The 61,421-nt window shown below is 36.2% G+C and overlaps 3 protein-coding genes and 3 long non-coding RNA genes across 7 annotated transcripts; 2 read left to right on the top strand and 4 right to left on the bottom strand.

The window, feature by feature from the left end:
• Window positions 1-874: 874 nt before the first annotated feature.
• LOC113695011 (nuclear pore complex protein NUP43-like) lies at window positions 875-4,681 on the bottom strand. Its single transcript, XM_027213957.2, has 5 exons — window positions 3,891-4,681; window positions 2,607-2,676; window positions 1,720-1,951; window positions 1,515-1,588; window positions 875-1,397 (listed from the first exon to the last, which is right to left on the bottom strand). Exons 1-5 carry the CDS (start codon window positions 4,553-4,555, stop codon window positions 1,344-1,346), a joined length of 1,095 nt encoding a protein of 364 aa, XP_027069758.1. The 5' UTR covers window positions 4,556-4,681; the 3' UTR covers window positions 875-1,343.
• A 3,243-nt stretch (window positions 4,682-7,924) lies between these two features.
• LOC113709340 (uncharacterized) lies at window positions 7,925-11,886 on the bottom strand. Its single transcript, XR_003452650.2, has 3 exons — window positions 11,237-11,886; window positions 8,889-8,944; window positions 7,925-8,084 (listed from the first exon to the last, which is right to left on the bottom strand). It is a non-coding gene; the product is annotated as an uncharacterized lncRNA (long non-coding RNA).
• A 2,072-nt stretch (window positions 11,887-13,958) lies between these two features.
• Window positions 13,959-17,920, bottom strand: LOC113709320 (uncharacterized). Its single transcript, XR_003452644.2, has 3 exons — window positions 17,271-17,920; window positions 14,923-14,978; window positions 13,959-14,118 (listed from the first exon to the last, which is right to left on the bottom strand). It is a non-coding gene; the product is annotated as an uncharacterized lncRNA (long non-coding RNA).
• A 3,039-nt stretch (window positions 17,921-20,959) lies between these two features.
• On the top strand, window positions 20,960-35,355 carry LOC140009732 (protein REDUCED CHLOROPLAST COVERAGE 2-like). Its single transcript, XM_072056017.1, has 23 exons — window positions 20,960-21,596; window positions 22,010-22,071; window positions 22,149-22,241; window positions 23,268-23,340; window positions 23,850-24,239; window positions 24,341-24,405; window positions 24,495-24,626; window positions 25,120-25,161; window positions 25,261-25,782; window positions 25,907-26,064; window positions 26,932-27,436; window positions 27,678-27,740; window positions 27,883-27,984; window positions 28,747-29,067; window positions 29,143-29,235; window positions 29,310-29,411; window positions 29,505-29,609; window positions 30,603-30,736; window positions 32,203-32,386; window positions 33,116-33,247; window positions 33,315-33,439; window positions 34,278-34,350; window positions 34,438-35,355. The coding sequence occupies exons 1-23, from the start codon at window positions 21,527-21,529 to the stop codon at window positions 35,353-35,355; spliced, it is 4,464 nt and encodes a 1,487-aa protein (XP_071912118.1). The 5' UTR covers window positions 20,960-21,526.
• A 3,772-nt stretch (window positions 35,356-39,127) lies between these two features.
• LOC140009518 (uncharacterized) lies at window positions 39,128-43,089 on the bottom strand. Its single transcript, XR_011816939.1, has 3 exons — window positions 42,440-43,089; window positions 40,092-40,147; window positions 39,128-39,287 (listed from the first exon to the last, which is right to left on the bottom strand). It is a non-coding gene; the product is annotated as an uncharacterized lncRNA (long non-coding RNA).
• Window positions 43,090-44,865: 1,776 nt separating this feature from the next.
• Window positions 44,866-61,100, top strand: LOC113695134 (protein REDUCED CHLOROPLAST COVERAGE 2-like). Of its 2 annotated transcripts, none has more exons than XM_072055278.1 (23): window positions 44,866-45,479; window positions 45,893-45,954; window positions 46,032-46,124; window positions 47,151-47,223; window positions 47,733-48,122; window positions 48,224-48,288; window positions 48,378-48,509; window positions 49,003-49,044; window positions 49,144-49,665; window positions 49,790-49,947; window positions 50,815-51,319; window positions 51,561-51,623; window positions 51,766-51,867; window positions 52,630-52,950; window positions 53,026-53,118; window positions 53,193-53,294; window positions 53,388-53,492; window positions 54,486-54,619; window positions 56,086-56,269; window positions 56,998-57,129; window positions 57,197-57,321; window positions 58,131-58,203; window positions 58,291-61,100. In XM_072055278.1, the coding sequence occupies exons 1-23, from the start codon at window positions 45,410-45,412 to the stop codon at window positions 60,469-60,471; spliced, it is 5,727 nt and encodes a 1,908-aa protein (XP_071911379.1). In that variant the 5' UTR covers window positions 44,866-45,409; the 3' UTR covers window positions 60,472-61,100. The 2 variants fall into 2 exon arrangements, with proteins under 2 accessions (XP_071911379.1, XP_027069920.1); XM_027214119.2 differs by having other exon boundaries at window positions 44,868-45,479; window positions 57,209-57,321.
• The last annotated feature ends 321 nt before the right edge of the window (window positions 61,101-61,421 follow it).

Below are 61,421 nucleotides of genomic sequence, written 5' to 3'. Positions count from 1 at the left end.
CCATTCAAATGTTTCACATAAATTGAATGTCAAAATATTCTCAAAAGAATATTGTTTTTAAGTATGTTGATCTAGAGATCGAAAGAAAAGTAATAACACAATCGAATGATTTAAAAATTTTGTAGTAATTTAGATATAAATAAATGAATAGATCAGTGGACAGAAATCCAATAGAGATAATCTTAACCCATGAAGTAGCTATAGTTAAATTGCTTATATCTGTAAATTATTTCGAAACCTCTTTTGAGGGCACCAAAGTTCATTCTTTGTTTATTGTTTGCTTTTTACTCGATTGTTCACGTATACATGGTACATACTTCGTCTCAGTTCTGAATTTGTCTGTCCGTGTTTACTCAGATGGCAATTGTGATACAGGGACACTATTCAGATTATTTCTCTAAGGACTTTTATCCACCAAGAACTATCAGCTTTCTGCATTTGTGTATGGTGGTAATTCGCTCCCGCGGGCTAACTCGAGCGGTCCACTCCCCCTAGTTAGTGTATGGTGACCAAAAGATCCTGGCCAACCAGGGTTCGAGTCCTGCATGCAAATGCTCGGTGTGGAATGGGGCCTTTAACTCGAGCGGTCCACTCCCCCTAGTTAGTGTATGGTGACCAAAAGATCCTGGCCAACCAGGGTTCGAGTCCTGCATGCAAATGCTCGGTGTGGAATGGGGCCTTCTCTCCCGAGTCGCAGAAGATTAGTCAGATCATTAGGTATTACCAGTCCGAAGACCCGGATACTCCTGTGTAGACAAAAAGAAAAAAGAGTCTGGTGGTAATTCGCAACTCTTCCCCTCACAAATATGAAAGAAAACAAGGATTAAACGCTATAAAATAGCGAGGGGAAAAAAAAAACAAAAGCAAGAAAGGCTACTTTGAAAATTGTCTGTTCTTTTTACTCAGATGATGCCTGAAATTGTAACAATAGCCGTACTGGATTCTTTACAAGTCAGCTGACATCTAAATGAATAATATAAATGCTTTCCCCTTTGCCAGGAAGGGGCTGGATATAGATCCCTGCTAGCATCCATCTCTCACTTCCATCCATGGTCTTAAGCCCGGATGAGGAGCACCATTCATTGGATACAAAAGGGAGCACTTTGTTCTTTTAACAGAACAATCTTTTCACTTCAATTGCTTTCAGGTTTCATCGGTCCACTAATTAAGAACTAAGACACGGGGTTGGCAAAATCACCATGGACCAAGCAAAATACCCAGCTGCATTCCGCTCGAAAGAGAACTCCCTTTGCTGAGACCAGCCGCATTCAGGGGGGAAAATGAAAAATTATCGACACAGGATCAATATACAACAATCTTTCTTTAGGATCAAATGCTGAAAATCATGACCTTGTCAGGATGGCTATAGACTCCCACTCCAAGCTACATATAACATCCTGTACAGAAACATGGAAGTATCAATTGGTGCAATGTATTAAATAATAACTCTAAATCTATCAAAATTAGAGTAAACTAGTTCAACGAAAAGCAGAAGTAACACAACTTCCACTTACTGAAGGATTTTCTTTGTCAATGTCAAAGCTATTGATGGCACAGGGTTCAGCCAGAAGCTCCATCGGTACTTCACCTATCCGGTAGAAAAACAAACAGAATCAGTTCCAGCCATCAGAACCATAAAGTGGAACTCTTTCAACAATTAAGGAATGGAAATTCAAGGAGGAATTCATTAAACAGTTAACCAGAAATTAAGATGCTTACTTTGCTCAATCACAGCAAGAATGCCATCTTCTGAGCATATCATTGCAGGAAGAACACGTGATGATGAGACATTGCGGATATTAGAAGAATGAGTGTAGTTGTCATATTGGACCTCCCAAATCTCACTCTCGGATGGAGAATAAGTTTCAGGGGTCCCAGCCCCAGAAAGAATTACAGGCTGGTGCTGCCACCGAAGATCCCATGCAAACACAGTCCCAGAAGAGCCTCCTGCCTTCAGACACATGATAATAACACAAAATTCAAATTCTACCACGATAAAGCTGTTAATGAAACAATTTAAGAGTGTAAACCATGAAAGAGTTTTTGTCTCTAAGTCATAAAATAACAATGGAAAGCTGTGAAACTTCTTTGCATAATGGTATGGAGCTGCAAAACATTACTATCAAATAGCATGTAACAATATTTCATTTACAGCCATCCCCAACAACGACATTTTCTTTATACAGTAACTAGTGCTAGGCATTCATATTATGTAGATCTATTCCATGATCATAGCTAACAAGAGAAGCAGCAGGAACTGTCACTTCAAATTCCTGTCATGCCAGACAATAATTAGTCTCTTAAAAGCCATAGCATAATCCAGGTATGCTATTTCATGCACCTTAAATAGGAACCTTTCAATTTCATTAACTGTTCAAAAAATTATTGGACTAGTATATATCCCTTTTGACTTCTGATACCAAAGAAATTCACACTTCAAGAAATTTTGGCTGTGAAACAGAGTATGACAAATGATTAATCAGTGCCGCTAAACTAACCTCCTTGAGACTGCTGATTTCTTTGTGCTTATTAGACCCAAGCAAATTATGTTAACTAACAACAGCTCATAACAAGACTTGTGAAGATTGATACAGAAGAAAGCTTACAAGACAAGTGTGCTTTCTTGATGGATGAATATCGACTGAGTGCACAATACCAGTAGTAGTTCCAGAACTCCTGTAGAATCAACAAACTAACTAATTTTAGATAACTTACCAATAGAAGAGATCAACAAAAATGGTATTAACTTTTAATGCTGGTCACACCTAAGAATATAAAGTGTTTTGCAGCCAAAGTACTCCATAAACAAGTCAAATAAACCAATTCTACAACTCCCAGCAAAAGATTATCAGTTTCACCACCCAAGTATGAAACCAAAGCAGATGTTTAACTATCATGAATTAGCAAAGCAGTTTAGGACCATTAACTTATGGAACTTTGTTTGGCAGTTTCATAACAACAATCCTGATCTAGTTAAGGATTCTGAACAACTACATCATGAGACGCCACACAACTAAATATAAAGAAAGAAAAGTGTTCAACATCCAGTGCTGCAACTTTTAGCATCATTGAGTTCATAGCATGAGATATTCATTAAAGCTTCTGTACCTTTTGAAAAGCTTCTCATTTATCAAAAGGAAGAAAATGATACATAGACATACTATAGTTATACATTAGACTACCATGTGACATAACAGGTTAAAATGGGCCTCATTAATCATCAGATTTAGACCTATGAAGTTTAAAAGCAAGAAACAAGGATTAAGTGTTTAGCATTGCATAACAACAACCGAAGTTGGCTGATAGTCTCAACCAAATGAAGCATTTCTTTCATCAAATTTGTTTGGTTAAATAAGACAAAGCTTATTATACTGCTATTAATGAATGCTCTTCTCAGAAAACTTTCTCTGACAAACTTCAGTTCACAAAATAACAAATTCTAAAAGACCAAACAGCTAAGCAAGCACTTAACAAATTCATTCCCTTAAAAAATTTTCCTTTCTAAGAGTTCCCCTGCACAAATCCAACAATTTGTTATTCACTCCTTGCTCTAATTGTGTGCTTATATTTCTTCTCATCAGGCAATCCTGCAAACCAGCAGCATTTCAAACATACGATCTGTTACATGCCAGATTTTTTTAATTCACAACATTAACAAGTAAAACTATTAGGCTAGGTAAATAATTACATGAAACAAATGATTTAGCTTTACTCAATTAAGTTCAAAACCAACCCCAAAGAAGAAAAAAGAGCATCATATGAGATAAAACCAAAAGGAGCAATAGACCTTATACTACACAGAAAAAGGAAATATGAAAAAGCATAGATGAATACATTATGAAACATGAAAAGATCCAAACTTTGAGAAAATTCAAGGTACAATGAGTTACCAATTGCCTTTGAATTGAGACACCGGTCCGCCGGGCCGTCTCTGATCCCACCATTGAAGGCTATATCCCAATCCACCAGTCACAAACTCGAACGGCGAAGCCCACTTAACAGTGCTATAAGAAACCAACCCATTACTATCAAAGAACCTCTGATTGCTCCCTCTCCCCTCACTCCCAATTCCAATCAGATTAATCTTCCCATCCTCACCAACACTCACAACACTACCAGACCCATTTCCATCCACATCAATCCCCGAAACGGGTCCGCGATGGAACCCTTTTTCGGGTACCGAAAACTCAAAATCCAGAGACCCATTAACTAAATCAGCAGACAAAAACAGCAAAGACCCGGAAAGGGTTGAGGCTGCAATCAGGGGTTTTGGTGATTGGGGAATTAAAAGGGTCTTGAGAGATGTGATTCTGGATGGGGTCGGGTAAGAGGATTGAAGGGATAGATTGGGAGGTGAATTGGGGGTGTAGGTGAGGGTCTGGAGGGACGAAATGGAGGTGTCGGAATTGAAAGTGGCTAGGAGAACGTGGCGGTGGAAGGCGGAGAGCTGGGGGAGCCACCGGAGGGCGTCTATGTACTGGTCCTGAGGGAATCTATGGACTTGGAAAGGCGGAGAGTGGGAGGTGGGTTGGGGGGATGGAATGGTGAGGGCCATTGTTTTTGGATGGAGACGTTAGGGTTTTGGGAGGGTTTAGAGAATTAATGGCAGTTTCAGTAGCGGGCGGGATGACAGTTTGCACGTGCATTTCACCACTTGTTTTTCTTCGTAGTGGTACTAACACATTTAGCATCGTCATGACTCGTGTGTTCAAACTTCAAATTAGTATAAAAATAAAAGGCAAATACATCATCATAAAGATGTTTATTTTTTTCCAACAATGCTATGAAAATCAACCATCCAAAGGGATCCACTAAACTCCGTTGTTGTCCAGGCAATTACTGACTAGAAGAGAGCTCAATGGACCTTTAAAGGGGGAATCCTCTCACAATAATAAAGATGTTTATTAAAGTAAGCAAATTGTCTATATCTTCCATACTAATTAAATTAAGGGAAAATGACATGTTTCATCCCTCACATTTCGTAAAAAAATTCTTTTCGTCCCTCACATTTAAAATGAAACAAATTGATCATTCACATTTAAATACTAGCTTTTACATCCTAGAAATCAACTCTCAGTTGTAAATCAAACCATCTAACAACCCGATTATAAATTTTAGGAGTAGAATTGGTAGATCACTTGCAAAAATATATTTCTAACAACTAAATTAAACAATTAAAAAATCTTAATTAAAACCCATTTGCTTCTACATCGAACTTCTTCAGTGATTCCATTTCACTGGCAAATCTGCTTTCATAGGAAGCTCTTGCAGCAAACCATATTCTATCTTTTTATGCAAGTCCTGGATGCTCTTTCTTGAAGTTATTATACATGTGTCTCACACACATGCGGTATTCCACACCAGGCAGTAGCTCATGTATTGCTTGAAATGGATCTTATGCATTTCCACCAGATGATGTTTCAACTGCACCTTCTCCTCCTTATCCTACTGTTTTCGGTCCCATGCCAATGCAGGAAACAGCTCCCTCTTCGGCGCCATTGACCAGAGTTCATCCCATCTCAATGTTGGCTGCCACTATACTTGTCTTGTGTGTGAGTGTGATTGCCATCGGCAGCGTTTGAATGATCTGAATCTGAGCAAGAGACATTTTTAATGGTTTGAAAGAGAATACAATCTTCCAAATCTCCAGAAGTTTATTTGTTCGGATTATTTCCGCATGTGTCTCCAGAAGTCCTGGATGCTCTTTTTTGAAGTTATTATACATGTGTCTCACACACATGCAGTGTTCCACACCGGGCAGTAGCTCATGTATTGCTCGAAATGGATCTTATGTATTTCCACCAGATGATGCTTCAACTGCACCTTCTCCTTCTTATCCTACTGTTTTCAATCCCATGTCAATGCAGGAAATAGCTCCCTCTTCGGCGCCATTGACCAGAGTTCATCCCATCTCAATGTCGGCTGCCACTATACTCGTCCTGTGTGTGAGTGTGATTGCCATCAGCAGCGTTTGAATGATCTGAATCTGAGCAAGAGACATTTTTAATGGTTTGAAAGAGAATACAATCTTCCAAATCTCCAGAAGTTTATTTGTTCGGATTATTTCTGCATGTGTCTCCAGTAGTCCTGGATGCTCTTTTTTGAAGTTATTATACATGGGTCTCACACACATGCAGTGTTCCACACCGGGCAGTAGCTCATGTATTGCTCGAAATGGATCTTATGTATTTCCACCAGATGATGCTTCAACTGCACCTTCTCCTTCTTATCCTACTGTTTTCAATCCCATGCCAATGCAGGAAATAGCTCCCTCTTCGGCGCCATTGACCAGAGTTCATCCCATCTCAATGTCGGCTGCCACTATACTCGTCCTGTGTGTGAGTGTGATTGCCATCAGCAGCGTTTGAATGATCTGAATCTGAGCAAGAGACATTTTTAATGGTTTGAAAGATGATACAATCTTCCAAATCTCCAGAAGTTTATTTGTTCGGATTATTTCTGCATATATAGTTTTGAATTAGGCAAATTGATTTGGGTTTGTCTTCTTCTATTCTCTTTTGAAGAAGCAAATGGGTTTTAATTAAGATTTTTTAATTATTTAATTTATTTGTTAGAAATATATTTTTGCGAGTGATCTACCAATTCTACACCTAAAATTTGTAACCGGATTGTTAGATGATTTGATTCACAACTGAGTTGATTTCTTGGATTTAAAAAATTGGATTTTTAAATGTGAAGGACCAATGTGTTTCATTTTAAATGTGAGGGACGAAAAGAAATTTTTTAGGAAATGTGAGGGATGAAACAGGTCATTTTCCCTTAAATTAAAGAAACATATTTGATTATCTTCAATTTCTTTCTTTGATCCACCATATAAGAGTTACATTCTATTGTAAGTTATATGCTAGTAGTAAAGTGACCACACATTTCTCTAAAACTCAAATCAAACGGTAAGAACATTAATCTCGACTTCACTTGTTGAATTTAAAAAAAATAAAAGAGTTATTAGAGTATAACTGCAATAGGACATATCCTTTAATTAGAGGTGTAAACGAATCTAATCAAGCCAAACACCCTATTTTTCAAGCTTGTTTGATTAATTTAGCGAAATTGAAATTTTGTTCAAACTTGTCTTATTTATTTATCGAATCGAGTTTGAATGAGTTTTTTTTTATTATAAAACATAAAATACTATTCAAGTTTTGTTTAACTAGTTGATAAATCAAATTCAAACAAGTTTTTTTTAAGTTCTAAAAAACATAAAATGCTATTCAAATTTTTTTTGTTTAGTTGATAAATCAAACTCAAACACATTTTTATTAAGGGATAATTTCAGAAACCTCCCCTGAGGTTTCTGACACTTTCACTGACATCCCCTGAGGTTCTCAAAATTTCACTTACCTCCCTTGATAAAAAATTGAGCCCCTTTTCTGACGTCATCAGGGCCAAAATTACAGATATATCCCAAGTAGTTGGGGTTAATTACTACCGTTTATGTTTAAGTTACATAATAAATTTTCTTATTCTTTACGTACCTATTCTTGTCATGCAAGATTACACGCCTGACTTCAAATTACGTACTTTGCAAGAAAATGTCTGTGGAGTCATTTGTTACAAGACAAGAAGTTCAATCAAATAAGAACAATTTATGTACACAGGTGTGTGACGACCCCACTTCCCCCTAAGGCGAACCAGAGGGTTGGCGGGCCGTCTGCCCAACTCTCGCCAGGACTCACGCACGCACACTAACCCGGATCCTTCCGAAGAATAACCTAATCTGTTACAAAACAACTTTTCCCAGATAGGATCATCCTTAAATCTACATTAACTTCAGAGATAGCAGTAAAGAAGATAGCCAGTCGACGGCTCTTATACATCTCACGCGTTACCTCTAAGGTATAAGGTCGTACCAATCCGGATATATACTGTCACACACCACGATTACAACCATACAAGCCAAACATAATAATTAGGGTTTAAACATTTTCCAGCTTCAAGTGGCAATCCAAAATAACCAATACGTTTTTCAATTCACAATACAATACAACGGTAAACTGCAGTCTTAAGATTCAAGTACAAATTAAAAGAAATCAGCACTGCTCAGATTTCTCAAACTTCAAGACCTGTCAAGGAAAACAATTAAACGTGGGGTGAGCTAAAGCTCAGTGGTGCCCCAAAAACATGCAATCAATTAAAACAATTAGCACGTATTGATTCGACTGAAGTAAACAAATAGGAAGGCGATAATACCCAAGTGTACCTTAGACTGGTCGAGGGATTCACCCAACGACGTTACGTCCTGAACTTACATTATTATTATTGACTCGTCGAGGGATTCACCCAACGACTTTACGTCTAGCACTTGATTTACTCTTATTGACTCGTCGAGGGATTCACCCAACGACTTTACGTCTAGCACTTGATTTACTATTATTGACTCGTCGAGGGATTCACCCAACGACTTTACGTCTAGCACTTGATTTATTATTATTGACTCGTCGAGGGATTCACCCAACGACTTTACGTCTAGCACTTGATTTACTCTTATTGACTCGTCGAGGGATTCACCCAACGACTTTACGTCTAGCACTTGATTTATTATTATTGACTCGTCGAGGGATTCACCCAACGACTTTACGTCTAGCACTTGATTTACTCTTATTGACTCGTCGAGGGATTCACCCAACGACTTTACGTCTAGCACTTGATTTATTATTATTGACTCGTCGAGGGATTCACCCAACGACTTTACGTCTAGCACTTGGATTCACAAAAAAAATGCTTTACACAAGTCACCACTCGAACGACTAGTGTGGTAAAGTACACACCGCTCACTTCGATGGATCAAAACCAATTTTTGCGATTATCACACTTAAATTCAAGGAAGCACTTAATCATGTAAGAATAGAACAAACAGGGACACTCACCAAGAGTGAAGTTCAGATGTCAAATTGGGATTCGAGTTCCACTTCCTCACGATACCCTAAAATAACAAATATTGAAACTATAAGTTTTTACTCCGTTTTTAAGCTTATAGACATTGAGGTATAATTACATACTACTAATTCACTTTCCCTTAGGAAATCAAGAGTCCCTTGGGTTAATACGTGACAAAGTAGAAGGATTGTTTCCTATAGTTTTCATTAAGATACTTTTCCTGAAAAAAATAACTTGTATTACTTTCTTGAAATAAATCGACAAATCTCTTAATATCCACGTTAGGAAGTTACTTTGAACATTTCTTTAAAGCTATGGTTTTTGCAAAATTATTACTAAACTATTTTACCTAAAAATAAGGTTTCTTGCCGAGTAAGTTTCTCAAGCTTTTCACTAAAATTAGTAAAACTCGTATTTTGGAACTTTTCCTATAGTTAACTATCCAAGTGCAAAGCTTAAGGAAAGAAAAGGAGTTAAAATAAGACTTAAAGTTTTCAAAAGCTATAGAACTTATTTACTATAGCTATCAAGGCTAGTTTGAGCTAAAGGAAATTATCGAGTTGGAAAATTTTTAGGCAAAGCACTAGATATGGAGTTTTATAATATAATACTAGCTGGAAAAATATTTTTGATTAATTTGACCACAGTTACTCGAGTTCGCTAAGTCGATACAACTTCCACAGCTCCGATTCCGTTTCGAAATCATAATATGAATCAAAATGTGGTAAAAATCACATAACAAATTACTAGGACTTCGTCAATCATTAGCCTTAAATTTCAACAAGTGCATTTCCGAATAAACTAACATGATCAACCAAGGCTTCATCAATCATTAGCACTTGGTCTCAGCAAACCCAACATAAGCAAGTAAAAGTAAAAGTAAAGCTTCCAAGACATTCCAGCAATTCACTTTCATCACACCGTGGTACTTATAAAGTCATTCAAATGGCCAAGGGCTTCATCAATCATTGGCCCTTGACGACATTAGTTACTTCCAACTACAATTGAATCAAGAATTTGAACCACAAGTAAGATAAAATCTCAATCCAAATTCAAGTTTAGTTTCTCAAAGAAACAGGATATTCATGCAAAACAGTCTACTTTAAACATTCACAGACAGCGATACACATGGAGGAAAAATACGAAATCTCTATAGGTCAAAGGCCTATGATTCTAGTTTCAAATACCACTGACGGCGCCTTAAACGGATTTTCCTACACCAAGATATAAACATTTTATCGAGACTGGTCAGGGACATCCGAAAATCTGGAGTTTCATTTTCCACTAATGAAAAACTCCTTTTTTTTTTTTCTTTTAACACCAACATGTTTTTATTTCAAGCCGTCCATGCATTCCTTATAGATTCCCAAACAACATATTCCAGGCATTTTAACCATTATATTTTCAAGAAAATTTCCAGAATCCAAGTTGATAATTCAACTCAATATTCGGCAATCACAAGAGAATTTCCAGCAATTGTATACTAGCGTTTTTGGTTCCAACTTTATATGTACTAATTGGTTCGTTGCTAAACAAATTGTATATCTTGAAATTTGCATCTCTTATGAAATTCTGAGCCACCATAATCCAAGGAAATAAAATAAATTTCCAGAAACAAATTACAATTTTCCCAACGATATTGAAATTCTGGATCATACCCCTTCGGCTATCACCCAAAATTTCCAGCAACCAATCTACTTTAGTTCGAATTTTTCCTTGGTTTAAGTATGGTATTAGGTACTCAATTCAGCGTTTAAACACTTAGCTAACTAGTTGACATTTTTAACTCAAAAATTGAATTCAATTAGCAACTACAAATTTCCCAAAAATCCAGAAATTCTCCCATGAGCCTCGGTGATCATGCATGAACCACTTTCAAATTTTCCTTTTTATTTTTCTGGTTTAGGCCATCTCATTGCTACATGCACAGCTTAACTGATTAGTTATTGACTAATTAAGCACAGGGATCAATTCAGAGGGTCACATTTAGGCAAGTTAAACTTACATTTTCTGCTCAAGCTCACGGCAACATTACTACATCAAAACAGAATTTCTTATGTTCCTTGGTTCATCATCCGAAAGTTCCAAGTTCCCATGCAAAGCTTTGAACAATTTAATTAGTTAGTGATTAGTTAATTAAACATCACAACAAGCTCAGAATAACAGAGTTTGATCATCTAAGGTAGCATCATTCCAATCAGTCTCGGATGAAGCACTATCGCACATCAGAAAATTTTTGCTGTTTTTGTAACTACCATCCGAAGTCTAATAATCAACATGCAAGATTTTAAGTTAGCTCCAGAACCCTCTAATCAACTCAAACTAGATCAAGAAGTACCTCTGCTAATGCTCCGTTCACGCACGAACAAATCTGGGCAGAATTATTTCCCTAGGCTCGCGACTGGTTTGGGGTTGTCTTGGCTGAGCAGATGGTGGAGCTGTGGTGGTTGTTGCGGCTGGAAAACTGGGTGTAGCTTGCGGATTTCAGCTCTCCTACCTTGCTCCAGCTGCTGATCCGAAAGGGAAATGGTGTTGTGGAGCTGAGGTGAGAAGTTGGATTGTGAAGAAAAGTGGAGGTGGAGCCGCGGTTTTGGCAATGGAGGTAGAGTGCTTGTGCGGTTGTGTGTTGGAGTGGGAAAGAAATGTATTGGCCGAATGTGAGGTGGTGACAGACGGTTATTTCGTGAGGTTGTGAGGGTAATTTTGATCTTTTCACTTGCTCTCCTAATATCCACTCCTAATATCCACTTAAGTCCCTATTTCTAACTTAATCTAATTCCAAAATTTATCCCAAATGTAATTTGAATACTTAATAATATACTAATCTCGCAAAGATTTGATTATCGAGATTTTAACGTCCTAAGTATACTAAGTGTACTTGTAATGGTTTTGTCTAAAATTATCAAATGCAACTTAATACTAAGGTTCCTATTAACTCTTAACATTATTAACGATTAAATTAGCTATCGGAATTCAAAGAGTTTGTTTTTAAGCAATAAAATTACTCTAACTCGAGAAATATTAATTTAGTGTAACAAAACCGAATAATTCAATATTGGGCACAATTATATTATTTTTTTTTTTACATAGAAATTATCTTTACACTTTTATTTCAAAACAATTAATTACAATACTAGAATTCAAAAAAGAAATTTAATTCTTAGATCAATGAAATAGTTTACCATCGAAATATGAAGTTAATGTAACAAAACTAAGAAGTTTGGTAGTCTAGCACAATTCTTTTATTTTGCACATAACGTTTATTTCTATGTACTTATTTAAAAACAATGGGACTTAGTGCTAAAATTTATTAAAGAATTAAAATGCAAATAAAATATGCACTGATATTTATATGTATATTTTCAGGGTTCTCACATCCTCCCCTCCTTACAATGAATTTTGTCCTCAAAATTCACACTTTCTTGAGAAACAAATCGGAATACTTTTTCTGTATTTCTTCTTCTTACTCCCAAGTTGCTTCTCCGGAAATCCAAAATTCTAACACTTTTGCTCTGAAATCAAGCTTAGCATGATGATGAGTTAAAAAATTCATTCCTATAATAACATCATAACCTTTTATATCCACTCTGATTAGATCCACTAGTATTTTATGCCCTCCGATCCAGAATTCGCAATTATTATGAGTTAAGCTACTGATTATATTCTTATCACCCATTGGTGTTTGGAATTGAGTTGGTTCGAGAATTTATTTATTTATTTTTTTTTCAACATTATAACAAAGTAGACGTGTAGTCATCAAGTTTCATACACACAATATGAGTCACATTGCACACCAATTTCATACAACTTCAAGAGCCAAACAATTCACGAATACATTCAATATTTTCATACATAACTCAAACTTCAATCTTTATAAACACGAAAGAAAACAATTCAATAATACGCAAATTATTATAACCACATAACTAATAGCTCAACCCCTTAGTTTAGATTCAACTTAACCTTAGTGGATTGTAGATCTACCACGTCTAATATTAAATCGAATAACATGATCATTACTTAAGTACATCAATGACTCTTAAGTATTCTAAATGATCTCAAACATTTCATACATTGGCTTTTCTAATAACCTAACAACTAGTTATCTTTATCCTTTTGGACGTTAGTCCCGAATAGTCCTCCAGTAAAACTTAAGGAACCACAATGTCATCGATAACTCACCTCACATGGCAAATTCGTCAACTTATCTCACCTCAGTTTTAAAGACTCTCCTCAAGGTTTAAAGCTGTTCACAACTGCATAGTTCCTGTCTAAACTACTATTTCACTCAATTCTATGTCTAAACCATTATTTTGGGTAAGAGATGGCATATATTCCATTTACCATTGAATGACTAGTAAAATTATTCATCTTAAGTACAGAATTGGCACTAATCTTCAAGATCTCACTATTGGCTCTTCACTTTTATCTTTCAAAAGCTAAACTTGATACTTTCGGTTCTACTTTTCTGGATTTGATCTCTAATCACATCATAATGCAATATACTAAATTCTTCCAAATTTGCAAATACATCATTGAATGAAATATCTGGTATTCGGGTACAAGAATCCGACAATAGGATAATTTACATCTCAGGCTGGCCAGTCCCAAGAGTAACTTACCTACATTTGAGATTCCTACCCAACATACATATCTAATATCCTCAACTATCGACTTTTGTTTCACACTTAACAAGCCAATCCCCACAGTCCGAGAATCCTTTCCCGGCACGAGCTCGATAAGAGCTCTGATACCACCTGTGACGACCCCACTTCCCCCTAAGGCGAACCAGAGGGTTGGCGGGCCGTCTGCCCAGCTCTCGCCAGGACTCACGCACGCACACTAACCCGGATCCTTCCGAAGAATAACCTAATCTGTTACAAAACAACTTTTCCCAGATAGGATCATCCTTAAATCTACATTAACTTCAGAGATAGCAGTAAAGAAGATAGCCAGTCGACGGCTCTTATACATCTCACGCGTTACCTCTAAGGTATAAGGTCGTACCAATCCGGATATATACTGTCACACACCACGATTACAACCATACAAGCCAAACATAATAATTAGGGTTTAAACATTTTCCAGCTTCAAGTGGCAATCCAAAATAACCAATACGTTTTTCAATTCACAATACAATACAACGGTAAACTGCAGTCTTAAGATTCAAGTACAAATTAAAAGAAATCAGCACTGCTCAGATTTCTCAAACTTCAAGACCTGTCAAGGAAAACAATTAAACGTGGGGTGAGCTAAAGCTCAGTGGTGCCCCAAAAACATGCAATCAATTAAAACAATTAGCACGTATTGATTCGACTGAAGTAAACAAATAGGAAGGCGATAATACCCAAGTGTACCTTAGACTGGTCGAGGGATTCACCCAACGACGTTACGTCCTGAACTTACATTATTATTATTGACTCGTCGAGGGATTCACCCAACGACTTTACGTCTAGCACTTGATTTACTCTTATTGACTCGTCGAGGGATTCACCCAACGACTTTACGTCTAGCACTTGATTTACTATTATTGACTCGTCGAGGGATTCACCCAACGACTTTACGTCTAGCACTTGATTTATTATTATTGACTCGTCGAGGGATTCACCCAACGACTTTACGTCTAGCACTTGATTTACTCTTATTGACTCGTCGAGGGATTCACCCAACGACTTTACGTCTAGCACTTGATTTATTATTATTGACTCGTCGAGGGATTCACCCAACGACTTTACGTCTAGCACTTGATTTACTCTTATTGACTCGTCGAGGGATTCACCCAACGACTTTACGTCTAGCACTTGATTTATTATTATTGACTCGTCGAGGGATTCACCCAACGACTTTACGTCTAGCACTTGGATTCACAAAAAAAATGCTTTACACAAGTCACCACTCGAACGACTAGTGTGGTAAAGTACACACCGCTCACTTCGATGGATCAAAACCAATTTTTGCGATTATCACACTTAAATTCAAGGAAGCACTTAATCATGTAAGAATAGAACAAACAGGGACACTCACCAAGAGTGAAGTTCAGATGTCAAATTGGGATTCGAGTTCCACTTCCTCACGATACCCTAAAATAACAAATATTGAAACTATAAGTTTTTACTCCGTTTTTAAGCTTATAGACATTGAGGTATAATTACATACTACTAATTCACTTTCCCTTAGGAAATCAAGAGTCCCTTGGGTTAATACGTGACAAAGTAGAAGGATTGTTTCCTATAGTTTTCATTAAGATACTTTTCCTGAAAAAAATAACTTGTATTACTTTCTTGAAATAAATCGACAAATCTCTTAATATCCACGTTAGGAAGTTACTTTGAACATTTCTTTAAAGCTATGGTTTTTGCAAAATTATTACTAAACTATTTTACCTAAAAATAAGGTTTCTTGCCGAGTAAGTTTCTCAAGCTTTTCACTAAAATTAGTAAAACTCGTATTTTGGAACTTTTCCTATAGTTAACTATCCAAGTGCAAAGCTTAAGGAAAGAAAAGGAGTTAAAATAAGACTTAAAGTTTTCAAAAGCTATAGAACTTATTTACTATAGCTATCAAGGCTAGTTTGAGCTAAAGGAAATTATCGAGTTGGAAAATTTTTAGGCAAAGCACTAGATATGGAGTTTTATAATATAATACTAGCTGGAAAAATATTTTTGATTAATTTGACCACAGTTACTCGAGTTCGCTAAGTCGATACAACTTCCACAGCTCCGATTCCGTTTCGAAATCATAATATGAATCAAAATGTGGTAAAAATCACATAACAAATTACTAGGACTTCGTCAATCATTAGCCTTAAATTTCAACAAGTGCATTTCCGAATAAACTAACATGATCAACCAAGGCTTCATCAATCATTAGCACTTGGTCTCAGCAAACCCAACATAAGCAAGTAAAAGTAAAAGTAAAGCTTCCAAGACATTCCAGCAATTCACTTTCATCACACCGTGGTACTTATAAAGTCATTCAAATGGCCAAGGGCTTCATCAATCATTGGCCCTTGACGACATTAGTTACTTCCAACTACAATTGAATCAAGAATTTGAACCACAAGTAAGATAAAATCTCAATCCAAATTCAAGTTTAGTTTCTCAAAGAAACAGGATATTCATGCAAAACAGTCTACTTTAAACATTCACAGACAGCGATACACATGGAGGAAAAATACGAAATCTCTATAGGTCAAAGGCCTATGATTCTAGTTTCAAATACCACTGACGGCGCCTTAAACGGATTTTCCTACACCAAGATATAAACATTTTATCGAGACTGGTCAGGGACATCCGAAAATCTGGAGTTTCATTTTCCACTAATGAAAAACTCCTTTTTTTTTTTTCTTTTAACACCAACATGTTTTTATTTCAAGCCGTCCATGCATTCCTTATAGATTCCCAAACAACATATTCCAGGCATTTTAACCATTATATTTTCAAGAAAATTTCCAGAATCCAAGTTGATAATTCAACTCAATATTCGGCAATCACAAGAGAATTTCCAGCAATTGTATACTAGCGTTTTTGGTTCCAACTTTATATGTACTAATTGGTTCGTTGCTAAACAAATTGTATATCTTGAAATTTGCATCTCTTATGAAATTCTGAGCCACCATAATCCAAGGAAATAAAATAAATTTCCAGAAACAAATTACAATTTTCCCAACGATATTGAAATTCTGGATCATACCCCTTCGGCTATCACCCAAAATTTCCAGCAACCAATCTACTTTAGTTCGAATTTTTCCTTGGTTTAAGTATGGTATTAGGTACTCAATTCAGCGTTTAAACACTTAGCTAACTAGTTGACATTTTTAACTCAAAAATTGAATTCAATTAGCAACTACAAATTTCCCAAAAATCCAGAAATTCTCCCATGAGCCTCGGTGATCATGCATGAACCACTTTCAAATTTTCCTTTTTATTTTTCTGGTTTAGGCCATCTCATTGCTACATGCACAGCTTAACTGATTAGTTATTGACTAATTAAGCACAGGGATCAATTCAGAGGGTCACATTTAGGCAAGTTAAACTTACATTTTCTGCTCAAGCTCACGGCAACATTACTACATCAAAACAGAATTTCTTATGTTCCTTGGTTCATCATCCGAAAGTTCCAAGTTCCCATGCAAAGCTTTGAACAATTTAATTAGTTAGTGATTAGTTAATTAAACATCACAACAAGCTCAGAATAACAGAGTTTGATCATCTAAGGTAGCATCATTCCAATCAGTCTCGGATGAAGCACTATCGCACATCAGAAAATTTTTGCTGTTTTTGTAACTACCATCCGAAGTCTAATAATCAACATGCAAGATTTTAAGTTAGCTCCAGAACCCTCTAATCAACTCAAACTAGATCAAGAAGTACCTCTGCTAATGCTCCGTTCACGCACGAACAAATCTGGGCAGAATTATTTCCCTAGGCTCGCGACTGGTTTGGGGTTGTCTTGGCTGAGCAGATGGTGGAGCTGTGGTGGTTGTTGCGGCTGGAAAACTGGGTGTAGCTTGCGGATTTCAGCTCTCCTACCTTGCTCCAGCTGCTGATCCGAAAGGGAAATGGTGTTGTGGAGCTGAGGTGAGAAGTTGGATTGTGAAGAAAAGTGGAGGTGGAGCCGCGGTTTTGGCAATGGAGGTAGAGTGCTTGTGCGGTTGTGTGTTGGAGTGGGAAAGAAATGTATTGGCCGAATGTGAGGTGGTGACAGACGGTTATTTCGTGAGGTTGTGAGGGTAATTTTGATCTTTTCACTTGCTCTCCTAATATCCACTCCTAATATCCACTTAAGTCCCTATTTCTAACTTAATCTAATTCCAAAATTTATCCCAAATGTAATTTGAATACTTAATAATATACTAATCTCGCAAAGATTTGATTATCGAGATTTTAACGTCCTAAGTATACTAAGTGTACTTGTAATGGTTTTGTCTAAAATTATCAAATGCAACTTAATACTAAGGTTCCTATTAACTCTTAACATTATTAACGATTAAATTAGCTATCGGAATTCAAAGAGTTTGTTTTTAAGCAATAAAATTACTCTAACTCGAGAAATATTAATTTAGTGTAACAAAACCGAATAATTCAATATTGGGCACAATTATATTATTTTTTTTTTTACATAGAAATTATCTTTACACTTTTATTTCAAAACAATTAATTACAATACTAGAATTCAAAAAAGAAATTTAATTCTTAGATCAATGAAATAGTTTACCATCGAAATATGAAGTTAATGTAACAAAACTAAGAAGTTTGGTAGTCTAGCACAATTCTTTTATTTTGCACATAACGTTTATTTCTATGTACTTATTTAAAAACAATGGGACTTAGTGCTAAAATTTATTAAAGAATTAAAATGCAAATAAAATATGCACTGATATTTATATGTATATTTTCAGGGTTCTCACAAAAAAAATTGAGAAGAGCTCGCATTCGTGGAATGCGAGCTCAATAACCAGAGCTCGCATTCCACGAATGCGAGCTCTTGTAAGCTCGCATTTGTGAAATTCACAAATGCGAAGACCCCCCTCACGGAAATTAAACCCAAAATCACCCTTTTTGTAGAATTTTTTTAAAATTCATCACAAAGTTGGAAATTTCTCAATAGAAATACAACTTGTCTGGATTCCTTTCACTCTCTGATATCATTACGGTTGCTTTGCGATTACAGCGGCAAAACCTGTTTTTAATGGAGAAAGATGTAGGTGAATTCCATGATTCTCCCCTATGGCTTGAAGAGGCCATGGTTGCAGCTAAAACTTTTTACTCAGAGCTCTAATTGTAGCACAGCAAATGCACTTGTTATCACTCCAAATTAGTAGCAAAGAATGTTAATAGCTTGAAACCTCAGAGGTAGTTAAGTTGCTTTGCTTTATATGCTATTGCTACTGAAACAGCAAACCTTCTGGCCGTTGCAATTTGCAGCTAGCCGTTGCAAAATCTGCCAAATAACTGTTGCATGGCACATCTGGTGCATGCAATTTTTTGTATTGCACTTACCCCCCCTCAACTTTACTAATTAGTCCAAATCATTTATTCTTCTTTGAATCTTCTACTAATACAACTTCTGCAAAGGGTAGCTATGGAATAAAAATACCTTCTCACACATGAAAATAATATTTTAATCTGATTTGGACTGGATTGTTACCACAAAATCAAAAGCAAGGGAGGTAAGTGAAATTTTGAGAACCTCAGGGGATGTCAGTGAAAGTGTCAGAAACCTCAGGGGAGGTTTCTGAAATTATCCCTTTTATTAATTTGAACTCGATTCGAGTATCGAGAAAGTTTATTCATTTTTCAACCCTATTTTTAATACTAAATCAAAATGTGTGCTTTTTTGATATTCTCATAGCTATATAATTGAATCTACCGAAAGCATATACCCCTTCACTTCCTCTCTCTCTCTCTTTTTTTTTTTTCTCTTCCTCTAATTTCGAACATCATTTAATACTTTGTATAAACTGTAGTTATATCCACTTGAAAGTCAAAATCGTACTCAATGGTCAAACACAAGCTAAACAGTAATAGGAGATAAAATCCAATTTAATCTTAAAGATTAGCTAAAACTACTTGACCAGTGCCGTGTTGTTTTTTTTTTTTTTTTTGGTAGGACCGTGTTGTTGTTTTCTACCTCCCTATAAGTATAACCTGTGGTTAAAGCTACAACAGTCGTAGTTGGATAAGTAACTAAATTGACTTCTGGCCATGGTTTTGCTAACTCCTTTTCTTTTATCTTTCGGTACGATGACATGAATTTCAAGATTCAATGCCAGCCACTCATTTTGATATGGTAATAGATAACGAGGGTTTAGAACTCTCAGGTTCTAAATGAAAACAAAATGCTGACGCTGCAGAGTGCCACTTATTGTAGTGGCAAGTTATCTTTTTGTCCCCGCTAAATCTAACTCTCACAAAACCTGCCGCAGTCCCATTGGCCAAGAAAACAGATTTGTCTGAGAATTCAAGAACTTGAAACAACCGAATTTTCAACTCAAAGTTTCAAACGCATTTCTTGCAGAGTCTGCTGTTGCAGTTTTTTCATTGGGATTCATCGATGCTGGGTATATTATGTAGCGGAATATACATGATCATACCTATTAATAGAAAATCATGTCTGCTGGTCCTTTCAGCTATCTTAATTAGTGGAGATTGGTCAAGAATTGGAGTTGTCTCAAAAGAGAATGAGGATTTGCTGAAGGCTGCTGATTTTGTTGTCGTTCCATTTTGCTTCTTTCTCATATTTTTGCTTTCCAAGAAATCAGAAGATTGATGATCGGTCTTTCACACGAAGTTTTGATTAATAGTCACTCTATTCTGAAGCTTGCTGGAGAGACAAGTAACGTGCATGAAATCTGTCTTCAGAATTCACACAGAGACAAGTGCAGTGCTGGAGGAACAAAGACAAACTCGCTAGTTTGCCGGTCCAATCGATTTTTTTTTTCAATGTCCAACAAGATATCAAAAAGGAAATTATAGTAAACAGTTCAATTTCTTGACTTTTCTCAGTGTTGACATAGAATTTGCTCCTGCAATTTCAAGCATGAACTCAGGATTGATTCTTGAAACAGTTCAACAAATGCAAGGTCTAGATCCTCTTTGAGTTTAACTAGCCACAAGAAGACATTGTTAGAATACAAAAATCCAATAGTCTCCATGCCATTTGTCCGAGGAACAGCTTCAAATTTTCGTATAACTACAAGGAGGAGATCGTCTATAATTTGGACTTTGGCCAAACATCTACTAACAAACATAGAAGTGAACGTGGCACGAACTTAAGCGCATAAAATCAATCGGCCAAATTAATCGAACTATTGCCGGTCAAATCAGGCCAAAAATGAAAACCTCTCAATGAGAGAAAACGGTCAAATGAAACGAAGATAAGTCTCTTGAATTACTTCAGCTGCTTCTAGCACCCAATCTTCCAATGACAAAGGCACAAAAAATTGCAGAGAGAGACGTGTAGATGATCAGTTAGTGAAATGAGAGGCCTTAAATTGCCAACCTTACATTCCACTGCTTGTGACAAACACAAGTGCCATGGTTTTGGGTCACCTTATCCTATCCGCCTCTAACTCTCCTCTCTTTCTATTTCTCATTTCTTTTATCTTGTGCTCCTCTCAAAACTCAAAAAAAAAAAACACGAGTAGGAGAGCTAGTTTTCCCTCTTTACCTTCCTCTCTTCTTGGACCCCCTTACTTCGCTACATTTATCATCCCCTCTGTATCTTCCTTTATTATGCCCCTTTTCTCGAACAAAGTGTGCTTCCACTTCAAAAAACTGTATACAATAGCAATTCCAACCTGCACTTTGCACCACTTAAACTAGCTGAACTTGAAACTTCTGAAGCATTTTTCTTCACTATCCAAAGTTTGCGTTTTACTCCGTTTCTTATCGTTCTTCACTTGAATTCAACTATTTAGCTTAGCCCAGAAAAGTTGAGCATTAGATAGTCTGTTTTATGCGCATTTAGCACTGATAGGAGTCATCATCTAATAACAGCAGAAGGGGTTACAGTGCATTTTGAATTGTAATATAAGAACAATTGATTGTTTAGTTAAGTGAAGCTGGTTATAGTATTGTTGTAAACTAGCAAAAGTTATCTACAACCCAATCGTTTCAAGAAGAAAATGGCTCCTAAAACTGGAAAAGCTAAACCCCACAAAGCTAAAGGAGAGAAGAAGAAGAAAGAAGAGAAAGGTTTGCGATTCTGCTCATCTTATATTATTATTTCCTTCACTAATTTCCTTCTCCAACTATGCTTTTGTTTGGTCCCACTAGTGTTTGTCTTTTAGGCGAGAAGCATTGGTTTAACATTTCTGCTTTCACATTACCATGATGACAGAACAGTATTCATATTATCATAACAATTGCATCAAGTACAAAACATTTTTTTGAGCCAAAACTTCTCAATTTCCCACAACATTGCACAGATTTTACATCAAGTTTAGTTCCCTTTAATTTTTTTTTGTGGCGCTATAATTACCTATTGTCATGTTATTGGTCGAAAGCTCTTCATACGTGCGTGTGTGTTAAACAACCCTCAGTTTTTTGGTCTTCCAATTAGTTAGTTCAGTCTTGATTAATTACATCTGTTTTGGGGTTTCTTGCAGTAATGCCTACAGTTATAGAATTAACAGTAGATACACCTGAGGATTCACAGGTGACACTTAAGGTAAGTGCATGTTCTGGCCTTCTGCCAATTCTGCTAACACCACCAAAGTGCACCAATTGGAGGACATTTTACCGCAGGGAATATCGACGGACAAGATTTTGGATGTGAGAAAGCTTTTAGCTGTCCATGTTCAGACCTGCCATCTAACCAATTACTCCATGTCTCACGAGGTCAGTGCTCTCACCTTCGTACAGCATTCTCCATTCTTCGTGCTACGTTATCTTATTACATTTTACACTAAGAATTGATGGACTCTAAACATAAGATAAGACACGACCTTTCATCTATCATCTTCCTGCACCGGAATGAAAATGAAAAAGGGTACGTGATGCCGATTTTGCATTGATGAAGCTCAGGAGTTAGTTATAGCATTCATGTCATTGAAGTTGAGGTACTCGATTAATCACAATCCAAGATTTGGTCCCATCTAAGAAGATTGCATGTCTTGTCGTTGTATCTCTGGTATTGGACAAAACTGGGAGAGGTAGCTTCAAAGTTACCAAAACTTTGTGGGGATACTAAGACAGTGTCGCAGTCCTAATATTAGTGTCAATTGTGTGGGCGTAGAATGCGAAATTTCTCCCTTACACTCTTTCCTTTCTTTCGTACCATCTAACCCATCCCTCTCCCACTTACAAGAAAAAGAAAAGGCTAAAAAGATTGATCCGAAATGCTAGCTTTGACAATTAATATAAATATATTATTGTTGTGATATTAAAACTCTAGCTGTGCAAAATCATTTGCCAACTTACCAAAAGGATCAGTTGTGTCCGACCCGCTAGGAAGAGGAACTTGGGACCATGATTATGGAAACCATCATTTTCAAAATCTTCTTACAAGTAAGTATGAGGAGGATGCATCATCCGGGAAAATCGCATTTTGTGTTTTTGAATGCATAGTAATCTTGCAGAAATTGAAAAAAAGAATCGTGTTAAGAGAATGGATAATGTTTTGCGCTCTTCAAGTAATAATTGAATGTCTTACTTTAATTTGTAAAATATGAGAAATATTTTGAAGCTAATATTTTCCAACACTTCTTCAAGTTTTTTAGAAGTAATAATAAAAAAAATTTCCACGATAAAATATCATGTGGGAATATTCCACCAAAATTCTATTGTTTTTTAATTAGTTAACTAATTAATAGTTTTTTTTTTTAAAAAAAAAAATCCTAACCAACGATTTGCACCTCCAAGCAGGTAAAAGGCCCACTGTTGAAGGATTCCGTCGAAATCACCTCTCTCAAACCGTGCCATCTCACCATTGTTGAAGGTATTATAATTTTTACATTTTCAAAATGTTTCTTTTCTTTAACAAAACACATTGCATCGTTCAAATTGAGTAATTATTTCTTCTATTTTGAGATTAGATATCAACTTGAATTAAGACATACCATCTCATTGTCAAATGAAAAAGATGTTCTCTAGTCTTAAGTCTTGTTTCTATAAACTCAATAAATTTGTGTTTGGATTGTGAATTATGCAAAATAAGATTTAGATACATTAATTTGATTAATTTTTATCCCCTTATGCAATAGTCAAACTATACAAATTTCTTACAATACGACACTTCTAGAAAAACATTTATTTTTATGATTTGGAAGGTCTAGAACGCTTTATAAAACTTATCTCGTGGATAATTATTAGACCTATAATCTAGTGATCCTTGAAAATACTGAAAAACATTAGAATGGTAGGACATAAATTATTTTTCATCAAGAGTATTGTGGCTATGGTCGATTATCACAAAATATAGGGGCCATTGTCTAATAAATTTTGCAGAGGACTATACTGAAAGCCAAGCCGTGGGCCATATTCGACGACTACTCGACATTGTCGCTTGCACGACATCGTTTGGCGGTTCATCTTCTTCGCCGAAACCGAACAGTAAACCCGGTTCAAAGGATACGGGTCATAAGGATTCCGGCTCTTCAGAGTCCGAACCCGGCCCGGAAAATGTCATTTCCGACCCGACTTCTAAGCCCAAACTCTCCGACAAGAAGTCCGGCACCGTTGCTCATTCCCAGAAACCGAAGCCTGAGATTATTCCCGCCGACGGAGGCTTGGCGGAGAATAATGGCGATGCTGCAGCAGCTATGATGTGTCCTCCGCCGCGGCTCGGGCAGTTCTACGACTTTTTCTCCTTCTCTCATCTCACTCCTCCCATCCAATGTAAGTTTTTTATTTTAAAATCATTTATTGCTATTTTTTGTCCAAAATTTGTATGTTATCTCGTATTAATTGTCATCTTTTGAACAAATATATTTTTGCAGATATTAGGAGATCAAATCGACCATTTCTGGAGGATAAATTGGAAGATGATTTCTTCCAAATTGATGTAACTATGATAAATTCTTCTTTTTTGTTTTTTCTTTATGTAATTATTTATAGGTATTTGATTGAATTGTATGTTTAAATTTGTTACAGGTTAGGGTTTGCAGTGGAAAGCCAACAACAATTGTTGTTTGTGAGAAAGGGTTTTATCCAGCTGGAAGAAGAATTCTTCTGAGCCACTCTTTGGTTGGATTACTCCAGCAATTAAGCAGAGCTTTTGATGCTGTAAGTATCAGGATTTCCGATACCATTTTACCTTATTGATTTCTTGACCAATGGGCTATTTTTGCTAAAAATAGATCCACTATGTTTACATTATACTTTGCGCGATGAGCTAGGCATTTCACCAGTAAATTAGTTTTGTTTACAGGTTACACTTTACTAATACCAACATATGAGGTTAAAAGAAAAAGGAAATAAAAAGAGATTAGAGTCTTTTATGCTTAAACTTTATAGTTACTAACTTCGCAACTTTTAAAAAGAGAAAAATTATGAAAAAACGGAGAAAAAGAGCAAATTTAGTAGTACTGTTTAATGTCTATCACCTTCGTAAAGACAAGATGTTTTGTGTAAACAATCTTGAGGCACAAGCTCATAACTTTGGATTTGTCTTGGCCATGATCCATGTTACTTGCTTTGAGTCCCTAACTGTTATTTCCTTTCATGCTTTCAGTAAGCATGATCACTTATTTTTTCAACTTTATCTTGTGGTTATCAGGCATATAAAGCTCTGCTGAAAGCTTTCACTGAGCACAATAAAGTAAGTATTTCTTGTACGTCATTCTGTCTTGATCCAAATATTTGGGATGGAAAACATATAGAACAACAATTTGTTGTAAACTTCAGTTGTTCTTTTCAGTTTGGGAATCTTCCTTATGGTTTTCGAGCGAATACATGGGTTGTACCACCTTTTGTTGCTGAGCAGCCGTTGGCATTTCCACCATTGCCTGTTGAAGATGAAAATTGGGGAGGAAATGGAGGTGGACAAGGAAGAGATGGGAAGCATGATAATAGGCAGTGGGCAAAAGAATTTGCAATTTTGGCAGCAATGCCATGTAAGACGACAGAGGAAAGGCAAACTCGAGATAGGAAAGCCTTTCTACTTCACAGTTTATTCATCGACGTTTCAGTCTTTAAAGCTGTTGCAGCAATAAAGAATTTAGTGGAAAATAACAAGCACTCAACAACTGGTTCTAGTTCCATCAAATATGAAGAGAAACTTGGAGATTTACTCATTGGGGTGACAATGGATGTGGCTGATGCAAGTATGAAGTTGGATTGCAAGACTGATGGCAGTCGAGTTCTTGGAATGTCACAAGAGGAAATTACTAAGCGAAATTTACTTAAAGGCATAACTGCAGATGAAAGTGCAACTGTCCATGTCAGTTTAGCAATACGTTCTGTTCTTCATTTTCTTAAATTTTTCCAGATGTCATTCCTGTTCTTGACATTTTCTGAGGAAAAAAAATATATTTTCATTATTCACACATATTGTTTTCTTGCAGGATACTTCTACCCTGGGTGTTGTGGTTGTTAAACACTCTGGCTATACAGCCATTGTCAAAGTAGTAGCTGAAACAAATCAGAATGATAGTTTAGTTTCCCAGGACATTGAAATTGACGACCAGCCTGAGGGAGGCGCAAATGCCTTGAACGTGAATAGGTCAGTTCTCATTTGGCTTCAAGATTTGAGAATTTTCCTGCCTTTACATTAGTATATGGTTCCTATGATGTTTGAAATCGTATGCTTTCTTGGTTCAAAATGGCCATTCATAATGCTGTCATTGAATCCTCACTTGAAAATAGATATATACCAAACTTTTGCATAACTCTCACAATGCAAAAATTGTTGTAAAATATCAATTCTACTCCTAATGAGAGCAACAACCTTCCTTCTTAATAGTTAGCATACGGAAAACTTAGGAGATATTGGGCACTTGCTTAACTATGAGATTTCATGGCACAACTACATGCATCAAGCATGCCACTTTCTAGTTGCATATGTTGTATGTATATTTCACAATGGATTGATGTAGGCAGGGGTAGAGCAGCAGGGTGGTCTTTATATAGATCCTTTTTATACAAGATCTTGAAATTTTGTTTAAGTTTTTCACTCCCGGTCCCCTGACTTTTTCTCAGAAACATTTGAGGCCTTAAAAAAAAGAAGTCTTCAAATATACTTTTTTAATACTTTTTTTTGGCGTTATTACCTTGTCCTTGAAGGATTATTTTCTTGTTTTTAACCCTATGTAGCATTATACCATTGTTGCAATTTTTATACACTTTTATTTCTGTCCCTAGGGGGAAAAAATTACTTCATTTGATTCAGTCATTTCCCTCTTGCAACCATTGTTGTAAGATAAACTTATATACAACATTTCTATCTTCAAATTTGCCAGCTCTTCCCCCCAGCCAAGTTGCAAAATTGTGGATCTACCACTGCTTCATTGCAACTACTGTAGCTAATATTACATTTTTCTTTCATAGTAATGATACTGTCAGTAACCAGTGTCTGGTCATCTCATCTCAGCTTGAGAATGCTATTGCACAAGACATCGACATCCCAGACATCCAGCCCAGTTCAAAGATCAAATATTACAGATCTTGAAGATTTGCGCACTTCTAGGTCATTGGTAAGAAAGGTGTTAGGTGAAAGTTTGTTGAGGTTGCAAGGAGAGGATACTAAACAAGCAAAACCAAAACCAGTTAGATGGGAGCTGGGAGCCTGTTGGGTGCAACATTTACAAAATGAAGATTCAGGTAAAACTGACTCTAAAAAAGGTGAAAAAGCTAAAGCTGAGCCAGCTGTAAAGGGGCTTGGAAAAAGTGGTGGACTGCTCAAGGATATTAAGAAAAAATCGGATGACCGAGCCTCAAAATCTGAGCAAAGAAAAGAGGTTGCAAATGATGGTTTTGGTGCGGGAAAGAAAGAGCTAGCAACGTTAGATGAGGCAAAAGAAACGATGTGGAAAGAATTGCTTTCTGAAGCATCATATTTGCGCCTTAAAGAGTCAGAGACTGGTCTTCACCTAAAGGTTATCTAACTGCTCTATAAAGGAAGACATAGTTGCATTGATTTTGTATTATTTTCTGTGATTCATGTACTAACTAACACCTGCAAGAGTATTTTTGCATTGCGTTTAACTTTGTCTGTGATATGTGATAGACAACTCTTCAGAAATTTTAATGGTCTAACCATCGGGAAAATGATGTATGTGCTCCAAGAGGTTTAGTCTTCTTAAAACTTGATTGCTTTGGTTTCATTCATGTTGGCAGTCGCCCAGCGAGTTGATTGAGATGGCACACAAATACTATGCTGATACTGCACTTCCAAAACTGGTGTGTTATACATCTTGCTACGTTCTTTATATAGGAGCTTATTAATGCTTTGAAATCTCAATTAATGGAGTTTAAGACCAGCAACTATTGGTTTCATTGAAATGATAAAGAGCATCAAGTATTGATTTTACCAAACTGACAGGTGGCTGATTTTGGCTCCCTTGAACTTTCACCAGTTGACGGAAGGACGTTAACTGATTTCATGCATACAAGGGGTTTGCAAATGTTCTCCTTAGGATGCGTGGTAATAGTTCAATTCATTTATGCTTTTCCATCTTCTGACACCTATTGCATCACTGAATATATGAAAATCATAGATGAATCTTATGACTAGTGAATCTGTGATAAAGTGAGCAGGCTTTTATCAAGGCAATAAGCCAGAAAGTTAGAGCACATCATTAAGATAGTAATATTATTGTAAATGACAACTAGCTGTGATCTTGCAGAAGCTTGTACTTTGGAAACATCTGCATCTAGCATTCTTGAAACCGAAACACCAAAATTAGTGATGCTAAATTTTTACAAAAGTTCGAGGTGTAAATTTTGGAATGATCATTAAAATTCTGTAATAATTTATATCTACTCATGGGAGGGCTATTCTGCATTATTCAGGCATTTTGAAATGCGAAATGCTGTTTCCATATGGTATTTCTAGAATTTTTACACTCAGGTAGCTGAACTATCTTTATGAAAAATATGAGTTGATTTTAAGATGATTTGTTCTGATACATAAATATATCAGCAGAAGTAAGTTTAAATCCTGTAACTGTTAGATGATTGACTTTGATAAAAGTTCACTGTCATTGATGAAAAATTCTATGTGTTTATTTTTGTTAGATGAATTTCTTTTACTACCTTTATATCTTAAATTATATGGATGAACACCATTTTCACACTTCAATGAGTAATCAAACATGAATATGTCCAACTTAAGATTCTATATTCTTTATTAACAACCAAAGAAACAATAAATCTTGAAAATTTATTTTTTGTGCTGTCATGCCAGGTTGAACTTGCAGACAAGCTTCCTCATGTACAATCACTCTGTATACATGAGATGGTTGTTCGAGCTTACAAACATGTATTGCATGCTGTTGTAGCAGCAGTAGATAATGCTGGAGACTTGGCCTCATCAATTGCATCATGTTTAAATGTATTGTTAGGAACAGCATCTAGAGGAAATGCTGATTCAGAAATTACTGATGATGATACATTGAAGTGGAAGTGGGTGAAAACTTTTCTTTTAAATAGATTTGGGTGGAAATGGAAGGACGAAAACAGCCATGATCTCAGAAAGTTTTTGATTCTTCGTGGGCTTTGCCATAAAGTATGTTACTTCTCAAACTAAGAAAAGATGTCATAATCTTCCACAGTTATATAAAAAGATGTCATCTTTTCTCAGGTTGGACTAGAGCTTGTTCCCAGGGACTATGATATGGATTCATCTTGCCCTTTTAAGAAGACAGACATTATAAGCATGATACCTGTATATAAGGTATAAAACTCTACAATTCAAGTGAAAGTTGATTTTGAATAATTTTTAATTACAACATTTAAATTTCCCTACAGCATGTTGTGTGTTCGTCTGCTGATGGGCGTACTTTGTTGGAATCGTCAAAAACGTCCTTGGACAAGGGTAAATTGGAGGATGCTGTCAATTATGGAACTAAGGTAACACAAACTTCCATCTCCCTGGCAACTCAAGGATCTATTTTGACTAGATTGAATTGTTGACGATGCTAATCTCCATTCTGTACTCTGCAGGCACTCTCCAAACTTGTATCAGTTTGTGGACCTTACCATAGAATGACAGCCGGAGCATATAGTCTTCTTGCTGTGGTTCTCTACCATACTGGAGATTTTAATCAGGTATGAATGTAATACTGGAACCCATGATCAATTGGCAAATCCTTTGGATGGATATAGAGTGCAGCTTACACTGAAATATCAAGAAGAAACTATTCACAGAAAAAATGGAGCATATCATTCCTTGCTGTGAGTATTCGAAATTGAATTAATTGGTTTGTTGAGCTGGTCAACAAAGAGTAAATTGGACTGGTTTATATAAATACTTGTTTATAATAAACACAATGAAATACAGTTTTGCTTGTATTAGATTAAACGAGAAATTGATCATGTAGCCTTATCGCAAGAGAAGGTGAACCAGTGTTCTCCACTGCAAATAACTTTTATGGTAGAATATCTTAATTTGGTCATTAAAAAAAATGGTAAATCTTTAGACGATGTGAAGGCTACTGCCCTAGCTCCTTCATGCATTTCTTCTTCAACAATTCTCAGGTTATCAGATCCCAAACCTTTAGAAACTATTACACATTTTAGAGGAATGTCTATTAGTTTGTGACTTTCTGTAGTCATTCACTCAATGTAGTAAAGATAAATTGGAGGAAACACATACCATGCTTATGCTTTATATGTTGCTTCTCACTTAGAAGGGTGTAAAATATTGGTTCTTCTTTTCTTTCGGTTCTTGGAGATCTTTGGGACCTTTAATTGTTATATGATATTTTAATTTCTTGAGCATTTGAAAGAAAGTAGAAAATGCAGTGATGCATAAATCCATGTCTAAGTAAATATTTGTAGAAGAACCAATGGAGTTGCACGGTTAGGGCCAGCATTGCTGGTATTGATGTAAAGTTTCAATGACATATTTCTATTTTCAACCCGTACTTTGACATCTTAAAATGTAAATACATGGTTTTTACCAAATATACTTCTGATTTACCTAGTATGACGTGAGAACTCATGATACTGTCAAAATACTTTTCTCTACTTATCATGCTATTAAACACATACTAACTTTTTAACTCTGTTGTCATCTTTTACCATTTTTCTACCATTCAGGCTACAATTTACCAGCAAAAAGCTTTGGATATAAATGAGAGGGAGCTTGGACTTGATCATCCAGACACAATGAAAAGTTACGGAGACTTGGCTGTCTTTTACTATCGGCTCCAGCATACTGAGTTAGCCTTAAAGTAGGTCAAATACATTTAAATTTGAAAGAATTTTCACCTAGATAGATTCTTATTGAAATGTTGATTGTTCTTGTTGCTTTTGTTGCCTACTTAGAAAACAGTCACCTTTACTACAAAATTACCGATAAGGTACATTGCTTAATCTGCAGCTATTTCACCTAACTTGTCCCTTAAAGAGGAAATTCAGAAATCCTTTCGCTTTAGTTTTGCTGGAAAGTAAAGTAATTTTTTCTGGATTTTTTCAGAGTAGAGGATAGGAATGTATTAATGACAAAAACGGTACAAGTGATGAGAATTGGTTAAGGAATCAGTTGACTTTCTCAATGAACTTACATATGTTATTTTAAGCTAAACATCTTTACTTGTTCTAATACATGGAAAAAATTTTTAAATGTATCAACAACGTGAAAATTACTATATTACTGAAAATTCTATCAGGTAGCCTGCATGGCCACCACTTGTTTCTAGAGGACCAAGCACAAATTTGTCTTGACGGCTCAAAGAATATGTATGTTTTTGGTCCTGCTGTGGAGAACATAGAACAATTTTAGTTGTTTGGTAGCATGAACATCATATTGCAACAATAGTTGCATCTCTTATTCCCATAGTTCCTTTTACTTGCTTTTATCTGACCATTTAATTCCTTGTTACTGCTTTCATGGGTTTAATTTCTAGGTGATCTGTGCCAAACTATTTTTTGTCATTGCTCCAGGCTGACAGTTCTGCATAGCATGTTATATGTATGTATTATATTCTGATCTGCTCTTGAACTGTAGTCCAGTTTCCCATTGTTTGTGATTCTACTTAAAGGTCCTGGAAACTTAACTACTTTGAAATGTTATTAAGAGGTGGCTCTGGCAGTTTATTTGCTTTACTTATGGTTCAATATTCTTTCTGTAAGATGCTGTAGTTGATTGCCATCAATGCAAAATCTTTGCAGTGAGCTGGTTACAGTCAAGGAAAACAGGTCATAGTCATAATCATATTTTTAGTACACTATCATCCATTTGGCTTTAGAATCTTATCTAGTTGGCACTAACTATAATCTAAATAAGCTGCAACCTTTTGGGCCTGGAAAAAATTCCAACTTTTGCTAATCTTTTGGCCTTTGACTGGTAAGTTCAAAAAAATAATGTGCAGTAAAAGAATTGTGCATGAGCTGTTGATTTGTAACAAGTTCTTGACTATATAAAATATGCTTAACAAAATTCTGACATATTTATGTTGATAATCTGGTTGAGTGGAAGACTTAAACTTGCTAAATCGAACATGACATCTACTTACTTTTATTAAAAATAGGAGTGAAAGAGTTCTTTGAGTATTAAGACGGACTAATACCAAGTCATGTACAAGGCAAATCCCCATGGTGCTAAAGGACTATCTCTTGAGTCTTGAGATGTTGAGGCACAGATGTTTATATGATCTTGGTTGTTTTTCATTGAATAATATTTGTCTGTTTCCCATAGGTATGTCAATCGTGCATTGTATCTCTTGCATCTAACTTGTGGACCATCTCATCCAAATACGGCTGCCACCTACATTAATGTTGCAATGATGGAAGAAGGTTTGGGCAATGTCCACGTTGCTCTTAGATACCTCCATGAGGCTCTTAAGTGCAACCAAAGACTTCTTGGAGCTGATCATATCCAGGTCTCTCTCTCTCTCTCTCTCTCTCTCTCTCTCAGAGGGAGGCATAAAGAAGGGGAGATAACATAAAATACTGAATTTTAGCTGCAAAGAATACAAGACCCTTACATACATACACACACAAATACATATATACATACATATTTGTGTGTGTGTGTGTGTGTATGTATATGTAAACTCCGCTATATATTCCAGCAGATGTCTTGCTATTTTCTAGAAGAACCATTCTTAGTGCATAGTCATGGTTTTTGGGAAAATTACCAGAGATTCAAATTATGTTTGGCAAAAATTATAATGGAATCTTAAACTTCTCTCCCTCTTGAATGACTGCTCTTGTGGACATATGCACGTGTCCACGAAAACACCTAACCTCATGAAAAAATTGATCAAACTATGTGGGTTTGGTTCAGTGCTGTCAATCTGTCAGTTATTTTGCATCATCATCTGTTATTATTATTGTTGTTGTTTTGGTGTCATTTGGTCTGACCAAATGTAGTTGTAAATGTTGGTTGGTTGTGGATATGTTGTTTGTGCAAATCTACTCAAAACTAATTTTCTGTGTATCTGATTTACAAAAGTAAGCAGATCTTTGCAAAAATTTAAACAAGGGCTTTCCTCAAACAAAAGATCACTGTTTCTATATATTTCTTCTTTTCTCTGCCTTGTGCATTGAGCATAATGGATTCTAGCTTTCCTTTAGCATGTTAAAACTGACATTTGTGGCTATTTCAGACTGCAGCCAGCTATCATGCTATAGCAATTGCTCTCTCTTTGATGGAAGCATATTCATTGAGCGTTCAGCATGAACAAACCACTCTTCAAATACTGCAAGCAAAACTTGGACCAGATGATCTTCGTACACAGGTGATACAAATTATCTTGCAACAAAGCCTGAATAGTTTTCAGTTGATAAATATTTCAATCTTATCAGATGTTTCTTCAGGATGCGGCTGCATGGCTTGAATATTTTGAGTCTAAGGCCCTGGAGCAGCAAGAAGCAGTGCGTAATGGTACCCCAAAACCAGATGCTTCTATCTCCAGCAAAGGACATTTAAGGTGGTATTCTGTTTATTATTTTCATTCCCATTTTGCATTTTCTATCCTGTGAGAAAATACTTAAATTGGAGTAATCTCTTAAATTTAATACCTTATGGGGGTTAATGGAAATGCTTGAATCTCTTGAGTGCCTCAAATTCGTATAATTAACAGGCATGGATTTCCATTAGCGAAATCAAAAACCTGTTTGGTGTGCTCAAGTTCTACATAACGTGTTTGGTGTGCTCAAGTTCTACATAGTATTTGGTAAACCTTCAGTGCATCCACTTATATTGGCAAAAACATAAAGGAGCTGACTTAAAACTCGTTTTAAGTGGCGGTTTGGGGTTGCGGTGGCTTATACAAAATATTTCACTTAATAGAGCTTTTAATAAGAGCACTTATTAAGTGGTTAAGCATGTTACTTGGATGCATACTTCGATAAGTGTTTATTGGGTTAGATAATGTGTAATTTTAAATTTTTAAAATGTATTTATCTCTTTATTGAGTTCATAATAGAGGATAAATTGATTAAATTTTATGTTTTATTTTTGTAACACAAACTATTCTAAAAGCACCAAATTTGAGCTTTTGCTAATAGTTCTTTTAGCTCCAAAAGAACTACTCCTGAATTTATGGAATGATTTTCACCAGAAACCTCAAAAGTACTTTTATCACCTAAAATTACCTTTTTGGCGAAAGCACTGCACTCCCAGCCAGGCTCTAAAACCAAATAATCCCATTCTGGTACCATCTTTTTCATCACAAATATAGAAGAATTAAAATTTGAAAATTGCTGTGACTGCATTATGGATTCTATGGTTCTTGATTGCATAGTTCCACTTTTTTGTTGTACTAGTGTGTCAGATTTGCTGGATTACATAATACCGGACGAAGTACGGGATGCCCAAAAGAAACAAGTTCGTGCAAAGGTCAAAATCTTTAATAATTCTGAGGTTCTTACGTGTACTTTCAATGTATGCTGCTACATTCTGATGAATATCATAATTATGACGCAGGTAAAAGCCAAAATAGGACAAAATGGGGAGACTGTTGAAGACAAATATAACAAGGATGAATTGCTATCACCAGCTCATTCTGCGGTGGAGAATTCCAGTGATAAAGAGAATAAATCTGATCTTGAGAACAAATCTGAGCTGCTATATGTGGAAAACATTGACAAAAAACATGATTTATTTTCAGCAGAGCAAGCCACATTAAATGATCATGATGATCTTGCACAGGATAATATATCTGAAGAAGGTTGGCAAGAAGCTTTACCTAAGGGTCGCTCAGCTATAGGCCGCAAGCCTCCTGGTTCAAGGAGGCCCAGCCTCGCAAAGCTGAACACCAACTTCATGAACACTTCTCAGGTATCCAAATTCCGTAGTAAAAGTACCAATTTCTCATCTCCAAGGACATCACCTGATGAGTCTGCTGCTGCTTCCACACCTACTCCTGCTCTAAAGAAGTTTGGAAAGAGTGCTAGCTTCAGTCCTAAGTCAATTAATCCTGCAATTTCAAGTACTGGTGCAGAAAAATCAGCTAACCCAAAGTCAGCCTCAGCTAGCCCCGCTCATACTGATCCAGTTAGTAAGGCTGGTCAAACCATAAGTTCGGTCAGTGCTCAGACGACTGGAAAGCTTTTTTCCTACAAAGAAGTTGCTTTAGCTCCACCTGGTACAATTGTGAAGGCAGTGACTGAAAAGTTTCCAAATGAAAGTTCTGCAGAAACAAGTCTGCCATCAAGCAAGGAGACAGGTGTGACATTTGCAAGTGAAGTGGTAGAAAGGAATAATGGGGAGGAAAGACAAGTTAAGAGTCCCACTGAAGAGAAATCACCAGTGGATCCTGATGAGCAAATGAATGAAAATGCCAACAGAATGGTACAAATAGAAGAGGGAGCTCCGAAAATCTGGAGTTTCATTTTCCACTAATGAAAAACTCCTTTTTTTTTTTTCTTTTAACACCAACATGTTTTTATTTCAAGCCGTCCATGCATTCCTTATAGATTCCCAAACAACATATTCCAGGCATTTTAACCATTATATTTTCAAGAAAATTTCCAGAATCCAAGTTGATAATTCAACTCAATATTCGGCAATCACAAGAGAATTTCCAGCAATTGTATACTAGCGTTTTTGGTTCCAACTTTATATGTACTAATTGGTTCGTTGCTAAACAAATTGTATATCTTGAAATTTGCATCTCTTATGAAATTCTGAGCCACCATAATCCAAGGAAATAAAATAAATTTCCAGAAACAAATTACAATTTTCCCAACGATATTGAAATTCTGGATCATACCCCTTCGGCTATCACCCAAAATTTCCAGCAACCAATCTACTTTAGTTCGAATTTTTCCTTGGTTTAAGTATGGTATTAGGTACTCAATTCAGCGTTTAAACACTTAGCTAACTAGTTGACATTTTTAACTCAAAAATTGAATTCAATTAGCAACTACAAATTTCCCAAAAATCCAGAAATTCTCCCATGAGCCTCGGTGATCATGCATGAACCACTTTCAAATTTTCCTTTTTATTTTTCTGGTTTAGGCCATCTCATTGCTACATGCACAGCTTAACTGATTAGTTATTGACTAATTAAGCACAGGGATCAATTCAGAGGGTCACATTTAGGCAAGTTAAACTTACATTTTCTGCTCAAGCTCACGGCAACATTACTACATCAAAACAGAATTTCTTATGTTCCTTGGTTCATCATCCGAAAGTTCCAAGTTCCCATGCAAAGCTTTGAACAATTTAATTAGTTAGTGATTAGTTAATTAAACATCACAACAAGCTCAGAATAACAGAGTTTGATCATCTAAGGTAGCATCATTCCAATCAGTCTCGGATGAAGCACTATCGCACATCAGAAAATTTTTGCTGTTTTTGTAACTACCATCCGAAGTCTAATAATCAACATGCAAGATTTTAAGTTAGCTCCAGAACCCTCTAATCAACTCAAACTAGATCAAGAAGTACCTCTGCTAATGCTCCGTTCACGCACGAACAAATCTGGGCAGAATTATTTCCCTAGGCTCGCGACTGGTTTGGGGTTGTCTTGGCTGAGCAGATGGTGGAGCTGTGGTGGTTGTTGCGGCTGGAAAACTGGGTGTAGCTTGCGGATTTCAGCTCTCCTACCTTGCTCCAGCTGCTGATCCGAAAGGGAAATGGTGTTGTGGAGCTGAGGTGAGAAGTTGGATTGTGAAGAAAAGTGGAGGTGGAGCCGCGGTTTTGGCAATGGAGGTAGAGTGCTTGTGCGGTTGTGTGTTGGAGTGGGAAAGAAATGTATTGGCCGAATGTGAGGTGGTGACAGACGGTTATTTCGTGAGGTTGTGAGGGTAATTTTGATCTTTTCACTTGCTCTCCTAATATCCACTCCTAATATCCACTTAAGTCCCTATTTCTAACTTAATCTAATTCCAAAATTTATCCCAAATGTAATTTGAATACTTAATAATATACTAATCTCGCAAAGATTTGATTATCGAGATTTTAACGTCCTAAGTATACTAAGTGTACTTGTAATGGTTTTGTCTAAAATTATCAAATGCAACTTAATACTAAGGTTCCTATTAACTCTTAACATTATTAACGATTAAATTAGCTATCGGAATTCAAAGAGTTTGTTTTTAAGCAATAAAATTACTCTAACTCGAGAAATATTAATTTAGTGTAACAAAACCGAATAATTCAATATTGGGCACAATTATATTATTTTTTTTTTTACATAGAAATTATCTTTACACTTTTATTTCAAAACAATTAATTACAATACTAGAATTCAAAAAAGAAATTTAATTCTTAGATCAATGAAATAGTTTACCATCGAAATATGAAGTTAATGTAACAAAACTAAGAAGTTTGGTAGTCTAGCACAATTCTTTTATTTTGCACATAACGTTTATTTCTATGTACTTATTTAAAAACAATGGGACTTAGTGCTAAAATTTATTAAAGAATTAAAATGCAAATAAAATATGCACTGATATTTATATGTATATTTTCAGGGTTCTCACATCCTCCCCTCCTTACAATGAATTTTGTCCTCAAAATTCACACTTTCTTGAGAAACAAATCGGAATACTTTTTCTGTATTTCTTCTTCTTACTCCCAAGTTGCTTCTCCGGAAATCCAAAATTCTAACACTTTTGCTCTGAAATCAAGCTTAGCATGATGATGAGTTAAAAAATTCATTCCTATAATAACATCATAACCTTTTATATCCACTCTGATTAGATCCACTAGTATTTTATGCCCTCCGATCCAGAATTCGCAATTATTATGAGTTAAGCTACTGATTATATTCTTATCACCCATTGGTGTTTGGAATTGAGTTGGTTCGAGAATTTATTTATTTATTTTTTTTTCAACATTATAACAAAGTAGACGTGTAGTCATCAAGTTTCATACACACAATATGAGTCACATTGCACACCAATTTCATACAACTTCAAGAGCCAAACAATTCACGAATACATTCAATATTTTCATACATAACTCAAACTTCAATCTTTATAAACACGAAAGAAAACAATTCAATAATACGCAAATTATTATAACCACATAACTAATAGCTCAACCCCTTAGTTTAGATTCAACTTAACCTTAGTGGATTGTAGATCTACCACGTCTAATATTAAATCGAATAACATGATCATTACTTAAGTACATCAATGACTCTTAAGTATTCTAAATGATCTCAAACATTTCATACATTGGCTTTTCTAATAACCTAACAACTAGTTATCTTTATCCTTTTGGACGTTAGTCCCGAATAGTCCTCCAGTAAAACTTAAGGAACCACAATGTCATCGATAACTCACCTCACATGGCAAATTCGTCAACTTATCTCACCTCAGTTTTAAAGACTCTCCTCAAGGTTTAAAGCTGTTCACAACTGCATAGTTCCTGTCTAAACTACTATTTCACTCAATTCTATGTCTAAACCATTATTTTGGGTAAGAGATGGCATATATTCCATTTACCATTGAATGACTAGTAAAATTATTCATCTTAAGTACAGAATTGGCACTAATCTTCAAGATCTCACTATTGGCTCTTCACTTTTATCTTTCAAAAGCTAAACTTGATACTTTCGGTTCTACTTTTCTGGATTTGATCTCTAATCACATCATAATGCAATATACTAAATTCTTCCAAATTTGCAAATACATCATTGAATGAAATATCTGGTATTCGGGTACAAGAATCCGACAATAGGATAATTTACATCTCAGGCTGGCCAGTCCCAAGAGTAACTTACCTACATTTGAGATTCCTACCCAACATACATATCTAATATCCTCAACTATCGACTTTTGTTTCACACTTAACAAGCCAATCCCCACAGTCCGAGAATCCTTTCCCGGCACGAGCTCGATAAGAGCTCTGATACCACCTGTGACGACCCCACTTCCCCCTAAGGCGAACCAGAGGGTTGGCGGGCCGTCTGCCCAGCTCTCGCCAGGACTCACGCACGCACACTAACCCGGATCCTTCCGAAGAATAACCTAATCTGTTACAAAACAACTTTTCCCAGATAGGATCATCCTTAAATCTACATTAACTTCAGAGATAGCAGTAAAGAAGATAGCCAGTCGACGGCTCTTATACATCTCACGCGTTACCTCTAAGGTATAAGGTCGTACCAATCCGGATATATACTGTCACACACCACGATTACAACCATACAAGCCAAACATAATAATTAGGGTTTAAACATTTTCCAGCTTCAAGTGGCAATCCAAAATAACCAATACGTTTTTCAATTCACAATACAATACAACGGTAAACTGCAGTCTTAAGATTCAAGTACAAATTAAAAGAAATCAGCACTGCTCAGATTTCTCAAACTTCAAGACCTGTCAAGGAAAACAATTAAACGTGGGGTGAGCTAAAGCTCAGTGGTGCCCCAAAAACATGCAATCAATTAAAACAATTAGCACGTATTGATTCGACTGAAGTAAACAAATAGGAAGGCGATAATACCCAAGTGTACCTTAGACTGGTCGAGGGATTCACCCAACGACGTTACGTCCTGAACTTACATTATTATTATTGACTCGTCGAGGGATTCACCCAACGACTTTACGTCTAGCACTTGATTTACTCTTATTGACTCGTCGAGGGATTCACCCAACGACTTTACGTCTAGCACTTGATTTACTATTATTGACTCGTCGAGGGATTCACCCAACGACTTTACGTCTAGCACTTGATTTATTATTATTGACTCGTCGAGGGATTCACCCAACGACTTTACGTCTAGCACTTGATTTACTCTTATTGACTCGTCGAGGGATTCACCCAACGACTTTACGTCTAGCACTTGATTTATTATTATTGACTCGTCGAGGGATTCACCCAACGACTTTACGTCTAGCACTTGATTTACTCTTATTGACTCGTCGAGGGATTCACCCAACGACTTTACGTCTAGCACTTGATTTATTATTATTGACTCGTCGAGGGATTCACCCAACGACTTTACGTCTAGCACTTGGATTCACAAAAAAAATGCTTTACACAAGTCACCACTCGAACGACTAGTGTGGTAAAGTACACACCGCTCACTTCGATGGATCAAAACCAATTTTTGCGATTATCACACTTAAATTCAAGGAAGCACTTAATCATGTAAGAATAGAACAAACAGGGACACTCACCAAGAGTGAAGTTCAGATGTCAAATTGGGATTCGAGTTCCACTTCCTCACGATACCCTAAAATAACAAATATTGAAACTATAAGTTTTTACTCCGTTTTTAAGCTTATAGACATTGAGGTATAATTACATACTACTAATTCACTTTCCCTTAGGAAATCAAGAGTCCCTTGGGTTAATACGTGACAAAGTAGAAGGATTGTTTCCTATAGTTTTCATTAAGATACTTTTCCTGAAAAAAATAACTTGTATTACTTTCTTGAAATAAATCGACAAATCTCTTAATATCCACGTTAGGAAGTTACTTTGAACATTTCTTTAAAGCTATGGTTTTTGCAAAATTATTACTAAACTATTTTACCTAAAAATAAGGTTTCTTGCCGAGTAAGTTTCTCAAGCTTTTCACTAAAATTAGTAAAACTCGTATTTTGGAACTTTTCCTATAGTTAACTATCCAAGTGCAAAGCTTAAGGAAAGAAAAGGAGTTAAAATAAGACTTAAAGTTTTCAAAAGCTATAGAACTTATTTACTATAGCTATCAAGGCTAGTTTGAGCTAAAGGAAATTATCGAGTTGGAAAATTTTTAGGCAAAGCACTAGATATGGAGTTTTATAATATAATACTAGCTGGAAAAATATTTTTGATTAATTTGACCACAGTTACTCGAGTTCGCTAAGTCGATACAACTTCCACAGCTCCGATTCCGTTTCGAAATCATAATATGAATCAAAATGTGGTAAAAATCACATAACAAATTACTAGGACTTCGTCAATCATTAGCCTTAAATTTCAACAAGTGCATTTCCGAATAAACTAACATGATCAACCAAGGCTTCATCAATCATTAGCACTTGGTCTCAGCAAACCCAACATAAGCAAGTAAAAGTAAAAGTAAAGCTTCCAAGACATTCCAGCAATTCACTTTCATCACACCGTGGTACTTATAAAGTCATTCAAATGGCCAAGGGCTTCATCAATCATTGGCCCTTGACGACATTAGTTACTTCCAACTACAATTGAATCAAGAATTTGAACCACAAGTAAGATAAAATCTCAATCCAAATTCAAGTTTAGTTTCTCAAAGAAACAGGATATTCATGCAAAACAGTCTACTTTAAACATTCACAGACAGCGATACACATGGAGGAAAAATACGAAATCTCTATAGGTCAAAGGCCTATGATTCTAGTTTCAAATACCACTGACGGCGCCTTAAACGGATTTTCCTACACCAAGATATAAACATTTTATCGAGACTGGTCAGGGACATCCGAAAATCTGGAGTTTCATTTTCCACTAATGAAAAACTCCTTTTTTTTTTTTCTTTTAACACCAACATGTTTTTATTTCAAGCCGTCCATGCATTCCTTATAGATTCCCAAACAACATATTCCAGGCATTTTAACCATTATATTTTCAAGAAAATTTCCAGAATCCAAGTTGATAATTCAACTCAATATTCGGCAATCACAAGAGAATTTCCAGCAATTGTATACTAGCGTTTTTGGTTCCAACTTTATATGTACTAATTGGTTCGTTGCTAAACAAATTGTATATCTTGAAATTTGCATCTCTTATGAAATTCTGAGCCACCATAATCCAAGGAAATAAAATAAATTTCCAGAAACAAATTACAATTTTCCCAACGATATTGAAATTCTGGATCATACCCCTTCGGCTATCACCCAAAATTTCCAGCAACCAATCTACTTTAGTTCGAATTTTTCCTTGGTTTAAGTATGGTATTAGGTACTCAATTCAGCGTTTAAACACTTAGCTAACTAGTTGACATTTTTAACTCAAAAATTGAATTCAATTAGCAACTACAAATTTCCCAAAAATCCAGAAATTCTCCCATGAGCCTCGGTGATCATGCATGAACCACTTTCAAATTTTCCTTTTTATTTTTCTGGTTTAGGCCATCTCATTGCTACATGCACAGCTTAACTGATTAGTTATTGACTAATTAAGCACAGGGATCAATTCAGAGGGTCACATTTAGGCAAGTTAAACTTACATTTTCTGCTCAAGCTCACGGCAACATTACTACATCAAAACAGAATTTCTTATGTTCCTTGGTTCATCATCCGAAAGTTCCAAGTTCCCATGCAAAGCTTTGAACAATTTAATTAGTTAGTGATTAGTTAATTAAACATCACAACAAGCTCAGAATAACAGAGTTTGATCATCTAAGGTAGCATCATTCCAATCAGTCTCGGATGAAGCACTATCGCACATCAGAAAATTTTTGCTGTTTTTGTAACTACCATCCGAAGTCTAATAATCAACATGCAAGATTTTAAGTTAGCTCCAGAACCCTCTAATCAACTCAAACTAGATCAAGAAGTACCTCTGCTAATGCTCCGTTCACGCACGAACAAATCTGGGCAGAATTATTTCCCTAGGCTCGCGACTGGTTTGGGGTTGTCTTGGCTGAGCAGATGGTGGAGCTGTGGTGGTTGTTGCGGCTGGAAAACTGGGTGTAGCTTGCGGATTTCAGCTCTCCTACCTTGCTCCAGCTGCTGATCCGAAAGGGAAATGGTGTTGTGGAGCTGAGGTGAGAAGTTGGATTGTGAAGAAAAGTGGAGGTGGAGCCGCGGTTTTGGCAATGGAGGTAGAGTGCTTGTGCGGTTGTGTGTTGGAGTGGGAAAGAAATGTATTGGCCGAATGTGAGGTGGTGACAGACGGTTATTTCGTGAGGTTGTGAGGGTAATTTTGATCTTTTCACTTGCTCTCCTAATATCCACTCCTAATATCCACTTAAGTCCCTATTTCTAACTTAATCTAATTCCAAAATTTATCCCAAATGTAATTTGAATACTTAATAATATACTAATCTCGCAAAGATTTGATTATCGAGATTTTAACGTCCTAAGTATACTAAGTGTACTTGTAATGGTTTTGTCTAAAATTATCAAATGCAACTTAATACTAAGGTTCCTATTAACTCTTAACATTATTAACGATTAAATTAGCTATCGGAATTCAAAGAGTTTGTTTTTAAGCAATAAAATTACTCTAACTCGAGAAATATTAATTTAGTGTAACAAAACCGAATAATTCAATATTGGGCACAATTATATTATTTTTTTTTTTACATAGAAATTATCTTTACACTTTTATTTCAAAACAATTAATTACAATACTAGAATTCAAAAAAGAAATTTAATTCTTAGATCAATGAAATAGTTTACCATCGAAATATGAAGTTAATGTAACAAAACTAAGAAGTTTGGTAGTCTAGCACAATTCTTTTATTTTGCACATAACGTTTATTTCTATGTACTTATTTAAAAACAATGGGACTTAGTGCTAAAATTTATTAAAGAATTAAAATGCAAATAAAATATGCACTGATATTTATATGTATATTTTCAGGGTTCTCACAACTTCTGGCCATGGTTTTGCTAACTCCTTTTCTTTTATCTTTCGGTACGATGACATGAATTTCAAGATTCAATGCCAGCCACTCATTTTGATATGGTAATAGATAACGAGGGTTTAGAACTCTCAGGTTCTAAATGAAAACAAAATGCTGACGCTGCAGAGTGCCACTTATTGTAGTGGCAAGTTATCTTTTTGTCCCCGCTAAATCTAACTCTCACAAAACCTGCCGCAGTCCCATTGGCCAAGAAAACAGATTTGTCTGAGAATTCAAGAACTTGAAACAACCGAATTTTCAACTCAAAGTTTCAAACGCATTTCTTGCAGAGTCTGCTGTTGCAGTTTTTTCATTGGGATTCATCGATGCTGGGTATATTATGTAGCGGAATATACATGATCATACCTATTAATAGAAAATCATGTCTGCTGGTCCTTTCAGCTATCTTAATTAGTGGAGATTGGTCAAGAATTGGAGTTGTCTCAAAAGAGAATGAGGATTTGCTGAAGGCTGCTGATTTTGTTGTCGTTCCATTTTGCTTCTTTCTCATATTTTTGCTTTCCAAGAAATCAGAAGATTGATGATCGGTCTTTCACACGAAGTTTTGATTAATAGTCACTCTATTCTGAAGCTTGCTGGAGAGACAAGTAACGTGCATGAAATCTGTCTTCAGAATTCACACAGAGACAAGTGCAGTGCTGGAGGAACAAAGACAAACTCGCTAGTTTGCCGGTCCAATCGATTTTTTTTTTCAATGTCCAACAAGATATCAAAAAGGAAATTATAGTAAACAGTTCAATTTCTTGACTTTTCTCAGTGTTGACATAGAATTTGCTCCTGCAATTTCAAGCATGAACTCAGGATTGATTCTTGAAACAGTTCAACAAATGCAAGGTCTAGATCCTCTTTGAGTTTAACTAGCCACAAGAAGACATTGTTAGAATACAAAAATCCAATAGTCTCCATGCCATTTGTCCGAGGAACAGCTTCAAATTTTCGTATAACTACAAGGAGGAGATCGTCTATAATTTGGACTTTGGCCAAACATCTACTAACAAACATAGAAGTGAACGTGGCACGAACTTAAGCGCATAAAATCAATCGGCCAAATTAATCGAACTATTGCCGGTCAAATCAGGCCAAAAATGAAAACCTCTCAATGAGAGAAAACGGTCAAATGAAACGAAGATAAGTCTCTTGAATTACTTCAGCTGCTTCTAGCACCCAATCTTCCAATGACAAAGGCACAAAAAATTGCAGAGAGAGACGTGTAGATGATCAGTTAGTGAAATGAGAGGCCTTAAATTGCCAACCTTACATTCCACTGCTTGTGACAAACACAAGTGCCATGGTTTTGGGTCACCTTATCCTATCCGCCTCTAACTCTCCTCTCTTTCTATTTCTCATTTCTTTTATCTTGTGCTCCTCTCAAAACTCAAAAAAAAAAAACACGAGTAGGAGAGCTAGTTTTCCCTCTTTACCTTCCTCTCTTCTTGGACCCCCTTACTTCGCTACATTTATCATCCCCTCTGTATCTTCCTTTATTATGCCCCTTTTCTCGAACAAAGTGTGCTTCCACTTCAAAAAACTGTATACAATAGCAATTCCAACCTGCACTTTGCACCACTTAAACTAGCTGAACTTGAAACTTCTGAAGCATTTTTCTTCACTATCCAAAGTTTGCGTTTTACTCCGTTTCTTATCGTTCTTCACTTGAATTCAACTATTTAGCTTAGCCCAGAAAAGTTGAGCATTAGATAGTCTGTTTTATGCGCATTTAGCACTGATAGGAGTCATCATCTAATAACAGCAGAAGGGGTTACAGTGCATTTTGAATTGTAATATAAGAACAATTGATTGTTTAGTTAAGTGAAGCTGGTTATAGTATTGTTGTAAACTAGCAAAAGTTATCTACAACCCAATCGTTTCAAGAAGAAAATGGCTCCTAAAACTGGAAAAGCTAAACCCCACAAAGCTAAAGGAGAGAAGAAGAAGAAAGAAGAGAAAGGTTTGCGATTCTGCTCATCTTATATTATTATTTCCTTCACTAATTTCCTTCTCCAACTATGCTTTTGTTTGGTCCCACTAGTGTTTGTCTTTTAGGCGAGAAGCATTGGTTTAACATTTCTGCTTTCACATTACCATGATGACAGAACAGTATTCATATTATCATAACAATTGCATCAAGTACAAAACATTTTTTTGAGCCAAAACTTCTCAATTTCCCACAACATTGCACAGATTTTACATCAAGTTTAGTTCCCTTTAATTTTTTTTTGTGGCGCTATAATTACCTATTGTCATGTTATTGGTCGAAAGCTCTTCATACGTGCGTGTGTGTTAAACAACCCTCAGTTTTTTGGTCTTCCAATTAGTTAGTTCAGTCTTGATTAATTACATCTGTTTTGGGGTTTCTTGCAGTAATGCCTACAGTTATAGAATTAACAGTAGATACACCTGAGGATTCACAGGTGACACTTAAGGTAAGTGCATGTTCTGGCCTTCTGCCAATTCTGCTAACACCACCAAAGTGCACCAATTGGAGGACATTTTACCGCAGGGAATATCGACGGACAAGATTTTGGATGTGAGAAAGCTTTTAGCTGTCCATGTTCAGACCTGCCATCTAACCAATTACTCCATGTCTCACGAGGTCAGTGCTCTCACCTTCGTACAGCATTCTCCATTCTTCGTGCTACGTTATCTTATTACATTTTACACTAAGAATTGATGGACTCTAAACATAAGATAAGACACGACCTTTCATCTATCATCTTCCTGCACCGGAATGAAAATGAAAAAGGGTACGTGATGCCGATTTTGCATTGATGAAGCTCAGGAGTTAGTTATAGCATTCATGTCATTGAAGTTGAGGTACTCGATTAATCACAATCCAAGATTTGGTCCCATCTAAGAAGATTGCATGTCTTGTCGTTGTATCTCTGGTATTGGACAAAACTGGGAGAGGTAGCTTCAAAGTTACCAAAACTTTGTGGGGATACTAAGACAGTGTCGCAGTCCTAATATTAGTGTCAATTGTGTGGGCGTAGAATGCGAAATTTCTCCCTTACACTCTTTCCTTTCTTTCGTACCATCTAACCCATCCCTCTCCCACTTACAAGAAAAAGAAAAGGCTAAAAAGATTGATCCGAAATGCTAGCTTTGACAATTAATATAAATATATTATTGTTGTGATATTAAAACTCTAGCTGTGCAAAATCATTTGCCAACTTACCAAAAGGATCAGTTGTGTCCGACCCGCTAGGAAGAGGAACTTGGGACCATGATTATGGAAACCATCATTTTCAAAATCTTCTTACAAGTAAGTATGAGGAGGATGCATCATCCGGGAAAATCGCATTTTGTGTTTTTGAATGCATAGTAATCTTGCAGAAATTGAAAAAAAGAATCGTGTTAAGAGAATGGATAATGTTTTGCGCTCTTCAAGTAATAATTGAATGTCTTACTTTAATTTGTAAAATATGAGAAATATTTTGAAGCTAATATTTTCCAACACTTCTTCAAGTTTTTTAGAAGTAATAATAAAAAAAATTTCCACGATAAAATATCATGTGGGAATATTCCACCAAAATTCTATTGTTTTTTAATTAGTTAACTAATTAATAGTTTTTTTTTTTAAAAAAAAAAATCCTAACCAACGATTTGCACCTCCAAGCAGGTAAAAGGCCCACTGTTGAAGGATTCCGTCGAAATCACCTCTCTCAAACCGTGCCATCTCACCATTGTTGAAGGTATTATAATTTTTACATTTTCAAAATGTTTCTTTTCTTTAACAAAACACATTGCATCGTTCAAATTGAGTAATTATTTCTTCTATTTTGAGATTAGATATCAACTTGAATTAAGACATACCATCTCATTGTCAAATGAAAAAGATGTTCTCTAGTCTTAAGTCTTGTTTCTATAAACTCAATAAATTTGTGTTTGGATTGTGAATTATGCAAAATAAGATTTAGATACATTAATTTGATTAATTTTTATCCCCTTATGCAATAGTCAAACTATACAAATTTCTTACAATACGACACTTCTAGAAAAACATTTATTTTTATGATTTGGAAGGTCTAGAACGCTTTATAAAACTTATCTCGTGGATAATTATTAGACCTATAATCTAGTGATCCTTGAAAATACTGAAAAACATTAGAATGGTAGGACATAAATTATTTTTCATCAAGAGTATTGTGGCTATGGTCGATTATCACAAAATATAGGGGCCATTGTCTAATAAATTTTGCAGAGGACTATACTGAAAGCCAAGCCGTGGGCCATATTCGACGACTACTCGACATTGTCGCTTGCACGACATCGTTTGGCGGTTCATCTTCTTCGCCGAAACCGAACAGTAAACCCGGTTCAAAGGATACGGGTCATAAGGATTCCGGCTCTTCAGAGTCCGAACCCGGCCCGGAAAATGTCATTTCCGACCCGACTTCTAAGCCCAAACTCTCCGACAAGAAGTCCGGCACCGTTGCTCATTCCCAGAAACCGAAGCCTGAGATTATTCCCGCCGACGGAGGCTTGGCGGAGAATAATGGCGATGCTGCAGCAGCTATGATGTGTCCTCCGCCGCGGCTCGGGCAGTTCTACGACTTTTTCTCCTTCTCTCATCTCACTCCTCCCATCCAATGTAAGTTTTTTATTTTAAAATCATTTATTGCTATTTTTTGTCCAAAATTTGTATGTTATCTCGTATTAATTGTCATCTTTTGAACAAATATATTTTTGCAGATATTAGGAGATCAAATCGACCATTTCTGGAGGATAAATTGGAAGATGATTTCTTCCAAATTGATGTAACTATGATAAATTCTTCTTTTTTGTTTTTTCTTTATGTAATTATTTATAGGTATTTGATTGAATTGTATGTTTAAATTTGTTACAGGTTAGGGTTTGCAGTGGAAAGCCAACAACAATTGTTGTTTGTGAGAAAGGGTTTTATCCAGCTGGAAGAAGAATTCTTCTGAGCCACTCTTTGGTTGGATTACTCCAGCAATTAAGCAGAGCTTTTGATGCTGTAAGTATCAGGATTTCCGATACCATTTTACCTTATTGATTTCTTGACCAATGGGCTATTTTTGCTAAAAATAGATCCACTATGTTTACATTATACTTTGCGCGATGAGCTAGGCATTTCACCAGTAAATTAGTTTTGTTTACAGGTTACACTTTACTAATACCAACATATGAGGTTAAAAGAAAAAGGAAATAAAAAGAGATTAGAGTCTTTTATGCTTAAACTTTATAGTTACTAACTTCGCAACTTTTAAAAAGAGAAAAATTATGAAAAAACGGAGAAAAAGAGCAAATTTAGTAGTACTGTTTAATGTCTATCACCTTCGTAAAGACAAGATGTTTTGTGTAAACAATCTTGAGGCACAAGCTCATAACTTTGGATTTGTCTTGGCCATGATCCATGTTACTTGCTTTGAGTCCCTAACTGTTATTTCCTTTCATGCTTTCAGTAAGCATGATCACTTATTTTTTCAACTTTATCTTGTGGTTATCAGGCATATAAAGCTCTGCTGAAAGCTTTCACTGAGCACAATAAAGTAAGTATTTCTTGTACGTCATTCTGTCTTGATCCAAATATTTGGGATGGAAAACATATAGAACAACAATTTGTTGTAAACTTCAGTTGTTCTTTTCAGTTTGGGAATCTTCCTTATGGTTTTCGAGCGAATACATGGGTTGTACCACCTTTTGTTGCTGAGCAGCCGTTGGCATTTCCACCATTGCCTGTTGAAGATGAAAATTGGGGAGGAAATGGAGGTGGACAAGGAAGAGATGGGAAGCATGATAATAGGCAGTGGGCAAAAGAATTTGCAATTTTGGCAGCAATGCCATGTAAGACGACAGAGGAAAGGCAAACTCGAGATAGGAAAGCCTTTCTACTTCACAGTTTATTCATCGACGTTTCAGTCTTTAAAGCTGTTGCAGCAATAAAGAATTTAGTGGAAAATAACAAGCACTCAACAACTGGTTCTAGTTCCATCAAATATGAAGAGAAACTTGGAGATTTACTCATTGGGGTGACAATGGATGTGGCTGATGCAAGTATGAAGTTGGATTGCAAGACTGATGGCAGTCGAGTTCTTGGAATGTCACAAGAGGAAATTACTAAGCGAAATTTACTTAAAGGCATAACTGCAGATGAAAGTGCAACTGTCCATGTCAGTTTAGCAATACGTTCTGTTCTTCATTTTCTTAAATTTTTCCAGATGTCATTCCTGTTCTTGACATTTTCTGAGGAAAAAAAATATATTTTCATTATTCACACATATTGTTTTCTTGCAGGATACTTCTACCCTGGGTGTTGTGGTTGTTAAACACTCTGGCTATACAGCCATTGTCAAAGTAGTAGCTGAAACAAATCAGAATGATAGTTTAGTTTCCCAGGACATTGAAATTGACGACCAGCCTGAGGGAGGCGCAAATGCCTTGAACGTGAATAGGTCAGTTCTCATTTGGCTTCAAGATTTGAGAATTTTCCTGCCTTTACATTAGTATATGGTTCCTATGATGTTTGAAATCGTATGCTTTCTTGGTTCAAAATGGCCATTCATAATGCTGTCATTGAATCCTCACTTGAAAATAGATATATACCAAACTTTTGCATAACTCTCACAATGCAAAAATTGTTGTAAAATATCAATTCTACTCCTAATGAGAGCAACAACCTTCCTTCTTAATAGTTAGCATACGGAAAACTTAGGAGATATTGGGCACTTGCTTAACTATGAGATTTCATGGCACAACTACATGCATCAAGCATGCCACTTTCTAGTTGCATATGTTGTATGTATATTTCACAATGGATTGATGTAGGCAGGGGTAGAGCAGCAGGGTGGTCTTTATATAGATCCTTTTTATACAAGATCTTGAAATTTTGTTTAAGTTTTTCACTCCCGGTCCCCTGACTTTTTCTCAGAAACATTTGAGGCCTTAAAAAAAAGAAGTCTTCAAATATACTTTTTTAATACTTTTTTTTGGCGTTATTACCTTGTCCTTGAAGGATTATTTTCTTGTTTTTAACCCTATGTAGCATTATACCATTGTTGCAATTTTTATACACTTTTATTTCTGTCCCTAGGGGGAAAAAATTACTTCATTTGATTCAGTCATTTCCCTCTTGCAACCATTGTTGTAAGATAAACTTATATACAACATTTCTATCTTCAAATTTGCCAGCTCTTCCCCCCAGCCAAGTTGCAAAATTGTGGATCTACCACTGCTTCATTGCAACTACTGTAGCTAATATTACATTTTTCTTTCATAGTAATGATACTGTCAGTAACCAGTGTCTGGTCATCTCATCTCAGCTTGAGAATGCTATTGCACAAGACATCGACATCCCAGACATCCAGCCCAGTTCAAAGATCAAATATTACAGATCTTGAAGATTTGCGCACTTCTAGGTCATTGGTAAGAAAGGTGTTAGGTGAAAGTTTGTTGAGGTTGCAAGGAGAGGATACTAAACAAGCAAAACCAAAACCAGTTAGATGGGAGCTGGGAGCCTGTTGGGTGCAACATTTACAAAATGAAGATTCAGGTAAAACTGACTCTAAAAAAGGTGAAAAAGCTAAAGCTGAGCCAGCTGTAAAGGGGCTTGGAAAAAGTGGTGGACTGCTCAAGGATATTAAGAAAAAATCGGATGACCGAGCCTCAAAATCTGAGCAAAGAAAAGAGGTTGCAAATGATGGTTTTGGTGCGGGAAAGAAAGAGCTAGCAACGTTAGATGAGGCAAAAGAAACGATGTGGAAAGAATTGCTTTCTGAAGCATCATATTTGCGCCTTAAAGAGTCAGAGACTGGTCTTCACCTAAAGGTTATCTAACTGCTCTATAAAGGAAGACATAGTTGCATTGATTTTGTATTATTTTCTGTGATTCATGTACTAACTAACACCTGCAAGAGTATTTTTGCATTGCGTTTAACTTTGTCTGTGATATGTGATAGACAACTCTTCAGAAATTTTAATGGTCTAACCATCGGGAAAATGATGTATGTGCTCCAAGAGGTTTAGTCTTCTTAAAACTTGATTGCTTTGGTTTCATTCATGTTGGCAGTCGCCCAGCGAGTTGATTGAGATGGCACACAAATACTATGCTGATACTGCACTTCCAAAACTGGTGTGTTATACATCTTGCTACGTTCTTTATATAGGAGCTTATTAATGCTTTGAAATCTCAATTAATGGAGTTTAAGACCAGCAACTATTGGTTTCATTGAAATGATAAAGAGCATCAAGTATTGATTTTACCAAACTGACAGGTGGCTGATTTTGGCTCCCTTGAACTTTCACCAGTTGACGGAAGGACGTTAACTGATTTCATGCATACAAGGGGTTTGCAAATGTTCTCCTTAGGATGCGTGGTAATAGTTCAATTCATTTATGCTTTTCCATCTTCTGACACCTATTGCATCACTGAATATATGAAAATCATAGATGAATCTTATGACTAGTGAATCTGTGATAAAGTGAGCAGGCTTTTATCAAGGCAATAAGCCAGAAAGTTAGAGCACATCATTAAGATAGTAATATTATTGTAAATGACAACTAGCTGTGATCTTGCAGAAGCTTGTACTTTGGAAACATCTGCATCTAGCATTCTTGAAACCGAAACACCAAAATTAGTGATGCTAAATTTTTACAAAAGTTCGAGGTGTAAATTTTGGAATGATCATTAAAATTCTGTAATAATTTATATCTACTCATGGGAGGGCTATTCTGCATTATTCAGGCATTTTGAAATGCGAAATGCTGTTTCCATATGGTATTTCTAGAATTTTTACACTCAGGTAGCTGAACTATCTTTATGAAAAATATGAGTTGATTTTAAGATGATTTGTTCTGATACATAAATATATCAGCAGAAGTAAGTTTAAATCCTGTAACTGTTAGATGATTGACTTTGATAAAAGTTCACTGTCATTGATGAAAAATTCTATGTGTTTATTTTTGTTAGATGAATTTCTTTTACTACCTTTATATCTTAAATTATATGGATGAACACCATTTTCACACTTCAATGAGTAATGAAACATGAATATGTCCAACTTAAGATTCTATATTCTTTATTAGCAACCAAAGAAACAATAAATCTTGAAAATTTATTTTTTGTGCTGTCATGCCAGGTTGAACTTGCAGACAAGCTTCCTCATGTACAATCACTCTGTATACATGAGATGGTTGTTCGAGCTTACAAACATGTATTGCATGCTGTTGTAGCAGCAGTAGATAATGCTGGAGACTTGGCCTCATCAATTGCATCATGTTTAAATGTATTGTTAGGAACAGCATCTAGAGGAAATGCTGATTCAGAAATTACTGATGATGATACATTGAAGTGGAAGTGGGTGAAAACTTTTCTTTTAAATAGATTTGGGTGGAAATGGAAGGACGAAAACAGCCATGATCTCAGAAAGTTTTTGATTCTTCGTGGGCTTTGCCATAAAGTATGTTACTTCTCAAACTAAGAAAAGATGTCATAATCTTCCACAGTTATATAAAAAGATGTCATCTTTTCTCAGGTTGGACTAGAGCTTGTTCCCAGGGACTATGATATGGATTCATCTTGCCCTTTTAAGAAGACAGACATTATAAGCATGATACCTGTATATAAGGTATAAAACTCTACAATTCAAGTGAAAGTTGATTTTGAATAATTTTTAATTACAACATTTAAATTTCCCTACAGCATGTTGTGTGTTCGTCTGCTGATGGGCGTACTTTGTTGGAATCGTCAAAAACGTCCTTGGACAAGGGTAAATTGGAGGATGCTGTCAATTATGGAACTAAGGTAACACAAACTTCCATCTCCCTGGCAACTCAAGGATCTATTTTGACTAGATTGAATTGTTGACGATGCTAATCTCCATTCTGTACTCTGCAGGCACTCTCCAAACTTGTATCAGTTTGTGGACCTTACCATAGAATGACAGCCGGAGCATATAGTCTTCTTGCTGTGGTTCTCTACCATACTGGAGATTTTAATCAGGTATGAATGTAATACTGGAACCCATGATCAATTGGCAAATCCTTTGGATGGATATAGAGTGCAGCTTACACTGAAATATCAAGAAGAAACTATTCACAGAAAAAATGGAGCATATCATTCCTTGCTATGAGTATTCGAAATTGAATTAATTGGTTTGTTGAGCTGGTCAACAAAGAGTAAATTGGACTGGTTTATATAAATACTTGTTTATAATAAACACAATGAAATACAGTTTTGCTTGTATTAGATTAAACGAGAAATTGATCATGTAGCCTTATCGCAAGAGAAGGTGAACCAGTGTTCTCCACTGCAAATAACTTTTATGGTAGAATATCTTAATTTGGTCATTAAAAAAAATGGTAAATCTTTAGACGATGTGAAGGCTACTGCCCTAGCTCCTTCATGCATTTCTTCTTCAACAATTCTCAGGTTATCAGATCCCAAACCTTTAGAAACTATTACACATTTTAGAGGAATGTCTATTAGTTTGTGACTTTCTGTAGTCATTCACTCAATGTAGTAAAGATAAATTGGAGGAAACACATACCATGCTTATGCTTTATATGTTGCTTCTCACTTAGAAGGGTGTAAAATATTGGTTCTTCTTTTCTTTCGGTTCTTGGAGATCTTTGGGACCTTTAATTGTTATATGATATTTTAATTTCTTGAGCATTTGAAAGAAAGTAGAAAATGCAGTGATGCATAAATCCATGTCTAAGTAAATATTTGTAGAAGAACCAACGGAGTTGCACGGTTAGGGCCAGCATTGCTGGTATTGATGTAAAGTTTCAATGACATATTTCTATTTTCAACCCGTACTTTGACATCTTAAAATGTAAATGCATGGTTTTTACCAAATATACTTCTGATTTACCTAGTATGACGTGAGAACTCATGATACTGTCAAAATACTTTTCTCTACTTATCATGCTATTAAACACATACTAACTTTTTAACTCTGTTGTCATCTTTTACCATTTTTCTACGATTCAGGCTACAATTTACCAGCAAAAAGCTTTGGATATAAATGAGAGGGAGCTTGGACTTGATCATCCAGACACAATGAAAAGTTACGGAGACTTGGCTGTCTTTTACTATCGGCTCCAGCATACTGAGTTAGCCTTAAAGTAGGTCAAATACATTTAAATTTGAAAGAATTTTCACCTAGATAGATTCTTATTGAAATGTTGATTGTTCTTGTTGCTTTTGTTGCCTACTTAGAAAACAGTCACCTTTACTACAATATTGCCGATAAGGTACATTGCTTAATCTGCAGCTGTTTCACCTAACTTGTCCCTTAAAGAGGAAATTCAGAAATCCTTTCGCTTTAGTTTTGCTGGAAAGTAAAGTAATTTTTTCTGGATTTTTTCAGAGTAGAGGATAGAAATGTATTAATGACAAAAACGGTACAAGTGATGAGAATTGGTTAAGGAATCAGTTGACTTTCTCAATGAACTTACATATGTTATTTTAAGCTAAACATCTTTACTTGTTCTAATACATGGAAAAAATTTTTAAATGTATCAACAATGTGAAAATTACTATATTACTGAAAATTCTATCAGGTAGCCTGCATGGCAACCTCTTGTTTCTAGAGGACCAAGCACAAATTTGTCTTGACGGCTCAAAGAATATGTATGTTTTTGGTCCTGCTGTGGAGAACATAGAACAATTTTAGTTGTTTGGTAGCATGAACATCATATTGCAACAATAGTTGCATCTCTTATTCCCATAGTTCCTTTTACTTGCTTTTATCTGACCATTTAATTCCTTATTACTGCTTTTATGGGTTTAATTTCTAGGTGATCTGTGCCAAACTATTTTTTGTCATTGCTCCAGGCTGACAGTTCTGCATAGCATGTTATATGTATGTATTATATTCTGATCTGCTCTTGAACTGTAGTCCAGTTTCCCATTGTTTGTGATTCTACTTAAAGGTCCTGGAAACTTAACTACTTTGAAATGTTATTAAGAGGTGGCTCTGGCAGTTTATTTGCTTTACCTATGGTTCAATATTCTTTCTGTAAGATGCTGTAGTTGATTGCCATCAATGCAAAATCTTTGCAGTGAGCTGGTTACAGTCAAGGAAAACAGGTCATAGTCATAATCATATTTTTAGTACACTATCATCCATTTGGCTTTAGAATCTTATCTAGTTGGCACTAACTATAATCTAAATAAGCTGCAACCTTTTGGGCCTGGAAAAAATTCCAACTTTTGCTAATCTTTTGGCCTTTGACTGGTAAGTTCAAAAAAATAATGTGTAGTAAAAGAATTGTGCATGAGCTGTTGATTTGTAACAAGTTCTTGACTATATAAAATATGCTTAACAAAATTCTGACATATTTATGTTGATAATCTGGTTGAGTGGAAGACTTAAACTTGCTAAATCGAACATGACATCTACTTACTTTTATTAAAAATAGGAGTGAAAGAGTTCTTTGAGTATTAAGACGGACTAATACCAAGTCATGTACAAGGCAAATCCCCATGGTGCTAAAGGACTATCTCTTGAGTCTTGAGATGTTGAGGCACAGATGTTTATATGATCTTGGTTGTTTTTCATTGAATAATATTTGTCTGTTTCCCATAGGTATGTCAATCGTGCATTGTATCTCTTGCATCTAACTTGTGGACCATCTCATCCAAATACGGCTGCCACCTACATTAATGTTGCAATGATGGAAGAAGGTTTGGGCAATGTCCACGTTGCTCTTAGATACCTCCATGAGGCTCTTAAGTGCAACCAAAGACTTCTTGGAGCTGATCATATCCAGGTCTCTCTCTCTCTCTCTCTCTCTCTCTCTCTCAGAGGGAGGCATAAAGAAGGGGAGATAACATAAAATACTGAATTTTAGCTGCAAAGAATACAAGACCCTTACATACATACACACACAAATACATATATACATACATATTTGTGTGTGTGTGTGTGTGTATGTATATGTAAACTCCGCTATATATTCCAGCAGATGTCTTGCTATTTTCTAGAAGAACCATTCTTAGTGCATAGTCATGGTTTTTGGGAAAATTACCAGAGATTCAAATTATGTTTGGCAAAAATTATAATGGAATCTTAAACTTCTCTCCCTCTTGAATGACTGCTCTTGTGGACATATGCACGTGTCCACGAAAACACCTAACCTCATGAAAAAATTGATCAAACTATGTGGGTTTGGTTCAGTGCTGTCAATCTGTCAGTTATTTTACATCATCATCTGTTATTATTATTGTTGTTGTTTTGGTGTCATTTGGTCTGACCAAATGTAGTTGTAAATGTTGGTTGGTTGTGGATATGTTGTTTGTGCAAATCTACACAAACTAATTTTCTGTGTATCTGATTTACAAAAGTAAGCAGATCTTTGCAAAAATTTAAACAAGGGCTTTCCTCAAACAAAAGATCACTGTTTCTATATATTTCTTCTTTTCTCTGCCTTGTGCATTGAGCATAATGGATTCTAGCTTTCCTTTAGCATGTTAAAACTGACATTTGTGGCTATTTCAGACTGCAGCCAGCTATCATGCTATAGCAATTGCTCTCTCTTTGATGGAAGCATATTCATTGAGCGTTCAGCATGAACAAACCACTCTTCAAATACTGCAAGCAAAACTTGGACCAGATGATCTTCGTACACAGGTGATACAAATTATCTTGCAACAAAGCCTGAATAGTTTTCAGTTGATAAATATTTCAATCTTATCAGATGTTTCTTCAGGATGCGGCTGCATGGCTTGAATATTTTGAGTCTAAGGCCCTGGAGCAGCAAGAAGCAGCGCGTAATGGTACCCCAAAACCAGATGCTTCTATCTCCAGCAAAGGACATTTAAGGTGATATTCTGTTTATTATTTTCATTCCCATTTTGCATTTTCTATCCTGTGAGAAAATACTTAAATTGGAGTAATCTCTTAAATTTAATACCTTATGGAGGTTAATGGAAATGCTTGAATCTCTTGAGTGCCTCAAATTCGTATAATTAACAGGCATGGATTTCCATTAGTGAAATCAAAAACCTGTTTGGTGTGCTCAAGTTTTACATAGTATTTGGTAAACCTTCAGTGCATCCACCTATATTGGCCAAAACATAAAGGAGCTGACTTAAAACTCGTTTTAAGTGGCGGTTTGGGGTAGCGGTAGCTTATACAAAATACTTCACTTAATAGAGCTTTTAATAAGCGCACTTATTAAGTGGTTAAGCATGTTACTTGGATGCATACTTCGATAAGTGTTTATTGGGTTAGATAATGTGTAATTTTCAATTTTTAAAATGTATTTATCTCTTTATTGAGTTCATAATATAGGATGAATTGATTAAATTTTATGTTTTATTTTTGTAACACAAACTATTCTAAAAGCACCAAATTTGAGCTTTTGCTAATAGTTCTTTTAGCTCCAAAAGAACTACTCCTGAATTTATGGAATGATTTTCACCAGAAACCTCAAAAGTACTTTTATCACCTAAAATTACCTTTTTGGCGAAAGCACTGCACTCCCAGCCAGGCTCTAAAACCAAATAATCCCATTCTGGTACCATCTTTTTCATCACAAATATAGAAGAATTAAAATTTGAAAATTGCTGTGACTGCATTATGGATTCTATGGTTCTTGATTGCATAGTTCCACTTTTTTGTTGTACTAGTGTGTCAGATTTGCTGGATTACATAATACCGGACGAAGTACGGGATGCCCAAAAGAAACAAGTTCGTGCAAAGGTCAAAATCTTTAATAATTCTGAGGTTCTTACGTGTACTTTCAATGTATGCTGCTACATTCTGATGAATATCATAATTATGACGCAGGTAAAAGCCAAAATAGGACAAAATGGGGAGACTGTTGAAGACAAATATAACAAGGATGAATTGCTATCACCAGCTCATTCTGCGGTGGAGAATTCCAGTGATAAAGAGAATAAATCTGATCTTGAGAACAAATCTGAGCTGCTATATGTGGAAAACATTGACAAAAAACATGATTTATTTTCAGCAGAGCAAGCCACATTAAATGATCATGATGATCTTGCACAGGATAATATATCTGAAGAAGGTTGGCAAGAAGCTTTACCTAAGGGTCGCTCAGCTATAGGCCGCAAGCCTCCTGGTTCAAGGAGGCCCAGCCTCGCAAAGCTGAACACCAACTTCATGAACACTTCTCAGGTATCCAAATTCCGTAGTAAAAGTACCAATTTCTCATCTCCAAGGACATCACCTGATGAGTCTGCTGCTGCTTCCACACCTACTCCTGCTCTAAAGAAGTTTGGAAAGAGTGCTAGCTTCAGTCCTAAGTCAATTAATCCTGCAATTTCAAGTACTGGTGCAGAAAAATCAGCTAACCCAAAGTCAGCCTCAGCTAGCCCCGCTCATACTGATCCAGTTAGTAAGGCTGGTCAAACCATAAGTTCGGTCAGTGCTCAGACGACTGGAAAGCTTTTTTCCTACAAAGAAGTTGCTTTAGCTCCACCTGGTACAATTGTGAAGGCAGTGACTGAAAAGTTTCCAAATGAAAGTTCTGCAGAAACAAGTCTGCCATCAAGCAAGGAGACAGGTGTGACATTTGCAAGTGAAGTGGTAGAAAGGAATAATGGGGAGGAAAGACAAGTTAAGAGTCCCACTGAAGAGAAATCACCAGTGGATCCTGATGAGCAAATGAATGAAAATGCCAACAGAATGGTACAAATAGAAGAGGGAGCGACTACCTTAGTCAAATCTTTAGAAGGAGATGAAACTGGAGGTTCTAATGTAAAAGGATCTGAAGTTATTGAGGGTAAACAAGAAAAGAGTACTGTTGAAAGCAAGGAAGGGGAAACAGCACAAGGTTCTGTTTTGGAAGCTGAGAATTCTGTTACTTCTGAAAAGTCAGAACTTGGCACTTCCGAAGTTGAAGTGTTTGAAAGACAAGATGACAAATGTAAGGGAGCTTCATCTGAGAATGAACCTATTTCTACTTCGGTAGAAAATACCACCCTGTTGTCAGAAAAACATACATTTCACCAAAAAAATGCAGTAGAAGCTAAACAGGAGAAGCTTTCTGCTGAGAATGAAGCAAATGAAGGTAAAGAAATTGCAAGCTCTTTGCCAACCAAAGGAGAAAAACAAGGGGATACTGAGGCTGGAAAAGGAACAAGCAAGAAGCTTTCTGCAACTGCACCTCCATTTAATCCATCAACAGTTCCAGTTTCTGGCTCAGTTCCAGTGCAAAGCTTTAAAGAGCTTGGAGGAATATTGCCTCCTCCTGTAAATATTCCACCACTGGCTCCCGTTTGTCCAGTTCGTAGATCACCACATCAGTCAGCAACTGCAAGAGTTCCATATGGTCCCCGACTCTCAGGTGGTTATATTCGATCAGGGAATCGGGTTCCACGTAATAAAACTGTTTACCAGACTGCTGAACATAATGGGGATGGAAGTCACTTCAGCCTGCCAAGAGCAATGAACCCACATGCGGCTGAGTTTGTACCAGGCCAGCCATGGGTTCCAAATGGTTATATAGCCTATTCAAATGGTACTGCTGTATCACCAAATGCTTATAGTATATCTCAAAATGGTGTACTAGTTTCACCAAATGGTTCTCCAGTACCCTTGCATGTTTTTCCAGTGACTCAAGATGGGTTACCAGTACCAATAGTATCTGTAGAACCTTATTCAGTTGCAAGTGCTACAGAACATGCTGAAGATCAGAATGAAGTAGCATCAGATGGGAGTAGTGAGGAGTCCTCCGGGAACTTGACAGTTGAAAGCTCAATAGTCGAGCAAGGTGAACAGGATCAATCTGACATTGGTGAAAAACCATGTGATGATGAGTCTGGAGTTGCTGCAAAATCATGTACAGATCCTGAAGAAAAACCCACAGGTACGGCCACTCCAATTCCTGAGATTGTTGCTGCAAAAGAAAGCTGTGGTAGCATTGTGGTGGAGAATGCTAAAATCAAACGTTGGGGAGATTATAGTGATGGCGAAACTGAGATTGTTGAGGTCCAAAGTTGAGAAAGTCTATTAACTTTTGATAGAACTGAACAGTCTTAGAGCCAAGTCGTCGGAAATGCCACAGCGCCAAGAGCAACTAGTGAGACTTGGTATATGTGAAAGTCATGAAGTTTTATAGCTGAGATTCTATCCTTTGGGAAGGACCATTATAGCTGCTAAGGTACCAAATATGAGTTGGCTGATGATGCACTTTGAGAACAGATTGATATGTTGTACAAATCAGCATTATCTACCTTGAAATCAGTAAGTTGCATTGCCAATTAACCGAGGGAGCAACAGATTTTGATGGAGGACCGCACTATTGGGTTTAACTTGTTTCGTTCTCTTCTGGAATTCAATTTTGTTGGTTCTTTACTAACCAAGTAAGATCTTGTAGGAGTTTTGCATCTTCAGGCGTTCTACAAATGATGACTGTGAAGTGCAATGTAGATCTGCCAGGGTGTCATAGTTTCTCATCCCAGTTACGCTTTGCTGTAATTTAAGGATTTTTAGCTTTGGTTCCAATTATTTGATAATTAGGCTAGCCGAAGATATCAGCAGTCACAGACTTGAAAGGCTCAACACATTAGGCTGCTAAGTCTGTATGGCATCTTGAAACTTAAAGGATCATGAATAAGTTTTTTTTTGCAGTCTGGGCTTTTATATACACCACTCTCTTTTCGGGGCGAGGTTGAGCTCTGCTATTCATTGGTATGCAAATATGCTTCGTTAAATTTGCTATTGAGTATGAACAATATGGTAGTTAACATAATGATCGCTAAAGTAACAAACCCACTAATTTATTCATGTTGTCGATCAGAAGATCAAAATAGATCTTAATTTTGTATGTTCCAAAGTAGAGATGCAACAGGATCAATATCATTATGTTCTGTATTCTTAGACAACGATAAATAATACTTCACTAAATATCATTTAAAGAATGTATATAAACTGGGAAGAGGGTGCCAAAG

Source organism: Coffea arabica, chromosome 6e (assembly GCF_036785885.1).
Source record: "Coffea arabica cultivar ET-39 chromosome 6e, Coffea Arabica ET-39 HiFi, whole genome shotgun sequence".
Taxonomy (NCBI): Eukaryota; Viridiplantae; Streptophyta; class Magnoliopsida; order Gentianales; family Rubiaceae; genus Coffea; species Coffea arabica.
This window is presented reverse-complemented; position numbering and strand designations above follow the sequence as displayed.

Excerpts from the sequence above, each read along its gene's own strand:
- LOC113695011 (XM_027213957.2), bottom strand. The coding sequence starts at position 4,555 with ATGGCCCTCACCATTCCATCCCCCCAACCCACCTCCCACTCTCCGCCT. Across the intron at positions 2,677-3,890 it reads TCTCAATTCAAAGGCAATTG|GAGTTCTGGAACTACTACTG; the intron begins GTAACTCATTGT and ends TTGATTCTACAG. Across the intron at positions 1,589-1,719 it reads TCTTGCTGTGATTGAGCAAA|GTGAAGTACCGATGGAGCTT; the intron begins GTAAGCATCTTA and ends TCTACCGGATAG.
- LOC140009732 (XM_072056017.1), top strand. The coding sequence starts at position 21,527 with ATGGCTCCTAAAACTGGAAAAGCTAAACCCCACAAAGCTAAAGGAGAG. Across the intron at positions 25,783-25,906 it reads ATGAAAGTGCAACTGTCCAT|GATACTTCTACCCTGGGTGT; the intron begins GTCAGTTTAGCA and ends GTTTTCTTGCAG. Across the intron at positions 32,387-33,115 it reads TTGGAGCTGATCATATCCAG|ACTGCAGCCAGCTATCATGC; the intron begins GTCTCTCTCTCT and ends TGGCTATTTCAG.
- LOC113695134 (XM_072055278.1), top strand. The coding sequence starts at position 45,410 with ATGGCTCCTAAAACTGGAAAAGCTAAACCCCACAAAGCTAAAGGAGAG. Across the intron at positions 52,951-53,025 it reads TTCGTGGGCTTTGCCATAAA|GTTGGACTAGAGCTTGTTCC; the intron begins GTATGTTACTTC and ends ATCTTTTCTCAG. Across the intron at positions 53,295-53,387 it reads CTGTCAATTATGGAACTAAG|GCACTCTCCAAACTTGTATC; the intron begins GTAACACAAACT and ends TGTACTCTGCAG.